General features: G+C 34.8%; 5 protein-coding genes and 1 pseudogene across 7 annotated transcripts; 4 read left to right on the plus strand and 2 right to left on the minus strand.

Annotated features, from left to right (window-relative positions):
- Positions 451-1167, plus strand: LOC18593932 (LRR receptor-like serine/threonine-protein kinase GSO1). Its single transcript, XM_018124232.1, has one exon. It carries the CDS (start codon positions 451-453, stop codon positions 1165-1167), a length of 717 nt encoding a protein of 238 aa, XP_017979721.1.
- LOC108662724 lies at positions 8474-25974 on the minus strand (annotated as a pseudogene).
- Positions 44534-47447, plus strand: LOC18593930 (probable leucine-rich repeat receptor-like protein kinase At1g35710). Its single transcript, XM_018124234.1, has one exon. It carries the CDS (start codon positions 44619-44621, stop codon positions 47445-47447), a length of 2829 nt encoding a protein of 942 aa, XP_017979723.1. The 5' UTR covers positions 44534-44618.
- LOC18593935 (brassinosteroid LRR receptor kinase) lies at positions 55624-58729 on the plus strand. Its single transcript, XM_018124235.1, has 2 exons — positions 55624-58564; positions 58687-58729. The coding sequence occupies exon 1, from the start codon at positions 55624-55626 to the stop codon at positions 58531-58533; it is 2910 nt and encodes a 969-aa protein (XP_017979724.1). The 3' UTR covers positions 58534-58564; positions 58687-58729.
- Positions 59447-60341, plus strand: LOC18593936 (dynein light chain, cytoplasmic). The gene is made up of 2 exons (XM_007021361.2): positions 59447-59781; positions 59918-60341. Exons 1-2 carry the CDS (start codon positions 59521-59523, stop codon positions 60092-60094), a joined length of 438 nt encoding a protein of 145 aa, XP_007021423.2. The 5' UTR covers positions 59447-59520; the 3' UTR covers positions 60095-60341.
- On the minus strand, positions 60379-63908 carry LOC18593937 (3-deoxy-manno-octulosonate cytidylyltransferase, mitochondrial). Of its 3 annotated transcripts, none has more exons than XM_007021363.2 (9): positions 63533-63908; positions 62675-62720; positions 62062-62148; positions 61841-61965; positions 61552-61691; positions 61410-61461; positions 61198-61308; positions 60571-60667; positions 60379-60501 (listed from the first exon to the last, which is right to left on the minus strand). In XM_007021363.2, exons 1-8 carry the CDS (start codon positions 63785-63787, stop codon positions 60575-60577), a joined length of 909 nt encoding a protein of 302 aa, XP_007021425.2. In that variant the 5' UTR covers positions 63788-63908; the 3' UTR covers positions 60379-60501; positions 60571-60574. The 3 variants fall into 3 exon arrangements, with proteins under 3 accessions (XP_007021425.2, XP_007021426.2, XP_007021424.2); XM_007021364.2 differs by having other exon boundaries at positions 60438-60506; positions 60576-60667; XM_007021362.2 differs by having other exon boundaries at positions 60438-60667.

Below are 72089 nucleotides of genomic sequence, written 5' to 3' on the forward strand. Positions count from 1 at the left end.
ATTATCATCCAAGATTATAGTCCCATGCACAACACCAAACATAATCACTACAAAATACAAATATGGGCTTAAACATTAAGAACAAAAAAGAAAGTCAATCTTACAAATGGTTTTCCACCACAACAAAATAAGTAACTAACTTATGCAGCAGCTTTATATAAGGAGGACATTGCCTGAGCTCTCAGTCTCAAAAAAGACAACACAATCACACTGTCATTGAAATATTTTAAGTAATTTGGTGTTGCTTGATGATATGGTTATAATGTCAGGTGAAAGGTCCCATCTTCTCCTGCTAGGTTTATGTATTGCAATATTTTATCGTCTTCTTCAAGAGAAATCCACAACAGCTAAAGACGTGAACATGTGCAAGGAGAGTGAGAGACAAGCACTTCTCGACTTTAAGCAAAGCCTTCAACTTGTAAATCAGTCGGGCTCTCACGACCTATCTTCATGGGAAGGAAAGGATTGTTGTGCATGGACGGGTATCAGCTGCGACGGCCTGTACGTGGAAAGACTCGATCTTCATGGAAAATTCTTGCTTGTAGCAGTACAATTAGTCCTTCAGTGCTTAAACTGCAATATTTGAGTTATTTAGATCTCAGTGAAAATTATTTTAATGGAAGTCGCATCCCCGAGTTCATTGGTTCTCTCAAAAATCTGACACACCTCGATCTCTCTCATGCTAATTTTGGAGGACCAATTCCTTCTCAGCTAGGAAACCTTTCCAAGCTGGAGACTCTTTATCTGGGTGATGGCGTTTCCGATTCACTCCTCGACAACAATATGAACTTTCACAACAAATTTCCAAAATTATTTAGTGTTGGAAACCTTGAGTGGCTTTCTCATCTCACTTCTTTAAAAGACCTTGATCTCAGTTTCACTAACCTTAGTAAGGCTAGTGATTGGTTTCAAGTTGTTAACCAGCTTCCTTTCCTTGAAAACTTGGCCATGAGGGAATGTGATCTTCCAAGTGCCATTTCTTCATCTGTTTCCCTCGTCAACTCTTCTACATCTCTCACCGATTTGTATCTGTCTGGTAACTATCTCACTGCTTCTGCAATATACCCATGGTTGTTTAATGTTAATAGCAACCTTGAGTTCCTTGATCTCTCAAGGAACCACTTGAAAGGTCCAATTCCAGAATCTTTTGAAATATGGTTCATATGACGGATCTTTATCTGAGCCACAATCAGCTTGAAGGTGGGATATATAGATCTTTCTGGAGTGTGTGTAGTTTGGCATATTTAAACATGGAGTCCAACCATCTCAGTGCCTTAGGATTTATTCAGAATACACCTTCATGCAAAAGTGACTCGATCCAGCAGTTGAGATTAGCTGAGACTCAACTGACGAGTTCTGTGGTGAATGAAATGGCAAATCTGTCATCCTTAAGTGTACTAGATCTTGGGTACAACCTTTTAAATGGAACCATAAGCGAAAGCGTTGGACAACTGTCCAACCTGTGGACTTTACGGCTTGGTGGGAATTCTTTGGATAATGTTGTGATCTCCGAAGCTCATTTCTCAAATCTCACCAAATTAATTGAGTTAGACTTATCCTACAGTTCGTTGACCTTAAAATTCAAATCTAACTGGATCCCTCCTTTTCATTTGGGTATTTTATTCCTTTGCTCTTGCAAGTTAGGGCCACGTTTCCCAGAATGGCTTCAGACTCAAGCTGGCATCGTTGCCCTTGATATATCTGATGCGAAAATATCGGATTCCCTCCCCATTTGGTTTTGGGACTTATTTGGCAGAGTAAGATAACTTTTTTAAGAAAGGTGAAGTTTTATTGAGCCAGCCTTCAACCTGCCACATCAAGTCTTTAGTCTTAATTGCCTAAAAGACTCTTGATGGCATAATAGTTGCCTTAGTAGTGCCACCATAAGTTATACAGTAAAAGAATCACATAGGAAACATGGGAGAAGACCATTCAAAACAAAAGTAGCACCAATCATCAGACGGAAAAGGCTTAAAATGGATACTTAGTGGCAACGAACAACAAGAGGACCAAAAAGAAGGTCCAACGGACAGCAGAGGCCAAACGATCAAATCCAAGAGACTCTTGATCCAAAAGCAGCTTGGCAATTTGCAGAGCAGAAACAAAAACCCGAAGGGATCGTATCATCAACAAAAACCCTTCCTGGCAGTATTAACCACAGTATTTTAGACAAGCCAACCCGGACAGCATCGGATTCATCACAGGTTCAGCGCAAGAGCTTCCAAAAACACATCCCCACTCCCCGCCATACCAACACACCCTAAAGAACATAACTCAAGCAAAGAAGCCCTCTGTAAAGCTGAGCAAGGGAGAGTCAACGCACCATCCAAAAGGAGGACACAAAGGCCCATCAACTTGTAGAGAAAATCTGCAAAAAACTAGCACAGGAGCCACCTAACGAAAACAAGGCCCCCGACCCTGAAAAAAGCAAATCCCCCTCCTCGAAAATCCCCCCATCCCAAAGCATCCATGACAAAATCCCTCACTCAAACAAGGAGAATCCTTTAAGAAAACATCCAAGCAACTAGAAAAATTACATCCCAACCAAAAAAGAACTAACAGACAGAGACACTAAAAAAGTAATAAATAAAAAAAAGCTCAAGGCACCTTCCTCCCTAAGTGGAAAAAATCCCCCCAGTGAGCCCCCAAACATGCCTACCTTACTTCTCAATCCACCAAATTGATAATCCTAAAAAACTCTTGACCTCCCCAACCTTCAAGAATAACCCTCAACCCATCACACCCCCGGTAGGGGAGAAATCACAACCTCCTTCCCTTTCCCCTTTTGCTTGATACAAGAAAGAGCTTAATCCCTTTCTTCCTTTATTTTTTCCTCTTTATTTATTTTATTTCTTCTTTTTCTTTGTTTTTCTTTTCCCTTTTTCTTTTACTGATTTCCTTTTTTTCCTTTTTTCTACTATCATTTCTCTTTTTTTTTTCCTTTCTTCCTTTTTCTTTCTTTTTTTTCCTTTTCTATTTTTTCACTTTTTTTCCTTTTTTTTCTTTTTTTTAAATATATATATAAATAATGAGAGAGACCCTAACTTGAGCCAAAATAGCATGCTGTGCATAACTTCAAAGATGACCCTTGAACAAAAACAGGGCCTACAAGGAATTGAGCAACAAGAAGATAAAAAAATAACAAAAGAGCAGAGAAAAAAGACCTTAGCTCCCTTCCAAAAACCAATATCAAAGTAACAAGAAAAATCATCAAAAAAAGAAAATCAAAAACCTTAAACGGAAAGAAATAATGGAAAAAAGAAAAGGAAAAAATGAAAGATCCTAACCCAAAAGGCCCTTAAAAAAAACTACTATGCCAATAGAACAGTCACAAGCAAGATCATCAGATGGAAGCAAGGGAACAGAGGAAGAGGCTCAACTTCTTTCCTAGAGAGCAAAAAGAGAGCAACAAAGCAAGACTCCTACAAGAACAACCTAAAAAGTTTCAGAAAAAGAAAACCTTGTCAAAGAGACCCCTGCAAATCCTTCCCCATTAGATTGAACAAAGTCCAACAAAATGCTCAAAAAAACAAAAATTACCGCAAAATAGTTACTTGGTGCTAAAAGAAATCAATGGACAATTTTTTTCTTTTTTCTCTTTCTCTTTTTCTTTTCTTTCTTTGTTTTTTCTTTTCTTTTTCTCTTTTTTCTTTCACTTTTTTGTTTTTAAACTTAAAGGAAGGGAAGGTGAAACCTGAAACGTTAATCTAGAAAAAAGAAATTCAAAACTTAAGCTATCTGCACCATACAGAAGTCCAACTGAAAACGGGTCAGCTTAAGATCAATAAAACTAAAGAAGCTCAGCAAAATGTGGTAAAGAATACGCACATAAAAAATTAATTAAAAACAAGAATAAGGTTTTCTTCTCTTTGAACCCTAGACTTAGCCAACTCATCAACTACCCCATTTGCCTCCCTATTAATCTTCCTAAGCTACCATTCCCCTATCATCTTCTGAATTCCTTCCAAGATAAGGATGTCTCTCCTAAGTCTCCATGGGGCTTTATCAGGTTTGTGGACCTAACTAATTGCATTTTTTGAATCACTCTCCACTATCAAGCAATGACTTTTCACCCATATAGAGGCTCCAAATAGTTTGAAAGCCTCTTTAATTGCCATCACTTCAGTAGTGTTAGCCTCGAAAAATCCTATAGGAATAGAGAACAAAATTTTAACAACCCCCTCCTCATCCCTTAACACACCTCTGATAGCGACTTGACCTAGGTTACCCCTAGCTGCTCCGTCAACATTGAATTTAAGAAAGCCTCTACTAGGTGGTTCCCATTCAACCATTTGTCTACTTTCCTTAATCCTGGTGTGTAGTCTATTTACCTCAAGGCATCTGATATTTTGTTCCAATTGTTGAAAGTCAACTGGCCATTTAGCTTTCGCCCACCATGCAACCCTAACTCTAACAAGGTCCCGACACTGGTCCTCGTCCCAATTCTTACCTTGGAACACGATCTCATTCCTCATTAGCCAAATAGTCCACACAATGGCAAAAAAAGCCAAGCGTCATACCCTTTTATCCCCTGCCTTTACAAGTTCATTCCAATCAAGAAAAAAAGGGTTCGCTTTAGCTTGAGCTACCCATTGTAACCCCCATTGATCAACCCAGCTCGACCAAATCTTCTAGCTCTCTGCACATTCAAAAAATAAATGATCGACTGTCTCATCTTTCTCCTTACATAAAACACAAATTGCAGAGTCAGCCTTTAATAGACCTCTCTTGACCAACTCTGCTTTAACCACAACCTTTCCCTTGAGAAGACACCAACTAAAGACCTTGACTTTCATAGGGACATTTCCTTGCCACACCTTGCTCCATAAATTGTTCACCTGCCTATCTCTTGAGGCCAAAAATCTACAAAAAGAGCTAACAGAATACTTTCCACTAAGACTCCATTTCCACATAACTGTATCTTCATACCCTTCAACCACTGGATGAACATTTATTATGTTCATCAAATTTTCCCACTGTTCCATTTCCCAGCCGAACAAATTTCATCTTAACTCCACTTTCCATTGCCATTCTCCTTCAACCTATTGGCCAAATTCCCTTACTTTGCCTAACTTGTTAGTTGCTAATGTGAAAATCCTTGGGCACAATTGTTTAAGAATAATTCCTTCAATCCACTCATCGCTCCAAAAATTAAGGTAATCCCCTCTCCCTAAAATATAGCCAAGACCTCCACGTAAAACGGAGCTGCACACATCAACCTCAGTGATGGGTTTAATGATGCTCTTCCATATAAAAGATTGCTTGTTTGTCCTCCTTGAGCTCAAAAGAAGAGCTTTATTATCCCCCTCTTCTTTGTCCACCAATGTCTTTCTCCACAAGCTTTCTCGTTCATTCCCATATCTCCAGATCCACTTGTTGAGCAAAGCCTTATTTTTAGTCTACAAGTCAACTCAACCTAAACCTCCAAACTCCTTGAAGGTACAAACAGAGCCCTAGTCCACATAATGAATTTTCCTTTCCTCTAAAGAGTTACCCCGTAGAAACCTTTATTGAATTATTTCTAACTCTTGGCTAACTCTAATTGGCATCCTAAATAACGACATGTAAAAGATCAGTAGACTAGCCAAGACAGACTTAATGAGAGTCACTTTGCCTCCCATAGATAGTAATCTCCCTTTCCACCCTGCTAATCTAGCCTCAAATTTCTTCACAACTGGTCGCCACATCTCTCTCGAGTTATTTTTGACACCCAGAGGTATGCCTAAGTACTTCGATGGGAACTTTTCCATTCTACATCCAATCCTACCAGCCCACTCAACCACCATCCTCTCCTCTAAGCCTACCCCAAACAAGCTACTCTTTTGAAAGTTAATCCGTAAACTTGTGATTAGTTGAAAGCATCTAAGGATTCTCTTCACATTCTTGATTGACTCCCATTCAGTTTGCACATGATTGATGTGTCATCAGCAAATTGTAAATGAGAAAGAATTAATCCTCGATGGCCCATCTCAATCCCTTTGCAAAGTCCCACACTTATTGCCTCGCTCATCAACACACTAAAAGCCTCAGTAACACAATTGAATAGAAACGAGGATAACAGACACCTTTGTCTCAAACCTCTCCTCATCCTAAATTGCCTAGGAGGGACCCCATTAACAAGGACAGAGATTCTAGCTGTGAAAATACATGTTCTAATCCAACTCCTCCACTTACCACCAAACCTCATTTTGTCCAGCACAAAATCTAAGAAACCCCAATTGACTGTGTCGTAGGCTTTCTCAAAATCCACTTTAAAAAACAGTCTTCCCTCTCTATCCTTCCTCATAATATCCACTGCTTCATTAGTTATAAGGGCACAGTCAACAAGTTATCTTCCTTTAATGAAAGCAAACTGTTGGTTTCCTATCACCTCTCTTATTACCTTCTTCAATCTATTAGCTAGTACCTTAGCAATGATCTTATATAAACTCCTAACTAGACTGATACGTCGATAATCCTTGATAGATTTTGGAGAGTTACATTTGGAATATGGGTGATAAAGGTGGCATTGACAAAACCATCAAGATTCCCAGTCTCAAAAAATTTTACAATGAAGCTCATTAATTCATCATTAATCACACGCCATTATTTCTTGAAAAAATTAAGATTAAAACCATTAAGTCCCGGTGCTTTGTTCCTATCGCATGACTCAACAGCTTCCCACACTTCTACCTCTGTGAACTCTCGTTCCAGCTCCTCTGCTCTACCTCTTTTAAGGATCTTAAAGTTGCCTCTCATCTCTTTAACTCCAACCACCTTATCTTCCTTATAAATCATCTGGAAGTATTCCATAATCTTCTCCTTGATCAGTTGAGGTTCCTCAATTGTTTGATCCTTTATAGTAAGGCATGGAATGAAGTTTGATCTCCTTCTTGAGGATGCAATTGAATGAAAAAACTTAGTATTCCTATCGCCTTCCACATACCATTTCACTCTCGATTTTTGATGCCACTCCCTTTCCACATCTCTATGAAGTTTCCACAGTTCCCCTCTTTTCGTTCTCACCAAATCTCTCCAATTGACACTGTTGTCTCCACGAATCAAAGCTTCTTCCGCTTCCTGAATTGTCATTTCAATCTCTTCTACTTTCCTTTGTGAGTTTCCTAACTCTCTATGTTTTCACTCCTTAATAGCTGGTTTAATATCTTTCAAAATCCCCCAAATTCCTCTTATATTCCCCTCATCTCCCTTAGTTTCCTCCCAAGCTTTTTTTAACATCGTTGGAAAAGTGCTTTCGTCCAACCAATGATTAGAGAATTTAAAAGGTTTTGAACCCCAATCCATCCCTATTTCCTCTACAACTTTTGGATTATGGTCCGATAACGAAGCTGGGAGTCTCCTTTGAACCAACCTACTAAATCTATTAAGAAACTCTCCACTTACTAAAACCCTATCCAGTATACTAAAAGCCTCCTCCTCCCTGAAATTTCTATAAGTGAATTCTCCCCCTATCATTGGCATGTCAATCAACCCCAAGTCTTCAATAAATTTCCTAAAACTATCAATATCATAGACATTGTAACTCCTCCTTATCCTCTCCTCCCTCTTCATGGTCATATTGAAATTGCCTCCTAAACACCATGGAACTCTAGCAGATTTAATGATGTCTTGCAATTCCTCCCACAAAGCTTGTCTCTCACTAACAGAGTTTGGAGTGTAAACATTACCTATTCCACATCTAAAGTTCAACTTGTTGATCAATCCAATTAACAAGAAACCTTTTGACCAGAAAAATCCCTCAAAAAATTGGGCAATTAAGACAATTACAATCGCTGGATCTATCAAGAAATAATTTTTCAGGTAGCATCCCTCCGAGCTTATCAACTGAGTTAACATTTCTAGGTAGCTTGGACTTGTCCTATAAGTATTTGTCAGGGAAATTTCCAACAGGATCTCAACTACAACTCTTTGATCCTTCAACATTTTCCCACAATCACAGACTTTGTGGTCCTCCAGTTACACCAAATTGCTCAATGGAAACACCTCAAGGTCAACTGGAAAGAGGTCAAGATGATTTTGATGAATTCATGAAATGGTTTTATGCTGGCATGGGACTTGGATTTATGGTGGGTTTTTCGGGATTTTGTGGTGCTTTCTTGTTGAAGCATTCGTGGAGGCATTCCTATTTTCGTTTCTTAGACAAGTTGAAAGATTGTCTCTATGTTACATATGCCCTGCAGAAAGCAAGGTTGGAGAGGAGAATTCAAACCTAAAAAGTACTACTCTTTCAATAAGTTCAAAAAGGTAAAATGCTTATGACAGTTATTTTCTATTTTTTTTATTCTTATCATAATTAGCATGACTTTACAAAGGTAGCAAACAATGCTTCCATAAAATAATAAAATTCTATATTATTCTTTTATTCTCAAGTATGGTGGTAACTACAATTGAAGATAGTTTCTCAAGGTTGTGAGGAACAAAAGTAAATCAATAAAATTTTGAAGAAAAGTGTGTAATGGTTTGAGGGGTGTGCTTATTTCAATTTGATCTCTGTACAAATGTTGTCAACCTCTGTTAGCGAATAATCAAGCCTAGAATGATGGCTTTCTCTGCATTAGTAGAAAAAAGAAAAAAGCAGTGATGATTTTCTTTTGACCTTGTTTGATTAAGGAGTTGTTGTTCATGAAACTGAAGTATTTTTCTCACATATTGCTGCTTTGTTTTTAGTTATTTTATATTTATGTCTTTCTTGATTGATTTTCCTTTGAGGAAAGTATGAGAAATAACCCTTCTTATAAGCTCAATTCAAAAATATCTTTTATGATAATTTTAATTATTTTTAACCAATTTTTGACACGACTTGACAACAATGCCCTTTAAACAATTTCAAATAAATTATAATGGTTTTGGTTTTCCTTATCCCGCCATCCAAATAAAAAATTCAAAATTAAATCTCGATTTCTCCCTCTTGCCAAAAACTGTCTATCTTGCCATCCAACTCTCTCTCATTATCCTAAAGAAAATAGATGACATCAAGGTATGTGTTTTAGATTCTCGAGTTTATTGGTTTATATTCATAGAATCCCAAAGTTGAGGAGTTGAAATTGATTAGACATATCTATAAATTAGAACATTGTATGACTTTGGCAACTTAAACCTGATTGCGAGCAAGCAAATCAATTAGTTATTAGGCATTGCATTACTGATTTTTAGGTATTATGTTGCTAGTTTTTAGTTATTTGCTAGTTTTTAGATATTGCGAGATTGGTTTTTAGGCATTGTGTGACTTAATCAGTGTGTCTCTAATTTTTAGGCATTGTGTGACTAGTTTTAAGCATTGCATGACTGGTTTTTAGGCAATGCCTAAAAACCAGTCACACAATGCTTTACTAACTAGCCACACAATGACTAAAAATCAGTCATACAATACTTTATCAATCAATCACGTAATGCCTAAAAACCAACAAAACTACCAAATTTCATTTAACAAAATCAATAATTTCAAACAACACACCATATTCCATTTAACAACATAATCAACAAATATGCCTATTTGGTGAAAAATACTCAAAATGCTCAAAGTTTTTCTTCATGTATCAAATACTACTCCAAAATGCTTAAAATGCTCAAAGGTTTTTCTTCATGTATAAAAAACCACTCCAAAATGCTCAAAGCATTTAAAGGTATTTCTTTCTGAAGATGAATACTCCAAAAATTAATGGTCTAATGATAAAAGCTCAAAGGTTATGAGTTGGTTTGAAGTGCGGACCTAAACATCTGGGTCAATTTCATTAAGGACAATTGTTTCCAAAATTAATTTCTCTTTACTAAAAATAGTTAAAATTATAAAGAGGGCTATTTTCAAAAACACCTTATGTATGAAGAGCATTTTTGAAAAGAACCCTTTGCCTTATTGGACATTGCATACATTTATTATGGACTAAACTTGCTACAGAAAATTAAGTGCCTATTACTGCTAACATTTTTTTGGATGTTGGTACTTATGGTCCCCGTTTAATTCATTTACATTACAATTTTTTTTAACTTAACAGAGGCCTACTTAATTAATCTATCAAATTAAATTGATGAGTAGCTCATCTATTATTCTCCAGTCAAGGGTTTGGAAAGCAATCAAGGGGTAGCTTTAGTTTAATTTGTTGAACTGATGGAGCGGAGACTAGGTTCCCTTCCTCTATTTTGTCTTTTAAGATGCAACAAATTGATCATAATGTCAAATTTTTATTCCTTGTTAAAATCAACTTAAACTTATCACAATTGCAAAAGATGACGAATCAATGAAAATAAGAACTATATGCTAATAAAATAGCCACAGTATGCAAGCCAAAACGATTTGGAAGGTTAGGAATCACCAACCTATCTTATAAAAACCTTGCTTTACTTGCCAAGTGGTGGTGGCGTTATGGGACGGACAAAAATGCATTGTGGAGAAGACTGATAATGGAAAAATACGACGTAGGACAACCTCACTAGACACCCTCATCATCCAGCATAGCGAGAATGTCTTCAGTATAGAGGAGTATTGTTCAACTTCTTTCTATTGAAGGGATGCAAAATCTGGTTGGTTTTCATGCCTGTCGTTGGATTATAGGTAACGGTGAGACTATTTTCTTCTGGTTTGACAAGTGGATTGATGACATTCCTTTTGCATCTAAATTCCCTATTCTCTTTGGCTGTTGACAAAGACATGATAGTCCTTGACACTTGTCAGAATGGATTATGGTCAATCAATTTTAGGTGCGAGTTGTATAACTGGGAGAAAGAGGACTTGGACCGAATTTTAAACTTTCTTTCCTCTATTTCACTTGTGCCATTGAGAGATGATAAGCTATCTAGACGCATGATTCTAAAGCCTCTTTTTCAGTCAAAATTCTTTGCTCGCTGTTGGATTCCACAAGTGATTCCAACACGGTCTGGTTTCACTCCATTTGGAAATTGGCTGTTCCCCCAAAGATCCAATGCTTCCTATGGTTGGCGATCCTTAACTCTATCCCTACGAAAGTCTTCCTCTCTTCACATGGAGTCCATTTCTCCCCCGACCAACTTCATTGTGTGTGGTGTGGCCAAGTTGAGGAGTGCTGTTCGCACATCCTTCTCACCTACCTGTTCAGTTGGAGAGTTTGGGGATATGTTCTTAAATGGTGGGGAATGTCTTGGTGTTCTCTGTGTTCTTTATCCTCTTTTATCCAAGCTTGGGATGGTTTCCCTTTTGGGGGAATTATCTATAAGAGATGGTTGATTGTTTGTGCTGCTTCATTATGGTCTTTTTGGCTAGCGTGAAATGAGACAGTCTTTAACTATAAGGTATGGGATGGCCTCCAAAGTTTTTTCCTCATCAAATTACGCTCAATGTTCTATATACAAGCTTCTGAAGGTGTCGAAGCCATTGATGATATGGGATGGTGGACTGACCCACGTCTATCTTCGAAGAGGAAAGCACCACATCACCACCAAGTAGGCACTTCATGGTCTCCACCCCCCACTGGTGAATTCAAATTTAATGTCGACAGCTCGGCTAAAGGCAAACCAGGACTTGCTGGTTGCGGTGGCGTCCTTCAAGATTCTGATGGTAATGTTGTTGGCCTTTTCTTCTACCCTATTGGCTTACATGACTCCAACTTTGCAGAGCTTATGGCCATTCTTAAGGCTCTTAAACTCTTTGCTGCTACTCCTTATACATCATCTCCCTTAATCATTGAATTTGATTCACGCGTTGCTCTCTAGTGGGTTAACTCAGTTGAAAACGGTCGTGGGACAAATGGAGTATTTTTAACGAGTTAGACTCTCTCTGCGTTACACTAGGTACGATTTCTTTTAAGCATATATTCAGAGAAGGAAATGGTTTTGCTGATTCCTTGGCAAAGTATAGTGTCAATAATAACACATCATTTTCTGCTTGGTGGTGACCTCAATGGTCTCTTTGATTCTAACCTCTTTTGTTGTTCTTACTCTCTGATTTTTGGATCACCACATCCTGTTTTTTTAACCAACGTTTGGCTGCTCTTTACTGTTCTGTTTTTTAGTTCATTTCATAGGCAGGGCTCTCCTCAGGTTTTCCTTTTGCTTATGATCTTTTGTAACAGTGAGTACCTCTCATTTGTTACCTGCAGTTGCTATTCCTATGGCTGACATGCCTTCTTTTGTACTTACTAATTAATCTTAATGAATGGCTTAGAAAAAAAAATAATGCTAATAAAATAAAACGTAAATTCTTAGCCTTTAGGTAAAAAAAAAAAGAGAGAGAGAGAGAATGAGAATGAAAGGAGAGAAATCACAAACGACATAGTGTTCTAAGAGTGCTAAGAGTGAGAATTTTAACTCAACTGATTCTCAAATAAATGCAAAAACTCCGGATAGCCAAGAACAAATCAGAAGAGGCATGACTATTCCCTGGTCTCACAATTAAGATATAATGCAGGCATGTCATTATGGACAGAAAACCAGAGGCCAATCTTAAGAAGACAAGGAATACAGGGAAACTTCACAATTACCAGGAGAAGAATTATTCGCTTCTGTCAAGTTTTAAATCAACTGTATCATTACTCAATTTCTTTCCGAATGACACCTTAAGAGTTCAACCGAACGTTAGTTTTCTGCCTAGGAGGAAGATTCCACACATCAACGACCTTGTTACAACCACGAGTGCCACACTTCCTTCTTGTCTTAATCAAACTGGCATGTTATTAAGTTTCAAGAACAGGTACAAGACTGGATCATTCACAGAGGAACATTTGCTGGTCATTACAGATGCCATACAAAGATGCGATATCACGAGTACCTGCACGTGTAAATCTGACAAACAATGACACCATAGGCAGTTCCCACCACAGCAGCACAAAATGATCCTAATTATCAAAACACCACAGCAAAATCAAATAATAAAAATAAATCCTTTAAGTATCCAATCAAACCTGCATCACGTAACAGTAGAGACGCATGATCCCACTTTCTTCCACCCCACAATATATTTCTTGATATACCTGCCCATATTATCATAATAAGATAAATTATATTGCCAATATTTCTTGATATAAGACTAATCTAATCAAGTAATAGAACTGCAATGGGATTGCTGGTTAATGTGCCTTAATAAATTGATTTTTTTGAAAAAGCCATTATAATTTAGGATCGAGAAGGAAGATGAAGACTATTCCTTCTAGCGTGCTATATTCCTATTCAAGATCTAATGGATTTACATTTAGAACTATACATAAAAATCCGATTTGATGGTGCTATACAAAACCAACACTAGTTAATATTGAAACAAACAATTTACTAATTGACCTAACTCCTTAATTACAACACATTGTTTTACTTCAAGCTCAGTACGCACTCCTCTATTTTCAAAACACAATGCTAATCCTATTTCGATTTCTTTTACTATTGAGCAAGGGATTAACATTGAGTAAAGAATCAAGTACTAACCACTAAACTAAATAGTTGGATATCTTATTTAAATTATTTACTTTGTTTGTATAAATTATATTAATATAAAAAAGAATAAACAAATCCCAGAATGCCCTACATGGAAGACTACCCACGTAATTTAGCTTTGCAAGTGGTCGAAGAAGAAAGTAGCGGTGGAGAAAAAAAAAATGCATAGCAGGAAAAGCCCATGCCTTAGTGCTGGTCGTCAAAAGGTGAATATTGGTAGATGAAGACTTTAATTGTAAATTAAATATTTTTTATTAGCACTAAAAACACGATTAGTAAAGTATGAAAGAGAGTGAAAGGCAAGCGCTGCTTGACTTTAAGTAAAGCCTCGCTGCATAGGAAATTGCCTAGAGACAAGAAAAGACTTTGCCATTCAGTAGCCTTACTATGGTTTCTCTTTTCATTAGTTCCTTTATTTGTTTAGGAAAAGCAAAAACTAGTAGATGGAGTTAATAATATTATAAGTATATTCTTAAAGACTTACCAATGAACTTGTGGAAATTGGCGTGATCACACCTTTTTTCGTGCTTCATACGAGATTGAAGAAGAAAATAGTGGGGGAATCAAATTAAATTATTAAAATTAAAAAGTAAATCTAGTCGTTGTTAAATGATTAATTTAATAAGGTCAAGAAAAAAGATAACAATTTCTTTTCATTTTTTGCTCAAATGATAACAATTTATTATATATAAGAAGCAAAAAAAAACTTGTTCTAGACTTCATTTGTTAGATTAAAAACAACTTTAAGAGTTTTACTTTACAGCACTTGAAAACACCATTATGAGTTTAAATATGGCTTTTACAAAAAGGCAGAGAGACCTTTAGACAAAACACCCCTGGGTTCATCAATCCGTTTATCATTGAGTTTGGCTCTCTCGAAAATGCGGTTATTGGTTAAAGGTGCTTACAATATTACTCTTGTAACTCTCTATGAGATTAAGAATTTCATCCTCCAAGGAATACAAGGGTTGTTGGTGGTAGTGAAACGCCTAGTTTTGTGATTTCTTTAATTGTTAGACAAACAAATACCTCAACCATTCTTTCACTATCTTTTCTTATTATTAGGTTTGTAGATGATCAAAGGGTTTAAGATATGCGGAATTTAGAATTTAGACTTTTAATTAACAATGAGACCTTTGGTCATTGGTTTACTAATAAAAAAACAAGTTGATTTTACGAATGGACGTGAGAAAATCAGTGCCAGCATCGTGTTAGATAATTCAATTTTCTTTTTTCTTTTTAAGTTTTGGTGTACCCCACGCAGAAACACAAATTAGAGTTAAAAGAATATAAATTTTAACTCAAACAACCTTTTTACCTTAAATTTGACTTTAGAGGTCTATTAATATAAAATAATTAAAACGAAAATAATTTCTTAACTGTCTTACAATAATAAATGTGAGTGTTTATGGAAATTGAGAAAAAAATGTGATTAATTTGTATTTTATTTTTCTTCTCTTTTTACTATTTTCTTACTTTTTAGTTAATTCTGATGTTTAATCCACCCCTAAGAAAACTCTCTTTTACTAATTTGAGCCAGACAAAGTTGAACATGATTCTTGTTTAAACTATCTTACAATGATTAATTAAAAGTTTTCCATGCATAACTGTGTTTTTTATGTAATAAAAACAAGTTATTAATTTTTATACATTCTTGTGATTATAATATTTTTTTTTTCAGAATTTAGAATTAGTAATTTTGTACTTAACAAAAATCAATTTGGCCTTCCAAACTTGTATGTTGTGATTTATTTTCATACTGATGCAATCACATTATTATATTAAAATATACATCATTTATTATTTGGAATCGGAAAGTAATTTTGATTTCTTTTATAATGTAAAAAAAATGAAAAGAAAAAAATGACTGGAAAGCAAACTATCCATCCATTATTGCTAAAATTGCAAGTATGAACCTGAAAAAACACGAAAAACCAGAAAACACAGTCCCTAAATTAATTTTCCATGCCCAAAAGGAAATGAAATTTCGTCAGAACCCCGTAGTCCAACATCCTGCTACTTGCACCAAGACCCACTTCAGGAGCTGGGTGATAACCTCCCATGTGAATAAACAAAGGGGTAAAGCGAAAACACTGTTTCAAGATTCAGTTTTAGATATACTGAGTAATGTGAAATGGGAAAAGGCACAGGCAGGAAATGAAGGAAATTGTCCAGTCTAAGATGGTGAAAATGACACCTCCATTAGCCAGTGTGAAATGACTTAACCCGTTCTGTATTACTTAATAATTATTATTAGACCAAGACATTAATAGTAAATTAAATTTTTTTATAGCCCTAAAAACACGATTAGGAAAGTGTTAAAGGTGTGAAGACCAAGATTATGGTCTGATTCTGTTGTTATTATATTTATTATCATCCAACATTAGGGTCTCATGCATGACACCAAACATGATCAGTAAATTGCATGTTCCCTTAGGATGAATAATATACTTCTGGATATACCTGCCGATATTCTTATAATAAGACAAAATATTTTCAAGACAAGAGCTTGATTTTTGGCCACGGGAATCTCAAGTTCTTGACCATAAATTCATTGGGTTGAAACGCATCTGCTGAATACATGCTCACCATTTACTTCAACTTCAATATTCACTCCTCTATTCAAAAAAAATTATTGGCAGATGAAGAATTTAATGGTAAATTAATTTTTTAATTAGCACTAAAAACAGGATTAGTAAAGTGTTAATGTATGAAGACCGTGGTTTACAGGTTAAGACCAAGAACAAAACATTCCAAGAAAAAACGGTGCAAAGAGAATGAGAAGCAACCGCTGCTCGACTTTAAGCAAAGCCTTGCTGTATAGGAAATTACTCAGAGAGAAGAAAAGACTTTGCCATTTAGTAGCCTTGATTTGGTTTCTCTTTTCACTATTTCCTTTATTTGTTTAGGAAAAGCAAAAACTAGTAGATGGACTTAATAATATTATAAGTATATTCTTAAAGACTTACCGATGGACTCGTAGAAATTGGTGTGATCACACCGTGTTAACAAGTCAGTTTTCTTCTTTCTGATGGGCCTCACAAAGAAAAACAAATTAATTAATTAGTTTTAAATTTTCAATTAATTAATTAATTGGTGTGATCATTGTCTCTGTCGATGCAATTTCGACCTTTTCAAGCTATATAGCATAGTAACGAGAGATTAAACTCATTCGAAGAAGAAAAAGGTGAAGACAAATTAAAAGCAAAACAGGATCATATTCTTTAATTAGTCAGGATCGGACACATTAGAATAAATTTTTTCAAGAATTCAAGGACCCAACAAAGCCTACATAGATATAATTCGCTTTTTTGTGCTTCATAACAGATTGAAGAAGAAAATAATGGGAGAATCAAATTAAATTATTAAAATCTAAAAGCAAGTCTAGTTGTCTACAAAGTTATTTTTGTTTTGCTCAAAGGATAACAACTTATTATATATAAAGCTAATTAAAATACAAACAATTTCTTAGCTGTCTCATAATATTAGATGTGTGTGTTTCTGAAAGTTGAGAAAAATATGTGATTAATTTGTATTTTTTTTTATTTTTTCTTCTCTGTTACAATTTTTCACTTTTTCCTTAATTATGGTGTTTAATACACCCCTAGGAAAACTAATGTGTGCCCATGAAACTTCATCTCGATTATGGTAATTTGATCTAATTAATCAATTTTTTAGCTCATTCATTGGTCCCGTATCGCATTAGGTGTAATAATTATTTAATCTTTATTAATAATTGTTCGATTATAATACATATACTAATTTTTACTTATATATAATCTTATCGGAAGGAAAAAAAAAATTGTCCAGGACTTAATTTGGTAGATTAAAACAACTTTAAGAGTTTTACTTTGTAGCACTACAAAATTATGAGTTTAAATATTAAGAACCAAAAAAGAAAGTCTGCCTTACATATGGCTTTCCACCACAACAAAGTAATTAACCAAGGCTTTTACAAAAAAGGCAGAGAGACCTTTAGACAAAACACCCTGCTTTCACCAATCTGTTTATCATTGAGTTTGGCTCTCTTGAAAATGTGGTTAAAGGTGCTTACAATATTACTCTTGTAACTCTATGAATCTCATCCTCCAAGGAATACAAGGGTTGTTGGTAGTGGTGAAATGCCTAGTCTTATGATTAGATTTGTAGATCATCAAAGGGTTTAGGGTATGTAGAATTTAGACTCTTAATAATAATTCACAATGGGACCTTTGGTCATTGGTTTAGTAAAAAAAAAAAAAAAACAAGTTGATGAATAAGACTTATAAATGGACTCATGAAAATCGGTGTATATTTCATAGTCATGAGAGATTAGCCTCATTCGGCTTGCAAAGTAATTGATTGAAGAGGAAAAAAGTGGAGCATACCAATTAAAAGCAAAATAGGCACATTCCTTAATTAGAGCTAATCGTCAGGTAATTTCCTTTGGGCATGGAAAAAAGACGCAAAAACAAAAAGGTATTCTTCTAATTATGTATATCTATATATTAAAAATTCTCAGCAATTAAAGGACTTTAATACCTGGATAACGATTAAGATGCCAAGAATATAAAAAATATTCTAGAAAATTAAATAAATATTTAAAAAATTTTGGATCAAATTGAAATTATCAACAAATTTTGAAGTCATTTTGTAAAAAAAACAAAAACTTGTGAGATAAAAATGTAATTTAATCTTATATACAATTGCATTGATTGAAATACATATTATATACAATTGGAAAGTTAATAAAAGATAGAACATATCTATTTAAACATAATCATCTGTAATTTAAATTTTATATTTGTAATTTAAATTAAACATAATCATCTGGGGTCATCATCCAAAACATGCTTTCAAATTATACAACACATATATTTAATGCATGAATTAAAAAGGACGAAAGCAAGCCAAAACCTACTCTAGTACCACTATTGGAAGATGGGCCTACCTTTTTAGTTTTAGTCAATCCTTTTCCATTATCTCACATTTTTCTTGACTATGGCTAAATAGGAGAAATTAAACAATGGATAAAAGGGATAGATGGTATCCCACGGTGGTTTGCCAATCCTTTTCCATTATCTCAATTTCTTTCACTATAAGATGTTAATCCTAATTCTATATTCTTCCCATAACAATTGAGAATAGTTTTCTTCGTGTATCAAAAATTACTCAAAAATGCTCAAAATGCTTAAATATTTTTCTTTCTAGTAAGAAATCTCTAAAGATAAATAGTCTGGTGATGAAAGCTCAAAAAATATGAGTCAGTTTGAGGCGCAAACCTAAATATACTTGACCAGTTAATAGATTTCGGGTTGAGGCGTGGAGCCTAGCAAATGGGTCGATTTCATTAAATTTCTTGAGATTTCTGAGCTCCTTGAGATTCTGAGCTCAATTTGTCAGGTCGAAATTCTGAGCTCCTTGAGATTTCTTGAAATACGCAATTCATGTGGTAATAAATTCTCTAAAGAATTACCTCCAGTTTAATAGAATTTTATGCAGTTAAAATTTCTAGCCCTAAGTGATAATAAATTATTCCGAATATACTTTTTTGGATCGGATAAGGAACCAACAAAATCTACATTGATATAATCAGCTTTTTCTTGCTTGATACAAGATTAAAGAAGAAAATAGTGGGAGAATCAAATTAATTATTAAAATCAAAAAGCAAGTCTAGTCTTCCTCAAAAGGTTAATTTATTAGGATTAAAAATGGATAATTATTTACTTTATAGCACTACAAAACACAATTATGAGTTTAAATATTAACAACAAAAAAGAAGGTTATATTATGGTTTTCCACCACAACAAAATAATTAACGAGCTTATGGAGCAGCTTTATTTAAGGAGGGCATTGCCTGAGCTCCTAGTCTCAAAAACACAACACAATCATACTGTCATTGTTATAATTTAGGCAATTTGGTGTTGCTTGATGATGGCTATGATGTCAGGGGAAAGGTCCCAGCTTCTCCTGCTAGTTTTATTTGTTCTTCTTCTTCAAGAGAAATCCACAACAGCTGAAGACGTGATCGTGTGCAATGAGAGTGAGAGACAAGCGCTCCTCGACTTCAAGCAAAGCCTTCAACTTGTAGATCAGGTCGGCGATGGCGACCTCTCTTCATGGGACGGAAAGGATTGTTGTGCTTGGACGGGTGTCTACTGCAACATCTTTACAGGCTACGTGGAAGCTCTCGATCTTGGTGAACATTTCTGGCTTGTAGCAGGTACAATTAGTCCTTCATTGCTTAAACTGCAACATTTGAGTCAGTTAGATCTCAGAAAAAATGATTTTAATGGAAGTCGCATCCCTGAGTTCATTGGTTCTCTCAAAAATCTGACTTACCTCGATCTCTCTCTTGGTAATTTTGAAGGGCCTATTCCTTCTCAGCTAGGAAACCTTTCCAAGTTGGAGACTCTTCGTCTGGGTGGTGATGTTTTAGATCCAAACCACCTCTACAGTATGCGCTTTAACAAAAAATTTCCAAAATTATTTAGTGTTGGAAACCTTGAGTGGCTTTCCCGTCTCACTTCTTTAAAATACCTTGATCTCAGTTTCACTAACCTTAGTAAGGCTAGTGATTGGTTACAAGCAGTTAACCAGCTTCCTTTCCTTGAAAAGTTGTCCATGAACGATTGTGATCTTCCAGGTGCCTTTTCTTCATCTCTTTCCCTCGTCAACTCTTCTACATCTCTCAACGACCTGTATCTGTCTGGTAATAATCTCACTTCTTCTGCAATATACCCATGGTTGTTTAATGTTAGTAGCAACCTTGTTGCCCTTGATCTCTCAAGGAACCAGTTGAAAGGTCCAATTCCAGAATCTTTTGGCAACATGGTTGATATGGAATATCTTTATTTGAGCCACAATCAGCTTGAAGGTGGGATATATAGATCTCTTTGGGGTATGTGTAGTTTGAGACATCTAGACGTGGGGTCCAACCATCTCAGTGCTTTTGGATTTGCGCAGAATACATCTTTCGGCACAGCTAACTCGTTGAAGTATTTGAGATTAGCTGAGAATCAACTGACGAGTTCTGTGCTAAATGAAGTGGCAAACCTATCATCCTTACAAGTACTAGATCTTGGGTACAACCTTTTAAATGGAAGCATAAGCGAAAGCATTGGACAACTGTCCAACCTGCTCGCTCTACGGCTTGCTGGAATTCTTTTGAGAATGTTGTGATCTCCGAAGCTCATTTCTCAAAACTTACCAAGTTGTTTGAGTTAGACTTATCTTACACTTCCTTGACATTAAAATTCAACTCTGGCTGGATCCCTCCTTTTCAATTGAAGGATATACTCCTTTGCTCTTGCAAGTTAGGGCCCCGATTCCCAGAATGGCTTAGGACTCAAAATTGGGTCCGTGCCCTTGATATCTCTGTTGCGGAAATTTCGGATTCCCTTCCCCATTGGTTTTGGGACCAATATCACCAAATGGAATACTTAAACCTCTCTTTCAACCAGATCAATGGTACTTTGCCAAGTAACTCTATTAACTTGAACCGTCTAGATTTAAGCTCTAACAATTTATCAGGTCCATTGCCACGGGTGCTATCTGTTTTGCTGTCCTTAAACCTCTCCAAAAACAAGTTTTTGGGTTCAATCTCTTCAATTTGCAATATAATGAATAAAGATGATTTGAAATTCCTTGATCTCTCGATTAATCAATTTTCTGGTGTGGTTCCTGACTGTTTTGCACAATTTACAAAGCTAACAGCTTTGAATTTGGCTGACAACAATTTGTCAGGCCCAATTTCAAGCTCCTTGGGATCTTTGGCTTCTCTTGAAATGCTCAGTTTACATGGGAATAGATTTTCGGGAAAATTACCTTCATCTTTACGGAACTGTATAAAGTTGAAATTTTTAGACCTAAGTGACAATAGATTATCAGGAAAGCTATCGTTGTGGAGTAATCAGAGTTTACCACAGTTGGTTTTTCTTAACCTTCAAAACAATCAGTTTAATGGGAAGATACCCTCCCAACTTTGTAGATTGAAATATATTCAAATCTTGGACCTCTCTGTAAATAAAATCTCTGGTACCATACCACGTTGTCTCAATAATTTCACTTCTATGGCTCAAAAGGTGGATTTAGATCGAAGGATTGAGCATCTCTTTAGAGTACCACGGTTTAGTTATATAACTAAGCTTCCTTATGGAGGGTTCGTAGAGCTCAACTATGTTGATGAGGCATTGCTTGTATGGAAAGGAACAAAGCAAATGTATGCAAAAATTCTTGGACTGTTATTAATCATTGATCTCTCCAGTAACAAATTAACAGGAGAGATTCCGCAAGAAATAAGTAGTCTTCAAGAATTGATTGCATTGAATTTATCAAGAAACTTTTTGACTGGCCAAATTCCTCAAAAGATTGGGCAATTAAGACAATTACAATCACTTGATCTGTCAAGGAACAAAATTTCAGGTAGCATCCCACCAAGCTTGTCTGAGTTGACATTTTTGGGTAGCTTGGACTTGTCCTATAATTATTTGTCAGGGAAAATTCCATCAGGAACTCAACTACAAGGCTTCGATCCTTCTATATTTTCCCACAATCACGGACTTTGTGGTCCTCCAGTCACACCAAATTGCTCAGGATCAGTGGAACTACCTAAAGGTCAACTGGAAAGAGGTCAAGATGATTTTGATGAATTCTTGAAATGGTTTTATGCTGGCATGGTACTTGGATTTGTGGTGGGTTTTTGGGGATTTTGTGGTGCTTTGTTGTTCAAGCGTTCATGGAGGCATTCCTATTTCCGTTTCTTGGACAAGGTGAAGGATTGGCTCTATGTTGCATATGCTCTGCAGAAAGCAAGGTTGGAGAGGAGAATTCAGGCCTAAAAGGTACCGCTCTTTCAGTTAGTTCAAGAAGGTAAACTGCTTATGACATTTACTTTTTCTTTCGTTAATCTCATAATTTAGCACGCCTTTATACAGGTAGCAACTTATACTTCCATAAAATAATAGAACTCCATATTATATTTTTGTTCTCAGGTCTGGCTGGAACCGCAGCTGAAGGTAATTTCTCATGCTTGTGAGGAACACAAGTAGATCAATAAATCTTGAAGAAAAGTGTGTAATGGTTCCAGGGTTGTGCTTGTTTCGCTATTTGTAAGATTCCAATAGAAGAAGATTTCCTTATTCCTTTTAGTCTGGTCTTTGTACAAATGTTGTCAAAGAGTGATAATTAGGCCTAGATTGATTGTTTTCTTTGTATTAGTGAAAAAAAGGAAAAAAAAAAAGAGTGATAATTTTCTTTTGACGACCTTGTTTTGTTTGAGGAGTTGTTTTCATGAAATTGAAGTATTTTTCTCACGTATTGCTGCTGGGTTTTTAGTTACTCTATGTTCCTTTTTGCCTTGATCTGCCTATTGAACACTCTACTATTCAAAAACTGAACCCAAATCAGGCCCAACCTGCATTCATTAGGTCTGACCTGGTGACAACCTCAGTCCAAAGAGACAGAATCTCATTCTTATTCTCATGGTTCCGACTTCTCATGCTTTACTCGTGTCAGTATACAATCCCAGACTCCATTTCAGCATCCCTCACTTAAACCAACTATTTCTCAGCGCGTGAAAGTAACATACCAACCAAAATCAGCAGCAAAATCTCATTACGACACATTTACAAATTCCATTGGCTCGTGACGTGGACTTGCTAAGAAGGGCGGAAAAATCCATGCACCGTCCCACCAAATTGATTATACTACATTTCATGGACAGTCAAAGTTCAACTCTCTTTGTCTTTAGTTTCTCTTGGAACAAGCTCTTTTGTTCACATTTCCTTCCAATTTTCTCTTTTGTCATGGAAAATTCTGAGAGTTTGAAAGGGAAGCAAGAGTTGAAACGTTCCTTTCCGAGCAAAATTAGGCATGGAACCAAAGAAAAGTCTCCTATGGAGGAAGTGAAGTTGGCTGCAATTGCAATCAGCCTTAACGTACGGTTGAGATCATCCGATATGCCAATTTGCATGCAAGAGCATGCCCCTCGTTGCAGTAGGCAGCTTCTTGATTCTGCTCCCAACCCCCGCCCTAACCTTACTCACTTGGTTCCAGCGATCAAAAAGGTACATGCATTAGTGTTGATCATGCATCCATTAATAATTCATCTATACATATGCACAAATTGTCATGTATATCTAGGCTTCCTTTTGTATATATCAGAAAGGGTTTGTTAGGACTGAGTGAATTATGTGTTTTAAGGAGTTCGACTCGGCCTACGGACCATCATGGCACTGTGTGATTGGGACGAGTTTCGGATCGTTCGTGACTCACTCAGCAGGTGGCTTCGTCTACTTTTCAATTGACTCATTGTCCATTCTTCTATTCAAAACAGAGGTTGAGTTAGTCACGGAAGAGAAAGAGGGCCAAAGGCTTTGAATGCCGACTGCTGAGTTTGGAGCTTTGACTTATCTTTGCCTACGAAAAATTTTCAAAGCACAGATGCTTGAGTTGATATGAGCTCAATTGAATATCATGGAGCTAATATATCTCATGGAGCGAACAGCTCCATTATGAATATCAGTGGCACAAAGGATATATCTTGTAACTTATTTGGCACCACGGGAACAAGATAAGTGAATTTGAAGCTTTAACAGACCATGACACATTATTATCTCAAGTATAGTAAGAAGTGAAAAGGGCACTTCAAATGTAATGAAGAACACAGTGGTTGCAGTCACGTAATGTGGTATAGTAAGTTCACTATATCCTTCTTGTATTGGCAAAACAGTTAAAGAGTGGAATAGGATTTTTTCCATACCTTCATCTTATAGCCATTCTCAAGGACTTTAAGCTGCTCCAGATCCTCTTCCAGTTGCAGTGGAGTAGGCTGAAGCTTTGGGTATATTTTTAGAAACTCTGAATCATAGCTCTGTTTGGAGAAAATTTAGTATATCACTTGAAGAACAAAAAGTTATAGGAAAAATGGATTTATTTTAACTTTAAACTATAGAAAAATGCCATCCTGATACCTGAATACAAAGATGAAGCAACTATGGAAAGTGTGGATTAACTTTTGCTGATCTATACCAAGTCAATCAACAAATACATTAGTGCAAATGCAATTAAAGTAAAACATGTAATGCACATGCACATAGAGATGTATGATCTCACTTGTTAAATGGTGCAAGTCCTCTAGAGAAATAGATAGCATAACCACGGTTATCTACCACACATTTCACTCTATTCGGATCAAAAGCATCTTCAGGTTTCAAAGACGTGACAGCAGTGCTAAACACTGCATCCGGTGCTGCCTGCAACACAAGTAGACCATTTTGACACAACGTAAAACAATAAGCACTTATACAAGGGACAATATACATGACAGTAGATATCAACATAAACTATAAAGCAATAGAACCAACATAGACCAATCTACTTTACAAAACTCAGAATGACAAACCTGCAGAGCTTTAACAACTCCATCTATTATCTCAGGTTCAATAAGTGGTTCATTCCCCTGAATATTCACAACAATGTCATACTTCTTCTCTAGCTTTTCAAGTGCTTCATTACACCTTTCAGTCCCTATAAGTTACCAAAGAATGGATACCACCATGTCAATTGTCAGCATATCAAGAATAGCATGAATATTAGCAACATGATGAGAATCATGGCTCCCACCATTTTGACAAGACTCTGATGTCATTATCACGTCAGCACCGAATCGTCGACAGCATTCTGCAATCTTTTCATCATCCATAGCGACAACTAGACCAGAAAGAAATAATTAAGTCAGACATTATATACTGCAACAAGAGACAAAGCCAATTCAGAAAGAACAGTTACAGGACATAAAAAAATTCAGAAACAGTGCACTAAACTATCCATCCCAAAGGGTCAGAAGCAACCATCAGTATATCCTTATTTCTGATTGTTGGAACTTGATAAGAAAACAGAGAGCAAGAGCAAGCAGAAAAAATAAAAGTTGTCCGCAGAAGAAAGAAGGCTAACAGACAACTTCATTCGTAACTTCAACATAGCATTAATACATGAAGAAGAGAAAAAAAAAATTAAAACTGAACTTAACTGTCAGTTCATGGTGCAAACCTACAAACTAAAAAATAACTACTGTCCATGAACTTCACATACATAAAAAAGAAAACTGCATCAGAGTAGTGGCTTTCATGGCCACAAAACAAAAGTAATTTAACTTTTTATTTTAAAAGTAGAAATTTTATTAATTTCAAAAGCTTACATGTCATAAAAAGTTTTAAATCTTATAGATAAAAGACTTTTAGTGACATAAGAAGTCAAGCAATTGAAAGAAAAAGAGTAGTACACATACAAGAAGACCACACTACTCCACACAAAAGTGAAACTATAATCCAAGCCTATTGCCTTGACTTACAACATCCAGAAAAAGCAAAGCTCCAACACACTCAAAAATAGACTTATGATTGACATCGGTTGACTTGAACATATCAATTTAGGAATTATCCTTATCTCAAAGGCTCTGATAACATTCATGCATCCATCTTTAAGTAGACAGTCTGGCTCAATTCCTTAAAACTTCTCCACGTAAAACAACACTTTTGAAGCCAAACACCAACCCATCAAAAACACTTTCACGCTTCCAACAACATCAGCTAGACATCTCATGTTAAAAAACCATCTCTTGTCATTTGAAGCTCCCTTTTATTGTTCCTTTCTTAGCTTTAGCTCTTTTCGCTGCCTCCCTCACCATGTCTGCTAGCAACATATCCTCATCTTCCTCACAAGTGAAACCTAATTTATTCTCAATTGAGCAAGCAACCTTCACGTCTTTCATTAGCACTTCATTTCTATTCTTGAAATCCCCATTTGATAAAAATTTATTACCAATTTTCTTGCCTTTTCTTCTACTTTTCCCTCTGTTAATTTTTCTCCCTTTCTTTTTGAATCTAACTTGATTCGCCCTTTTGCTCGTCACTATTTTCTCATCAACCTCTTCATACCATCTCTTTTTTATCAACTTTCCCAATCCTTCAAAGCCTGTATTATTTTTTTTCATTTTTCCTTCTCCATCATAAGCCTTATTTTTCTCTGTATCAGACTGCTCTTCCCACAGAAAGTCTTTCTTTTTTCTTGCCTTAATTTTCCACTCTCCTTCCTATCCCCTTTGTCCCTTGTCTGCTAATTGCTTCTAAGCTTGATGAGTTTCCATCCTCCTTGTTAACCCTTTCTGGCCTAATATCAACTTTTATCTTTTGCGTAATATCACCACTTGACACATTGGTTGAGCTCTCACGCACTCCTCTTTTTGGGTCTAGTCCACTATCAGTCCATAGTCCACCTTCACTATTTGATCTACCTTCCCAAGACTCATATTCTAGCAAATTTGAATCCTTTTGACCCATTTTGCAAACTAAGCTCCCAATAGAGTAACTACTTCCTTTAACCTTTTCAATCTCTTCCCCATGTGGGCCCTTAGTCCCTGCCATGTCTAAATCCATACCCATCATCTCCCTTTCAACCAAAGCTGCACTTGAGTCCTCTCCTTCTTTCTGTCTTTTCAATCTTGATTTGATCAGCTCATCAATCTCATTTGAATTCAAAAAGAGCTCTTCACAAATTTCCCTCCTCTCCAAGTCTATGCTCCCGCTCAAGCATTTTCCACGTGCCAAAGACAACTTGTACGTGCCAAGATTGCAGCACCCACATTCTTGACGATTCTCGCCCTCACACATGAAATGGTGAACTGAGTCAGCTGAGTCAACTACTTCAGGCGTCATCACCTCTGTCAACACCATTTTCTCAATGTCCGAAGCTTTCACTATGTGCACTGGTAATTCCCATAGCTTTTCGCAAGACCATATTTTTGCAATTGGAGGGATATTTGCTTTGTTGGTAGTCTCTACTTGAATAAGAGCTTGATCAAACCTTAGCTTTAACTCTGTCTGTCTATCAACCTTGGAGAAACTACCCCAACTATTACCTAAAAATTGGAAAAAAGATTGGTGCCATAAATGTAACGGTATCCCCTCTACCCTTACCCATACTTTGGAGTTGCATAACTCATTCTTTTCAGAGCATGGATAAAGACAATCAAACCACTCATTAAGGCCTTCTTTGTGATCCTTTAAAGTCTTTTCCTTATCCTCATCATCAGTAAAGACCAGAACTACGTGAAGCCCACCTGCCGGCCTAACTTGAACTCGAATGCCCTCACACTGTAATTCTTCTTGGACAATCTTGGGGAACACGTGTTTATGAAGTTTCCCCATGATACTTCTTTGCATCCACTCCATATCGCCCACTGGTATCTTGTCTTTGAAAACCAGTTTATTGTCCTTTGATTTGAGTCTATGTTCAGTACCCAATTTCACTAAATTTGGTCTCTCATGGGCGTTCATTTTTTCCACATTTATTCTACCATTTTGGTCGTCATTCCTCTGTTCTTGCTCCACTGCAATTTTACGCAGCTTTGGGGCCACTTTTTGATCTGCCATCCCCTCCAAGCTCTTCTCTAAATTTTCCTTCTCATTAAGTTTAGCCTTCCATTGTTCTTTTTCCATAACTCCTTTGCCCACCACTACCTCTTTGTATGACCGCCTTTCAAACCCCTGTCTCTCAAACACAAGTTTTTGGATTTTTCCTTGTAAACCTCTGATTTTTCGATCTTTAAACCCTTTTCTCATCGGCTCGGCTCTTTTCACCACTAGATGCTTCCCGTCAATCCACTGATGCCCTCCCCACTTTAATGCCCTATCAAGTTCATACCTTTCTCTATACTTGACGAAGGCAAAATTTACCTCCCTTTTTGGATCTTGTTGAACCTTTCTTGGGATAAAGACATCAACCACATTCCCATATTCCTCGAAAGCTCCCTTGATAGCTAACCAAGTAAGTCTTTTACTCAGATTATCGACAAACAAAGATTGAAGATTGTCCAACCATCGTCTACCAGATCTCCTCTCATCTCCCATTCCTTTGGTACGCTCCATTCGAGCCACTACTTAACAAGCGTTAGCAGCAGCATAACAGATTTGTTCTTTTCTTGAGTTTTACCTCTCATAAAACCCGAATATTTTTCCTCTTACAAGAAGTTGTCATCTAGTAGCCTGCTACTCTTCTTTCTGATTAATCAAGAAAATCTTTTGCTTTCCCTTCCACAACTATATATCGATCTTTGATGGAAGACAACAATGCTGCGGCTCCCTTGTTGGTGGGACTCAGGTTTCAGCCTAGTGACGCCATGCTACTAGGCTATCTCTTTAGCAAAATCACTGGCAAGTCCAGGTTGCATCTTGATCAACAAGTAATCAAGGATTTTGACTTCTACGGAGAGAAAGAACCTTAGGAAATATGGGAGTTGTACGGTGGGGATTCTCTAATACTGTACTTATTCTTTCATCCATAAGAATAAATATCCATGTTCAAGATTACTTGCAGAAGTATTCTCAAGATTCAAGAATCATTCAATTGCAATACTTGCAAAATACTATAGGGATTCTAAATCTACATCTACATCTGCTCAGGGTGGAGTATATCTAACAAAAGTAATTTAACTACCAACAACTCTCCAGCAAATCTCCAAGCTTAACGTCAACTTCAACACACCTCCTTGAGGTTGAGCTTGGTAACTCCCAATCTATCTCTCAATGCCACAAACAGATCTTTGTTTAAACCATTTGTCATGATGTCTGCCAACTGATCCTTTGATAAGCAATGTTCCATATAGATTTCACCTTCTTTGATCGCATCCTGTATAGCATGGTATTTAACTCTTATATGCTTAGTACGACCATGATATACAGAATTGTTGGCAATCGCAAGTGCAGATTGGTTGTCAATCAGAAGCTTGGTTCCTCCATTTTGCTCAAAACCAAGATCATAAAGCATCTTTCTTAGCCAAACTGCATGATTTGCAGCTGAAGCTGCAGCAATATACTCGACCTCTGCCGAGGACTGCGCAACAATCTCTTGCTTCTTGTAGCTCCATGTAAAAACAGCACTGCAAAGGGAAAAACAATATCCAGTGGTGCTTCGAGAGTCCTCTAGACTACCGGCCCAATCACTATCGCAAAAACCAAGAAGTTCCTTGCTTTCTTTCTTGAAATATTTGAGACCATAATCATAAGTTCCCTTGATGTATCTAAGCACACATTTGGCTGCAATGAGATGAAGTTCAGATGGATTTTGCATGAATCGAGATAAAACACTAGCTGCATACATGATATATGGTCTAGTTGTTGTCAGATATAGAAGACATCCAACAAGGCTCCTGTAATTTGAACTATCAGCTTGAGAGCTTCCATCATCTTTGCATAATTTGTTTCCTGTAACAATTAGAGTGTCAACAGCTTTGCATGATTCCATTTTAAATTGTTTAAGAAGCTCTTTAGCATACTTGGTCTGATGAATGCCGATATAACCTGGTTTTTGAATGAACTCCATCCTCAAGAAAAATGTCATCTCACCAAGATCTGTCATTTCAAACTCTTGGTTCATTTTCACCTTAAAGTCATCCACAACATAACTATCTAGACTAATAACCAGCAAGTCATCAACATAGAGTGAGACCAACAAATTCACAAAGCCATTTGTACTCAGTACATACAAAGTTGGCTCATTTATACTTCGGTTGAAGCCTTCACTCCTTAAATAACAATCAATTCGTTCATACTAGGCCCTTGGTGCTTGCTTAAGACCATATAATACTTTAACAAGTTCGCAAACTTTGCTCTCACTTCCTTTTTCTACAAAACCTTCAGGTTGCTCAATGTAAACATATTCTGTTATGAAACCATTCAAGAATGCAGATTTCACGTCTAAGTGCCAGATTTTCCAACTTTCTTTGACTACCAAAGCTGTTAGAAGTCGAATGGTATCATGTCTAGCCACTGGTGCAAATGTCACAGAGAAGTCTACCCCATATTCTTGAGCATACCCTTTAGCTACCAAACGGGCCTTGTATTTGTTAACCGTTCCATCTGCATTAAGTTTAGTCTTGAAGACCCACTTGACTCCTATCACTTTTTGGTTTGCTGGTCTATCTACAAGATGCCAAGTTTGGTTTTTTTTAATCATCTCAATCTCATCATGCATTGCTTGTAGCCATCTCTTATCTTTAGAAGCTTTTGTGAATGAGTTTGGCTCCATGATAACTGAACTGCACCTCTCATAAATATTCTGGAGTGACCTGGTACCTCTCACAGCAAGATTCTCATCCTCAATATCTTCATCATCATTAAAATTTTGTGGTAATACATCAGCAGTGATATTAAAGTTTCTTGAGCTTTCAACAATGCCTTTCTCCCAATTCCATTTATGATCCTCATCAAATTTAACATCACGACTAATAAACACTTTGTTTGTATGGACATTGAATAACCTGTAGCCTTTTGAAGTATCACTAAATCCCAAATGAATAGCAACTTGTGACTTTGAATCAAACTTCTTCCTTTTTTCATCAGGGACTTTAACATAGTAAATGGAACCAAATACACGTAAATGTGCAACAGATGGTTTTTCTCCATTCCATGCTTCATATGGACTCATTGCATCTAAGGCCTTGGTTGGTAGAACGTTCAACAAATTCACTACAACATTTACTGTCTTTACCCAAAATTTAGTTGGAAGGTTTTTCCCAAGCAACAAGCAGCGTGCCATCTCCACAAGTGTCTTGTTTTTCCTCTCACTAACCCCATTTTGTTGAGGTGAATATGACACTGTTCTGTGATGTTTAATGCCATAACGAGTCAGAAAATCTTCAAATTCCTTGGAGCAGAACTCTTGGCCATTATCTGTTCTTAATATCTTCATTGTCAAATCTATCTCATTTTCCACCATGGCTTTAAATCTGATAAATTTGTCAAACACCTCAGATTTTTTTTTCATGAAATAAACCCAACAAAATCTAGTTAGATCATCAATAAATATAAGATAATATAAGCTCCCATTGAGTGAAGGAGTTCTCATGGGTCCTCCAACATCAGAGTGAATTAGTTGAAGTTTTGTCCTTGCTCTCCAATCACTGCTTTTAGGAAATGAATTTCTATTCTGCTTACCAAATTGACAGATTTCACAAATATGATCAACAGCTCCAATAATAGGTAATCCATCGACTAGATTATTTGAAGCCATAAGCTTTAAGGATCCATAATTAACATGTCCCAATCGCTTATGCCAAAGTATTGCATCATTTGCACAACACTGATAAATAATAAACTCATTTTTCATAAAGTCGATAGGAAAACATTTATTTTTCATGGCAACAGTGATTATTTCAATACCAGCTGGATCATAAATTGTGCATGATTTATCTTTGAACCATAGTGAGTACTTATCATCAAGCAACTGTCCAACACTTAATAAGTTTTGGCTCATTTCAGTAAAATATAAAACATTGGAGATTGTTTTAATACCTGAAGTTGTTTGGACGCTTACGGTTCTTTTCCCAACAATCTGTATGAAATCACCATTTCCTATCTCAGCCCTTAAATGAAAGTTACTATCAAGCATGATGAAAATCTCCTTATCACCAGTTATATGATTGGAGCAACCACTATTTATCTACCAAACATCATTCCTTATGTGTTTCTTTGTTATTTTAATCATAAACAGAGCTTCATCACAGTCTTCTTTCTCCTCCATTATAGTAACTTTTTCTTCATTATTATTCGCCTTAGCCTTACAGACTTTCTCAACATGTCCCATCTGATTGCAATATCTGCATTTGACATTGGGGTGAAACCAACAAAATTTTTCTAAATGGTTACGCTTCTTGCAATATGAACATGGTTGGAATTTGGCTTTACCTTTTCCTTGTTTTTCATTACTGTTTCTTCTGTCTTTCTCCTTCTTGTCATGGTCATATCTTCTCTGACTGTTACTTACTACTTTGCCATGGCTTCTAACCATAAAAGCGCCTTCCATTTGTCCACCATTTCGAATGGAACGTCTTTGTTCTTGAGCTTGGAGAGCATTCACTAGTTCAGCAACCGTGAGTTGAGAGAGGTCCTTTGAGTCTTCTAGAGATGAAATCTTGGCCTCAAACTTCTCTGGAAGACTAACCAAGACTTTGTTCACAATTCTCCTCTCGGATAAATCCTCTCCTAGCAGCCTTAGCTGGTTAACGAGCTTCATGATTTTATCAGAATACTCTTTAATTGTCTTATCCTCTTTCATTCTAAGGATCTCAAATTCTCTATGCAAGTTGAGAGCCTGCATCTATCGAGTCCTTTCACTCCCATGGAACTTATCCTTCAATCGATCCCAAGCTTCTTTTGGGTTATCACATGTCATGATTCTTGTGAAAATAATATCCAATACAGCAGATTGAATGCAAGAGAGTGCTTTATATCTCCTTACTACTTCCTCACTATGCTGTTTAAGTTGAGCAATAGTGGGATTAGCATGCCTCATCACCGGAGGATCACCTCCCACCTCCACCATCTCCCATAAATCAAAAGCCCTGAGATAAGCTTTCATCTTCACAGCCCATATCACATGATTTTCTCCTGTAAATATAGGAGGTGTTGTTGCATTAAAGCTAGATGATGCCTTGGTAAAGACAATGAGATTTTCAAGTAAAAAAGAAGGATGATAAGCAGGGACTATTTGAGGAAGGAAAAAAAAAAGAAATGACATTGTTTGTGTTACAAGGGTCCCTTAAGATCCTTGATGCAGCTCTGATGCCATGTTGGAACTTGACAAGAAAACAGAGAGCAAGAGCAAGTAGAAAAAATAAAAGTTGTCTGCAGAAGAAAGAAGGCTAACACAAAACTTCATTCGTAACTTCAACACAGCATTAATACATGAAGAAGAGAAAAAAAAAATTAAAACTGAACTTAACTGTCAGTTCATGGTGCAAACCTACAAACTAGAAAATAACTACTGCCCATGAACTTCACATACATAAAAAAGAAAATTGCATCAGAGTAGTGGCTATCATGGCCACAAAACAAAAGTAATTTAACTACCAACAACTCTCCAGCAAATTTCCAAGCTTAATGTCAACTTCAACACTGATGCTCTCATATTTTTTTCATAACATTAATCCTAAAGTATAAATCATCAATGACAAGGAGATTGCATGATTCAGTTGCTATACCAAGCAGATCCATACCTTCCACAAGCAAGAAAAGCAATTTATACTAATAGGATGTGTGATAAACAAGACAGAACCAAGATAATATATCACTCATCAATCACTGTATTAAAACCTAAATGCATGCTTTATGTCATGCAGTTGCCTAGCAATCTAATCAACTCTAGCTCATAGACAGTTATTTGATTTAATAAAGAATCAAATGATTTGAGCATAAACATAAACCTTTCCCCTCAACTTTTTGAATCTCCATAAAATTAAATGGAATTCAAGTAGCAAACATACCAATATGATCCAATGTATTTTATTTTATTTTTCTTCTCTTTTTACTATTTTCTTACTTTTTAGTTAATTCTGATGTTTAATCCACCCCACAGAAGACTATCTTTTACTAATTTGAGCCAGACAAAGTTGAACATGATTCTTGTTTAAACTATCTTACAATGATTAATTAAAAATTTGACATGCATAACTGTGTTTTTTTTATAATAAAAACAAGTTATTAATTTTTATACATTGTTGCGATTATAATGGATAATTTTTTTTCAAAATTTAGAATTAGTAATTTTGTACTTAACAAAAATCAATTTGACCTTCCAAACTTGTGGTTTATTTTCATACTGACGCAATCACACTATTATATTAAAATATACATCATATATTATTTGGGATCGGAAAGCAATTTTGATTTCTTTTATAATGTAAAAAGAAAAAGAAAACGAAAGAAAAAGAATGACTGGAAAGTAAACTATCCATCCACTATTGCTAAAATTGCAAGTATGAACTTGAAAAGACACGAAAAACCAAAAAACACAATCCCTAATTTAATTTTCCATGCCCAAAAGGAAATTAAATTTCGTCAGGACCCCATAGTCCAACATCCTGCTACTTGCACCAAGACCCATTTCAGGAGCTGGGTGATAACCTCCCATGTGAATAAACAAAGGGGTAAAGCGAAAACACTGTTTCAGGATTCAGTTTTAGATATATTAAGTAATGTGAAATGCGAAAAGGCAAAGGCAGGAAATGAAGGAAATTGTCTAGTCTAAGATGGTGAAAATGACACCTCCATTAGCCAGTGTGAAATGACTTAACTCGTTCTGTATTGCTTAATAATTATTACTAGACCAAGACTTTAATAGTAAATTAAACTTTTTTATAGCCCTAAAAACACGATTAGGAAAGTGATAAAGGTATGAAGACCAAGATTATGGTCTGATTTTGTTATTATTACATTTATTATCATCCAACATTAGGGTCCCATGCATGACACCAAACATGATCAGTAAATTGCATGTTCCCTTAGGATGTATAATATATTTCTGGATATACCTGCCGACACTATTATAATAAGACAAAATATTTTCAAGAAAAGAGCTTGATTTTTGTGCAATGGAAATCTCAAGCTCTTGACAATAAATTCATTGGGTTGAAACGCATGTAGTGAATACATGCTCACCGTTTACTTCAACTTTAATATTCACTCTATTTTCGAAACACAAAGTTAATCCCACTTCGAATTTGTTTTTTAGGAACAGAGTGAACCTACATTAAGACAAATGGTGTCAGATGACACCCCTTATTTATGGAAGTATTAAAAACTTTTACTTGTTATACTATTTATGTTAAAGTTTTATATAGTTAATGATGTTAATAAACCCATTAATTTTTTTTGCAATTTTATAGGTAATGGGGTCAAGACTCCATATCAAAGTGGACTTATCAAAAAGTAGTTTATATACTGATATTTAAATACTATATGGAAAGAGAAAAAAAATTTCTTCTATAATTTAAATACTAATATTTTTTAAATTATTATTATTTTAATTATGAAACACTCAAAAAATTCCTGAATCCGTCCCTGTTTAAGAAAAGGAGATTTGGGTTTTACTCATTGAGCAGAATATCATACACTAATTACTGAATCAAATACCTAAATATTTTATTTCTATTTTTTTATAATAATTGTAAATTGTTTACATTGTTTGTATAAGTTAATATCAATATTAAAATGAATAAACAAATCCCATAACGCCCTACACCGAAGATTAACCTCATAATTTGGCTTTGTAAGTGATTGAAGAAGAAAATAGCAGTGGAGAAAAAAAAAATTCATAGCAAAAAAAGCCCATTCGTTAGCAGTGCAGGTCGTCAAAAGGTAAATTATTGGCAGATGAAGAATTTAATGGTAAATTAAATATTTTTTGATTAGCACTAATAACACGATTAGTAAAGTGTTAACGTATGAAAACCGTGGTTTACAGGTTAAGACCAAGAACAAAACATTCCAAGAAAAGACGGTGCAAAGAGAATGAGAGGCAAGCGCTGCTCGACTTTAAGCAAAGCCTTGCTGTATAGGAAATTACTCAGAGAGAAGAAAAGACTTTGCCATTTAGTAGCCTTGTTTTGGTTTCTCTTTTCACTATTTCCTTTATTTGTTTAGGAAAAGCAAAAACTAGTGGATGGAGTCAACAATATTATAAGTATATTCTTAAAGACTTACCAATGGACCCGTGGAAAATCGGTGTGATCACACCGTGTTAGACAAGTCAGTTTTCTTCTTTCTGATGACCTCACAAAGAAAAACAAATTAATTTTAAAATTTTATAATTTTATAATTTTAACTCTCATAACATTTTTACAGTTAAATTTGACCCAAAATTACTCCCTATCACTGTCTCTGTTGATGCAATTTCGACCTTTTCAAACTATATAGCATAGTAATGAGAGATTAAACTCATTCGAAGAAGAAAAAGGTGGAGACAAATTAAAAGCAAAACAGGCCCATATTCTTTAATTAGTCAGGATCGGACACATTAGAATAATTTTTTTCAAGAATTCAAGGACCCAACAAAGTCTACAGAGACATAATTAGCAAAATAATAAATTTTAGCAAAACAAATTTGCTTTCCAATTTTTTTTCTCATGATATACATATCGAAAAAAATACATATTATATATAGTTGGAAAGCTAATAAAAAATAGAACGTATCTTTTAAAGATTTATAGATAATAAATCTTATATTGGTAATTTAAATTAAACATAATTATGTTGGGTCATCATCCAAAATATACAACACATATATTTAATGCACAAATTAAAAAAGATGAAAGCAAGACAAAACCTGCTTTGATACCACTATTGGGAGCTAAGCTTATTTTTTTAGATACATTTTCCACTCCCTTCATGATTGAAGAAGCTTGCTTTACGAATCCTCTTTCGTGTATACAACGATCTCTTCGTTTTCGTTGTTATGGAGTGACTATTAAAGTCCTACTTTGCAAATCCTCTTTCGTTCCTACTTTACAAATCCTCTTTCGTGTATACTTTCATTTATATAACGATCTCTTCATTCTCGTTGTTATGGAGTAGCTATTAGAGAAATCGTGTATATAACGATCTCTTTGTTCTCGTTGTTAAGGAGTGACTATTAGAGAAACCGTGTATATAACGATCTCTTCGTTCTCATTGTTATGGAGCAGCTATTAGAGAAACCCTTAAGCCTTTTTTATGGTGCCTTAAGAGTGAATAAATGTTTTAGTTTTTTTAACTTTCAGAACAACTCACGTTCATTCTTGGTTGTGAAAAAATCAATATGTCCATCTATTCACTATTTATAAAGGTGTCAAGGATAAAGAGATAGGATATATGCTTCAAATTTAAACAAATTAAATTTAAATGTAATGGATGATCACATAAATAATCTTTATTTATATTTCAACAAATTAAATTTAAATGTAATGGATTATCACATAGATAATCCTGATTTAAATTTAAACAAATTAAATTTAAATTTATATCATATCTCAATATTATCTAATAAATAATTTTTTTCAATTATTCAATTAAGAAATATCATAACAATAGCTAACATTAATTAATTAAATATTTATTAATTATTTGCAAGTAGTTAACATAGCTGCATGCTATGTGGACGCACGACATCTAAATGCAACAATTTATTTTTTATTTAGGAAAAGTATATTTAGGTCTTACTTATTGAGCAGAAGATCATACACTAATAATGAATATTTTATTTCGATTTTCTCATATAATAATTGTAAATTTGTTACATATTTGTATAAGTTATATTAGTATAAAAAGGAATAAAAAATCTTTGAATGCCCTACACGGAAGATTAGCCTCGTGATTTGGCATTGTAAGCGATTGAAGAAGAAAATAATGGTGAAGAAAAATATTTCAAAGCAAAAAAAGCCCATTCCTTAGTGTTGGTCGTCAAAAGGTAATTATTGGTAGATGAAGACTTTAATTGTAAATTAAGTATTTTTTATTAGCACTAAAAACACGAATAGTAAGGTGTTTCATAGCAAAAAAAATCCGATTCTTAGTTAGTACTGGTCGTCAAAAGGTAATTATTGGTAGATATGAAGAGTTTAATGGTAAATTAAGTATCTTTTATTAGCACTAAAAACACAATTAGTAAATTGTTAAAGTCTGAAGACCGTGGTTTACAAGAAAGTGAGAGGCAAGCGTTGCTCGACTTTAAACCAACTCCTATGAGATATTACCTAGTTTGATTAGCTAGTCTAACATTTTTGTCCCGCAAAGGGCACCTTACAAGTTAAAGGTGATGCAAACTCGTAAATGTCCAATATTACTCTAATACACAGTCGATGTGAGATTTATGGCTATCCTTTAGGACCAAAACATCTTCCCTTGGCTCCTTGTTGGGAACTTCTTTTCGATGTGGGACTTATGGCTTTACCCACTTAAAATATATATTCTCGTTGATGTGGGATTCATATAGTTCTACACTAAGACCGAGACACAAATCCTTGCTATATAGGAAATTACTCAGAGATAAGAAAAAACTTTGCCATTCAGTAGTGTCACAAAGTACTCTTCTTCTCTTAAGTATGCGATAGTCTGTGTTACGCTTAAGTGAATGCTTCCACACAAGCCAGCCAATAACTCGTTTAGATCTGAACAAACATCAACAATAGCCAAAAATTAGATTAAGGCACACAACATCTCAAATCATAGGGCATAATGAATGCCATATATATAACCACTAGAGCCACATAGAGAAAAATGTTTTATTAATATGGAAATAAGTACAAAGGAACTAGGACACTCCATCGTCAAGCCATAGGGCAGCCCTAAATGACTCGCTACAAACGTATGTTTACCCTAGAGGCAACCCAATAATCCGCTGACTACTTACCCCTTATAAAGAGATTACAAAGTTTTACAACTATTCCACCAATAGCCATTACAATGTTTGAGATGGGGACATTCCCTTAAAGGTTTTCCTCATAAATATTAAACAAGTATTTCTAGAACTATCGCCAAATACCATTACAATGTTTGAAAGGGGGACATCTCCTTTGTGGGTGCAAAAGACTTAATCTCTTATGCAATTTTACACTGTTAGAGCCTTATACAAGGTTGTTTCATGACATTCTACCCCACTCAATCTATTGACGTCCTCATTGACTGGTTGGCTTAGAGTTCTTGAATCTTATGTTTGAATGTGCGGAGGTCAACTTCCTTCTCCTAGGTAATTTCATCTGTCCCTAGACCTTCCCATTTCACCAAATATTCCTTTGTTGGCTGTTAGTTGATGATGGTAGTCCTCTCAGCAAGGATATCCTCTACTTGGCGTTGTAATGGTGGCTTGGTGGTGATGGTAACTCTCGTGCCTTGACTCTTGCTTGCATCTGTTGGATTTGCATGGAACGACTTCAAGTTGCTGACGTGAAACATTGGATGCACTTTCATTCACTAGGGTGGATCAATCTTGTAAGAGGTCTTCCCTACCTTGGTTGTAATTTGCACGAGCCTTTTATACTAGTTGTTTAGGTCAATTTCACTAGCACTAGGTCCACCATTTTGAAATGTTGTTCTCTGTAACTTTTGCCTACCCATTTTTTTATGCAATTGGAGGCTTTCTCTAGATAAGCTCGAGTAATCTCTATATTTTGTCTCCACTCCTTACCAAAGTTGAATGCTCTAAGGCTCTTTCCATTATAGATCTTCATTGAGGTGTGGGGAAGTCTAGGCTGTTACCCTATGACTACCTTGAAAGGGGTTTTTTTGTTCATGGTGGAACTCTTCTATGAATTGAAACATAAATGAGCCATATCGAAGAAATTTTGCCAATTCTTCTAGTTTACCTGCACAAAGTATAGTAAATATTCATCAAGTAGTGCATTGAAGCGTTCGATCTGACCATCGGTTTATGGATGATAACTAGAAGAGATGTTGAATTTCGACCTCAATAGCTTGAAAAGCTCTTTTCAAAAGAAACTAGCAAACCGTGGGTCTCAGTCACTGATAATGCTCTTAGGTACACCCTAATACTTCACCACATATTTGAAAGTCGTGCGAGCTGTTTCTTCTACAGTACCAAACTTCTGTACTGGGATAAATGTAACATACTTTGAAAAACGATCCATTAACACTAGAATTGCTGTCATATCTCTCACTTTAGGAAGCCTTACTATGAAATCAAGAGAAATGCTTTCCCATGGCTTGCTCGGTACTAGTAACGGTTCAAGCATCCTTGTCGGCTTTTATTTCTCCACCTTGTTTTGTTGGCAAATGATACACGTCTTGGTATAATCCATCATATCTTGCCGCATATGAAGCTAGTAATATCCTTGTTCAAATAATACAACAGTCTACTACCAGCTTGGATGTCCAGCCCAAGGAGTATCATGGCATTCTCGCATCAATTTTTGCTTCAGCTCCCTTGTTCTTGGGCAACGTGGTCCATTTATTAGTAGAAGCCCGTTTTTCACTAAAAAATATTTGGACTTCTTACTCTTTACCAACTTCATGATGGCGATTGCTTGAGGATCTCGATGTAATATTTTTTCCATAAGATTTCGGATATTTATGGTCAATTTGCTAGTTGTCATTGGCGTTATCACCTTAAGAGTTGCAAACTTGGCCTTCCTGTTGAGGGCATCTGCCACACAATTCGCCTTTTCAACTTTGTGCTCGAAGGAGAAATCAAACACTACTAGGAACTCTTGTCATCTTACTTGCTTCGTCGTAAGTTTTGACTGTGTAAGAAAATGACTCATAGTGGTGTTGTTAGTTTTTACTATGAATTGTGATCCTAGCAAGTAGTGTCACCACGCCCATAAGCAATGAATCATTGCCAGTAATTCTTTCTCCTATGCCATGTATCTCCTCTCAACGTTGTTTAGTTTTTGACTTTCAAATACAACCAAGTGTCCTTCTTATAACAATACTCCTCCAAGGGTAAAGTTTGATGCATTCGTTTGTACCTCGAAAAGCTTTTCAATATAGAGGAGTGCCAAAAAAAGATCCATCATCATCATAGTTTTTAGGTCTTCAAAAGCTTCTTGGCACTGTGGTGTCCAACTCCACTTTTATCCCTTTTTAGCAATTCAGTGAGTACTATCATCATTTTTAAATACCTCTCTACAAATCTCCGATAATAATTGGCTAGCCTTAAGAATGAATGAAGCTCTATTGTATTCTTAGGGCTGGCTCATTCTTTGATGACCTTCATCTTCTATACATCCATCCAAATGTACCCTTATTCGATGATGTGACCAAGGAATTGAATTCAGATTTGAACAAATGCATATTTCTTTTTGTTTACATATAACTAGTTGTCGCATAACCTTTGGAAGACTTGTCGCAACTGCCTTTAATGTCCTTCTAAGGTTGAACTGTACACAACAATATCATCCAAGTAGATTACCATGAACTTATCTAGATAATCATGGAAAACTTGATTCATCAATGTGTAAAAGGTGGCAGGAGCATTGGTTAGTCTAAAAAGCATAACAAGAAATTCAAATGCACCATACTGCATCACGCAGGTGATTTTTGGTTCATTCCCCTCGACAACTCTTACTTGATGATAGATCGATCTCAAATCTAATTTGGAAAAGTATTTTGCATGATCAACTGGTCAAAGAGATCTGTTATAGAGCAAATTGGATATTTATTCTTGACTATGACTTTATTTAAGCCTTGGTAATCCAAACGCATAACCGTAAACTCCCATATTGCTTTTTTTGAAAAAAATACTGGGGCCGTAAAAGGTGCCTCTAATGGTCGGATGAATCTAGCTTGTATTAGCTCTCCTAATTGCTTCCTTAACTCTACTAACTCTGGAGAGCCATTTTGTATGGCCGTTTTATAGGCGGCTTGACTCTTGGGAGTAATTCTATCTCATGATCAACAGCTCGTAAAGGTGGTAGGACCTTAGGTACCTGTTCTAGCATCATATTCTAAAATTCTTCCAAAACTAGCTTTATTCCCTTAGGTATTGGGTTTATACTATATCCGCCTTTGTAAATGGGCATGGCCACATAAGATGGCTCTCCTTTCTTGATCCCTTTCTTGAATTGGATAGTTGATATAATTCTCTTCTCACTCTTCGATAAAATTGTAGCCGGTACCACATATGGTTGCTCCTTGAAAAACATTAGATAACTCATAATGGGGAATGAGATGGCATGTGCTTTTGTCATAAAATCCAAACTTAGGACAAAATCAAAGTCATATATAGTGGTTATAGTCTTGTTCACCTTCCCTTCTCAAGAACCAATCTTAACCTTCACATCTTTGGAGTTCTTTATAATAGCTGAAGTTGGAGAGTTGACTGCTTTCATCTGTCTAAAGTCTTTCTTAAACTTGAGACCGTATCTCTTTGCCTTTCTTAGGGTGATAAAGGTATCAGAGGCCCTTCTGTCGAGCATTGCTTTGGTCTTTTTATCATTAACCTACACATCCACATATATGAGACCTCGTTGCGGTTCTTTCTGCATCTTTTCTAATTATGCTTGCAATGCACTAAGGCACCGAAAAAAACCCATACGTGTCAACTTTCCCTCTACTTCCTCAACTGGGGTTTGGGCTTAAGGCGCATCTACATTAGCCGTACATATCGTACTAAGAGTCATAGAGCACTCAGCTATCCGATGAGGTTTATTGTAGAGAAAACAAGATATTAGGGCTCAAGGTTTGAAGCCCCACGACTTAGTTGTTCTTGGTTCTGGTGTGTCTCGAGCAAGTAGTCTATTTTATCTTCCCCCGCTTGAGGGTCTGCTAACTCATAGGAATTTTGTCCCACTGTTAGAGCTCGAGCTACTGGTTCTTGAAGGAGGGTCCTTTCGTTTATGTGAGTTATCACTATAATCAATAAGACGTTTAGTAGCCAACATTGCTAAGTCACGTCCTGTACCTTCTGTCATTGTAACTCCATCCTCGCCAATAGCTTTAGACCCTCGAGAAAATAAAACAACTTATTTGTCTTAGTCATGTCCCTAATATCTAACATTAAGGTAGATAAATTCTTCACAAATTCTTGTACTAACCTAGTTTGTGCCAACTTTCGCAACGTTCGTCAAGACTCGTACTCCACATTCTTAGGGAAAAACTAATTTTTCAATTTTCACTTCAGGTTCGCCCATGTCTGTATACGACACTTGCTTTTAACAAATTTGAAACGCCACCATAATTTGGCATCCCCTAAAAAATACATTGTAGCTATGGCAACCTTATCTTCCTTTAACTCAATACATAGACCTCAAAAGTACTGTTCAATATCAAAAAGGAAGTTCTCCAACTCCTTTGCATCTCTAGCCCCTTCTTATCGCTTGGGCTCCTACACTTTAGCCCTTTTCCCTCGATCTCCTGAGTTTGCATTGTTGTTGCCTACAACAATAATCGAGAGGTTTACTTGAGCTTTTAATTCTTCAAACTCAACTTGTAGAGTGCATAATGCATCCCTGGCCTCATCACTCAAGGTATTTATCATTTTAGACAATCTTTATTGGGCTGTCTTAATTTCATTTATCCATTCATGCGGGACCATTTGAGCTTTTATTGCGGCTACTGCGGCCTCTAACTCATCATTTCTCTGATGGCCCTCTAGTGCACTCCGCGTGGTCACCATGTTTGCCTTTTTACTTAGCACATCTAGCTTGTGCTCTGATACCAACTATCATGAACTACGCTTCTTTGTTTACGTATGCGATAGTCTGAGCGGCGCTTGAGTAGACACTTTCATGCAAGCTAGCCAATAACTTGTTTAGATTTGAACAAACATCAATCATAGCCATAAATTAGATTAAGGCATGCAACATCACAAATCATAGGGTATAACGAATGCTATATATATAACCACTAAGCCACATAGAGAAAATGTTTAATTAATATCGAAATAAGTACAAAGAAACTGGGACACTCCATCATCGGGCCATAAGGGCAACCTTAGATGACTTACTACAAATGTACCTTTACTAGTGAGGCAACCTAATAATTCACCAACTGCTCACCCCTTATAAAGAGATTACGAAGTTTGCAAATATTCCATCAATAGCCATTACAATATTTGAGATAGAGACATTCCTTTTCTAAAGGTCTTCCCCCTAAAGACTTAACACATTTTTCTAGAACTGTCATCAAATGCCATTACAATGTTTGAAAGAGGGACATCTCTCTTACGGGTATAAAAGACTTAATTTTCTATGCAATTCTACCTTATCATAGAGCTGTACAAGGTTGACTCATGACAAGTAACCTTATTATTGTTTCTTTTTTTTTTCACTATTTCCTTTATTTGTTTAGAAAAAGCAAAAAATATAAGTATATTCTTAAAGAGTTACCAATGGACTCAATGGAATCAAATTAATTATTTATAGAAAACCAAAAGGTAAGTCTAGTCGTCATTTAAAGATTAATTTAATAGGGTCAAAAAAGGGATAATGATTCATTATATATAAAACTAACTAGAATGCAAATAATATCTTGGATGTCTCTTAATAATAGATGATTATGTTTCTGGAAATCGAGAAAAATATGTGATTAATTTGTAGATTATTATATTTTTGTACTCTTTTACTTAATTACCCCCAAGAAAGCTAATTTGTGCCCATGAAACTTCATCTCAAAGATCGAAGAAGGGTCCTATCATGTGTGGGTCCATATTTATAATGACTAATCAATAATTCTAATTTTTACTTATAAATATATAATCTCAGAAAAAAATAAAATAAAATCTTGACTAAGACAGTCACACAGAATTCCACGCGGTCTAAAGACTATTTGGTAAATTAAAAACAACTTCCACAGTTTTACACTTGCAGGCCAGCTTTATTTAAGGAGGGCATTGCCTGAGCTCTCAGTCTCAACGAAAAAAGCACAACACAATCACACTGTCATTGTAAAAATTTAGGCAATCTGGTGTTGCTTGATGATATGGTTATGATGTCAGGTGGAAGGTCCCAGCTTCTCCTGCTAGTTTTATTTGTTGCAGTGTTTTATCTTCTTCTTCAAGAGGAAACCACAACAGCTAACGACGTGATAATGTGCAAAGAGAGTGAAAGGCAAGCGCTTCTCGACTTTAAGCAAAGCCTTCAAGTTGTAGACCGGGCGGACTTTGAGGGCCTATCTTCATGGGATGGAAAGGACTGTTGTGCATGGATGGGTGTCTTGTGCAACAGCCTTACAGGCTACGTGGAAATGCTCCAGCTTAGCGGCTATTTCTGGCTTGTAGCAGGTACAATTAGTCCTTCATTGCTTAAACTGCAGCATTTGAGTGTTTTAGATCTCAGTCAAAATGATTTTAATGGAACTCTCATTCCCGACTTCATTGGTTTTCTCAAAAATCTGACTCACCTTGATCTCTCTCTTGCCAATTTTAGAGGACCAATTCCTTCTCAGCTAGGAAACCTTTCGAAGTTGGAGATTCTTTCTCTGGGTGGTGACTTTGTCAATCCAAAATTATTGAGTGTTGGAAACCTTGAGTGGCTTTCCCATCTTACTTCTTTAAAATACCTTGATCTCAGTTTCACTAACCTAAGTAAGGCTAGTGATTGGTCGCAAGTAGTTAACCAGCTTCCTTTCCTTGGATCATTGACCATGAAAGATTGTGATCTTCCAAGTGCCTTTTCTTCATTTCTTTCCCTCGTCAACTCTTCTACATCTCTCACCGACCTAGATCTGTCTGGTAACTATCTCACTTCTTCTGCAATATACCCATGGTTGTTTAATGTTAGTAGCAACCTTGAGTTCCTTGATCTCTCAAGGAACCACTTGAAAGGTCCAATTCCAGAATCTTTTGGCAACATGGTTAATGTGGTCTACCTTTCTGTGAGCCACAATCAGATTGAAGGTGGGATATGTAGTTCTTTTTGGAGTATGTGTAGTTTGAAATATTTAGGCATTGAGTCCAACCATCTCAGTGCCTTCGGATTTGTTCAGAATACATCTTTATGCGCAGCTCACTCGTTGGAGTATTTGACATTAGCTGAGAATCAACTCATGGGTTCTGTGCCAAATGAAATGGCAAATCTGTCATCCTTAATTACACTAGATCTTGGGTACAACCATTTAAATGGAACCATAAGCAAAAGCATTGGGCAACTGTCCGACCTGAGGGTTTTACAGCTTGCAGGGAATTCTTTTGATAATGTTGTGATCTCCGAAGCTCATTTCTCAAATCTCACCAAATTAAAGAAGTTAGACTTATCCTACAGTTCGTTGACTTTAAAATTCAACTCTGACTGGATCCCTCCTTTTCAATTGCATTATATATTCCTTTGCTCTTGCAAGTTAGGGCCTCGTTTCCCAGAATGGCTTCGGACTCAAGCTAAAGTCTTTGCCCTTGATATCTCTGCTGCGAAAATATCGGATTCCCTTTCCATTTCGTTTTGGGACTTCTTGGGCAGAGTAAAATACTTAAACCTCTCTTTTAACCAGATCAACGGTACTTTCCCAAATACTCGAGTTGATTCCTCATATGGTTTTTTACAGTCCTTAATCCTCTCCAACAACAAGTTTTTCGGTTCAATCTCTTCAATTTGCAGTTTTTTCAATACAGCAGATTTCAACTTGATTGATCTCTCAAATAATCAATTTTCTGGGGTGGTTCCTGACTGTTTTGCACAATTCCCAAATTTAATAGCTTTGAATTTGGCTGACAACAATTTGTCAGGCCCAATTCCAAACTCCTTGGGATCTTTGGCTTCTCTTCAAATGCTCAATTTACGTGGTAATAGATTCTCGGGAAAATTACCTTCATCTTTACAGAATTGTACAAAGTTGAAGTTTTTGGACCTAAGTAACAATAGATTATCAGGAACAATTTCTTTATGGATCGGTCAAAATTTGTCATCCTTGGTTTTTTTAAGCCTTCAAAATAATCAATTTCACGGGAAGATACCCAATCAACTTTGTAAATTGAAATATATTCAAATCTTGGACCTCTCTCTAAATAAAATCTCTGGTACTATACCACGATGTCTTAGTAATTTCACTTTTATGACCCAAAAGGTGAATTCAGATCAAACGATTGAGCATCTCCTTACCATAGTTCTGTCTAATCCTTTTGAAAAAACATTTATTTTGAACACGTCCATTGAGCTCAACTATGTTGATGAGGCATTGCTTATGTGGAAAGGAACAAAGCAAATGTATGCCAAGATTCTTGGACTATTATTTGTCATTGATCTCTCCGGTAATAAATTAACAGGAGAGATTCCTGAAGAAATAACTAGTCTTCGGGAATTAGTTGCTTTGAACTTATCAAGAAACCTTCTGAGTGGCAAAATCCCTCCAAAGATTGGGCAGTTAAGACAATTACAATCGCTTGATCTTTCAAGAAACAATTTTTCAGGTTGCATCCCTCCGAGCTTGTCTGAGTTAACATTTCTAGGTAGCTTGGACTTGTCCTATAATTATTTGTCAGGGAAAATTCCAACAGGATCTCAACTACAACTCTTTGATCCTTCCACATTTTCCCACAATCACGGACTTTGTGGTCCTCCAGTTACACCAAATTGCTCAATGGAAACACCTCAAGGTCAACTCGAAAGAGGTGAAGATGATTTTGATGAATTCATGAAATGGTTTTATGCTGGCATGGGACTTGGATTTGTGGTGGGTTTTTGGGGATTTTGTGGTGCTTTCTTGTTGAAGCGTTCATGGAGGCATTCCTATTTCCGTTTCTTGGACAAGGTGAAAGATTGGCTCTATGTTACATATGCTCTGCAGAAAGCAAGGTTGGAGAGGAGAATTCAGACCTAAAAAGTACTACTCTTTCAATAAGTTCAAGAAGGTAAAACGCTTATGACATTTATTTTCTCTTTCCTTTTTTTTATTCTTTAATCTCATAATTAGCATGACTTTACAGAGGTAGCAAATTATGCTTCCATAAAATAATAAAATTCTATATTATTCTTTGGTTCTCAGGTATGGTTGGAACCCATAACTACAGCTGAAGATAGTTTCTCATGGCTGTGAGGAACAAAAGTTTTGCTATTTTTCCATAAAATAATTTTGCTATTTGTAAGATTCCTTTCAGTTTGATCTCTGCACAAATGTTTTCAACCTCTGTTAGCGAATAATTTTGCTATTTTCTTTCGACCTTGTTTGATTTAGGAGTTGCTGTTCATGAAATTGAAGTATTTTTCTCACATATTGCTACTTTGTTTTTAGTTAGTTTATATTTCTCTGTTCCTGGGACATTGTATACATTTATTATGGACTAAGCTTGCTGCAGCAAATTAAGTGCCTGTTGCTACTAGCATTTTTTGTGGACGTTGGTGCTTATGGTCTCATTTACATTACAATGCTTTTTTAAGTTAACAGAGGCCTACTTAATTAATCTATCAGATTATATATAGTAATAAGTAGCTCATCTATTATTCTCCAGCCAAGGGTTTGATAAGCAATCAAGGGGTAGCTTTAGCTTAATTTGTTGAACTGATGGAGCGGAGACTAGGTTCCCTTCCTCTATTTTGTCTTTTAATATGCAACAAATTGATCATAGTGTCAAATTTTTATTCCTTGTTAAAATCAACTTAAACTTGTCACAACCACAAAAGATGACGAATCAATGAAAATAAGAACTATATGCTAACAAAAAAAAAAAAAGAGTAAATTCTCAGCCTTTAGGTAAAAAAAAAAAAGGAGAATGAGAATGCAAGGAGAGAAATCACAAACGACATAGTGTTCTAAGAATGCTAAGAGTGAGAATTTTAACTCAACTGATTCTCAAATAAATGCAAAAACTCCAGATAGTCAAGAACAAATCAGAAGAGGCATGATTATTCCATGGTCTCACAATTAAGATATAATGCAGGCATGTCAATATGGACAGAAAACCAGAGGCCAATCTTAAGAAGACAAGGAATACAGGGAAACTTCACATTTTCCAGGAGAAGAATAATTCGCTTCTGTCAAGTTTTAACTCAACTTTGTCATTACTCAATTTCTTTCCGAATGACACCTTAAGAGTTCAACTGAACGTTAATTTTCTGCCTAGGAGGAAGATTCCACACATCAACGATCTTGTTACAACCACGAGTGCCACACTTCCTTCTTGTCTTAATTAAACTGGCATGTTATTAAGTTCCAAGTACTGGTACAAGACTGGACCATTATAAGACTATGCTAATCAAGTAATAGAACTGCAATGGGATTGCTGGTTAATGTGGCTTAATAAATTGATTTAAAAAAAAAAACCATTATAATTTAGGATCGAGAAGGAAGATGAAGACTATTCCTTCTAGCATGCTATATTCCTATTCAAGATCTAATCCATTTACATTTAGAACTAGAAATAAAAATCCGATTTGATGCTGCTATACAAAACCAAACAAAACCAACACTAGTTAATATTGAAACAAACAATTTACTAATTGACCTAACTCCTTAATTACAACACATTGGTTTACTTCAAGTTCATTACGCACTCCTCTATTTTCAAAACACAATGTTAATCCTATTTCGATTTCTTTTACTATTGAGCAAGGGATTAACATTGAGTAAAGAATGAAGTACTAACCACTAAACTAAATATTTGGATATCTTATTTAAATTATTTACTTTGTTTGTATAAATTATATTAATATAAAAAAAAACAAATCCCAGAATGCCCTGTATGGAAGACTGCCCTCATAATTTAGCTTTGTAAGTGGTCGAAGAAGAAAGTAGCGGTGCAGAAAAAAAAATTGCATAGCAAGAAAGGCCCATGCCTTTGTGCTGGTCGTCAAAAGGTAAATATTGGTAGATGAACACTTTAATTGTAAATTAAATATTTTTTATTAGCACTAAAAACACGATTAGTAAAGTATGAAAGAGAGTGAGAGGCAAGCGCTGCTTGACTTTAAGCAAAGCCTCGCTGTATAGGAAATTGCGTAGAGACTAGAAAAGACTTTGCCATTCAGTAGCCCTAATATGGTTTCTCTTTTCATTAGTTCCTTTATTTGTTTAGGAAAAGCAAAAACTAGTAGATGTATTTAATATTATTATAAGTATATTCTTAAAGACTTACCAATGAACTTGTGGAAATTGGTGTGATCACACTTTTTTTCGTGCTTCATACGAGATTGAGGAGGAAAATAGTGGGGGAATCAAATTAAATTATTAAAATTAATTTAATAAAGTCAAAAAAAAAAAAGATAACAATTTCTTTTCATTTTTTGCTCAAAGGATAACAATTTGTTTTATATAAGAAGAAAAAAAAAACTTGTTCAAGACTTCATTTGTTAGATTAAAAATAACTTTAAGAGTTTTACTTTACAGCACTTGAAAACACCATTATGAGTTTAAATATATTTTTTACAAAAAGGCAGACAGACCATTAGACAACACTCCCCTGGGTTCATCAATCTGTTTTATCATTGAGTTTGGCTTCCTTGAAAATGCGGTTATTGGTTAAAGGTGCTTACAATATTACTCTTGTAACTCTCTATGAGATTAAGAATTTCATCCTCCAAGGAATACAAGTGTTGTTGGTGGTGGTGAAATGCCAAGTTCTGTGATTTCTTTAATTGTTGGACAAACAATTAGGTTTTCAAACCATTCTTTCACTATCTTTTCTTATTATTAGGTTTGTAGATGATCAAAGGGTTTAAGATATGCGGAATTTAGAATTTAGACTTTTAATTAACAATGAGACCTTTGGTCATTGGTTTACTAATAAAAAAACAAGTTGATTTTACGAATGGACGTGAGAAAATCAGTGCCAGCATCGTGTTAGATAATTCAATTTTCTTTTTTCTTTTTAAGTTTTGGTGTACCCCACACAGAAACACAAATTAGAGTTAAAAGAATATAAATTTTAACTCAAACAACCTTTTTACCTTAAATTTGACTTTAGAGGTAAATAATTAAAACGAAAATAATTTCTTAGCTGTCTTACAATAATAAATGCGAGTGTTTATGGAAATTGAGAAAAAAAATGTGATTAATTTGTATTTTATTTTATTTTTCTTCTCTTTTTACTATTTTCTTACTTTTTAGTTAATTCTGATGTTTAATGCACCCCTAAGAAAACTATCTTTTACTAATTTGAGCCAGACAAAGTTGAACATGATTCTTGTTTAAACTATCTTACAATGATTAATTAAAAGTTTTCCATGCATAACTGTGTTTTTTATGTAATAAAAACAAGTTATTAATTTTTATACATTGTTGTGATTATAATAAAATTTTTTTTTCAGAATTTAGAATTAGTAATTTTGTACTTAACAAAAATCAATTTGGCCTTCCAAACTTGTATGTTGTGATTTATTTTCATACTGATGCAATCACATTATTATATCAAAATATACATCATTTATTATTTGGAATCGGAAAGTAATTTTGATTTCTTTTATAATGTAAAAAAAATGAAAAGAAAAAAATGACTGGAAAGCAAACTATCCATCCATTATTGCTAAAATTGCAAGTATGAACCTGAAAAAACACGAAAAACCAGAAAACACAGTCCCTACATTAATTTTCCATGCCCAAAAGGAATTGAAATTTCGTCAGAACCCCATAGTCCAACATCCTGCTACTTGCACCAAGACCCACTTCAGGAGCTGGGTGATAACCTCCCATGTGAATAAACAAAGGGGTAAAGCGAAAACACTGTTTCAAGATCCAGTTTTAGATATACTGAGTAATGTGAAATGGGAAAAGGCACAGGCAGGAAATGAAGGAAATTGTCTAGTCTAAGGTGGTGAAAATGACACCTCCATTAGCCAGTGTGAAATGACTTAACCCGTTCTGTATTACTTAATAATTATTATTAGACCAAGACTTTAATAGTAAATTAAATTTTTTTTTTATAGCCCTAAAAACACGATTAGGAAAGTGTTAAAGGTGTGAAGACCAAGATTATGGTCTGATTTTGTTGTTATTATATTTATTATCATCCAACATTAGGGTCTCATGCATGAAACCAAACATGATCAGTAAATTGCATGTTCCCTTAGGATGTATAATATACTTCTGGATATACCTGCCGATATTATTATAATAAGACAAAATATTTTCAAGACAAGAGCTTGATTTTTGGCCATGGGAATCTCAAGTTCTTGACCATAAATTCATTGGGTTGAAACGCATCTGCTGAATACATGCTCACCTTTTACTTCAACTTCAATATTCACTCCTCTATTCAAAAAAAATTATTGGCAGATGAAGAATTTAATGGTAAATTAATTTTTTGATTAGTAGTAAAAACACGATTAGTAAAGTGTTAATGTATGAAGACCGTGGTTTACAGGTTAAGGCCAAGAACAAAACATTCCAAGAAAAAACGGTGCAAAGAGAATGAGAAGCAACCGCTGCTCGACTTTAAGCAAAGCCTTGCTGTATAGGAAATTACTCAGAGAGAAGAAAAGACTTTGCCATTTAGTAGCCTTGTTTTGGTTTCTCTTTTCACTATTTCCTTTATTTGTTTAGGAAAAGCAAAAACTAGTAGATGGACTTAATAATATTATAAGTATATTCTTAAAGACTTACCGATGGACTCGTAGAAATTGGTGTGATCACACCGTGTTAACAAGTCAGTTTTCTTCTTTCTGATGGGCCTCACAAAGAAAAACAAATTAATTAATTAGTTTTAAATTTTCAATTAATTAATTAATTGGTGTGATCATTGTCTCTGTCGATGCAATTTCGACCTTTTCAAACTATATAGCATAGTAATGAGAGATTAAACTCATTCGAAGAAGAAAAAGGTGAAGACAAATTAAAAGCAAAACAGGACCATATTCTTTAATTAGTCAGGATCGGACACATTAGAATAAATTTTTTCAAGAATTCAAGGACCCAACAAAGCCTACATAGATATAATTCGCTTTTTTGTGCTTCATAACAGATTGAAGAAGAAAATAATGGGAGAATCAAATTAAATTATTAAAATCTAAAAGCAAGTCTAGTTGTCGCTCAAAGGTTATTTAATCGGGTCAAAAAAAGGATAACAAATTTATTTTTGTTTTGCTCAAAGGATAACAACTTATTATATATAAAGCTAATTAAAATACAAACAATTTCTTAGCTGTCTCATAATATTAGATGTGTGTGTTTCTGAAAGTTGAGAAAAATATGTGATTAATTTGTATTTTTTTTTATTTTTTCTTCTCTGTTACAATTTTTCACTTTTTCCTTAATTATGGTGTTTAATACACCCCTAGGAAAACTAATGTGTGCCCATGAAACTTCATCTCGATTATGGTAATTTGATCTAATTAATCAATTTTTTAGCTCATTCATTGGTCCCGTATCGCATTAGGTGTAATAATTATTTAATCTTTATTAATAATTGTTCGATTATAGTACATATACTAATTTTTACTTATATATAATCTTATCGGAAGGAAAAAAAAAATTGTCCAGGACTTAATTTGGTAGATTAAAACAACTTTAAGAGTTTTACTTTGTAGCACTACAAAATTATGAGTTTAAATATTAAGAACCAAAAAAGAAAGTCTGCCTTACATATGGCTTTCCACCACAACAAAGTAATTAACCAAGGCTTTTACAAAAAAGGCAGAGAGACCTTTAGACAAAACACCCTGCTTTCACCAATCTGTTTATCATTGAGTTTGGCTCTCTTGAAAATGTGGTTAAAGGTGCTTACAATATTACTCTTGTAACTCTATGAATCTCATCCTCCAAGGAATACAAGGGTTGTTGGTAGTGGTGAAATGCCTAGTCTTATGATTAGATTTGTAGATCATCAAAGGGTTTAGGGTATGTAGAATTTAGACTCTTAATAATAATTCACAATGGGACCTTTGGTCATTGGTTTAGTAAAAAAAAAAAAAAAACAAGTTGATGAATAAGACTTATAAATGGACTCATGAAAATCGGTGTATATTTCATAGTCATGAGAGATTAGCCTCATTCGGCTTGCAAAGTAATTGATTGAAGAGGAAAAAAGTGGAGCATACCACTTACAAGCAAAATAGGCACATTCCTTAATTAGAGCTAATCGTCAGGTAATTTCCTTTGGGCATGGAAAAAAGACGCAAAAACAAAAAGGTATTCTTCTAATTATGTATATCTATATATTAAAAATTCTCAGCAATTAAAGGACTTTAATACCTGGATAACGATTAAGATGCCAAGAATATAAATAATATTCTAGAAAATTAAATAAATATTTAAAAAATTTTGGATCAAATTGTAATTATCAACAAATTTTGGAGTCATTTTGTAAAAAAAACAAAAACTTGTGAGATAAAAATGTAATTTTGGAAAATATATCCTGCACCATGTGGCTGCCATATCAACTTTTATGGCTATGTCTAGACCCTTTTGATTTTTATTATTCAGTGCCGCACTTTTATCCCAAGAATGTCTCCCTGGTGTAGTGATTGAAAGACACATTGTACAGTCTTGATGACTTTGCTAGTGCACATTGCATTTATACACATTTATACATTGCATTGATTGAAATACATATTATATACAATTGGAAAGTTAATAAAAGATAGAACATATCTATTTAAGATTTATAGATAATAAATCTTATATTTGTAATTTAAATTAAACATAATCATCTGGGGTCATCATCCAAAACATGCTTTCAAATTATACAACACATATATTTAATGCATGAATTAAAAAGGATGAAAGCAAGCCAAAACCTACTCTAGTACCACTATTGGAAGATGGGCCTACCTTTTTAGTTTTAGTCAATCCTTTTCCATTATCTCACATTTTTCTTGACTATGGCTAAATAGGAGAAATTAAACAATGGATAAAAGGGATAGATGGTATCCCACGGTGGTTTGCCAATCCTTTTCCATATCTCAATTTCTTTCACTATAAGATGTTAATCCTAATTCTATATTCTTCCCATAACAATTGAGAATAGTTTTTTTCGTGTATCAAAAATTACTCAAAAATGCTCAAAATGCTTAAATATTTTTCTTTCTGGTAAGAAATACTCTAAAGATAAATAGTCTGGTGATGAAAGCTCAAAAAATATGAGTCAATTTGAGGCGCAAACCTAAATATACTTGACCCGTTAATAGAATTCGGGTTGAGGCGTGGAGCCTAGCAAATGGATCGATTTCATTAAAGACAATTTTGTCTAATTTTTTTTCTCTTGGTTAAAGACAGATAAAATTATAGGGAAGACCATTCTTAAAAACGCCTTATGCCTTAAGCCCATTAATGAAAAGTACTCTTCATAATATAAGTATGTTCTTAAAGACTTAGCAGTGGACTCGTGGAAATTGGTGTGACCACACCGTATTAGACAAGTCAGTTTTTGGTTCTGGCGGACTTCACAAAGAAAGACAAATTAATTAATTAGGTTTCCATAAACAAGTTTTCAGGTTCAATCTCTTCTATTTACAATATTATCGATAAAGGTTATTTGGAATTACTTGATCGTTTAAATAATTTAATTTCTAGAGTGGTTCCTGATTGTTTTGCACAATTTTCAAATTTAAGAGCTTTGAATTTGGTTGAAAACAATTTGTCAGGTCGAAATTCTGAGCTCCTTGAGATTTCTTGAAATACGCAATTCATGTGGTAATAAATTCTCTAAAGAATTACCTCCAGTTCAATAGAATTTTATGCAGTTAAAATTTCTAGCCCTAAGTGATAATAAATTATTCCGAATATACTTTTTTGGATCGGATAAGGAACCAACAAAATCTACATTGATATAATCAGCTTTTTCATGCTTGATACAAGATTAAAGAAGAAAATAGTGGGAGAATCAAATTAATTATTAAAATCAAAAAGCAAGTCTAGTCTTCCTCAAAAGGTTAATTTATTAGGATTAAAAATGGATAATTATTTACTTTATAGCACTACAAAACACAACAACAAAATAATTAACTAGCTTATGGAGCAGCTTTATTTAAGGAGGGCATTGCCTGAGCTTCTAGTCTCAAAAACACAACACAATCATACTGTCATTGTTATAATTTAGGCAATTTGGTGTTGCTTGATGATGGTTATTATGTCAGGGGAAAGGTCCCAGCTTCTCCTGCTAGTTTTATTTGTTGCAATATTTCATCTTCTTCTTCAAGAGAAATCCACAATAGCTGAAGACGTGATCGTGTGCAATGAGAGTGAGAGACAAGCGCTCCTCGACTTCAAGCAAAGCCTTCAACTTGTAGATCAGGTGGGCGATGGCGACCTCTCTTCATGGGACGGAAAGGATTGTTGTGCTTGGACGGGTGTCTACTGCAACATCTTTACAGGCTACGTGGAAGCTCTCGATCTTGGTGAACATTTCTGGCTTGTAGCAGGTACAATTAGTCCTTCATTGCTTAAACTGCAACATTTGAGTCGTTTAGATCTCAGAAACAATGATTTTAATGGAACTCGCATCCCTGAGTTCATTGGTTCTCTCAAAAATCTGACTTACCTCGATCTCTCTCTTGGTAATTTTGAAGGACCTATTCCTTCTCAGCTAGGAAACCTTTCCAAGTTGGAGACTCTTTGTCTGGGTGGTGATGTTTTAGATCCAAATTACCTCTACAGTATGCGCTTTAACAAAAAATTTCCAAAATTATTTAGTGTTGGAAACCTTGAGTGGCTTTCCCGTCTCACTTCTTTAAAATACCTTGATCTCAGTTTCACTAACCTTAGTAAGGCTAGTGATTGGTTACAAGTAGTTAACCAGCTTCCTTTCCTTGAAAAGTTGTCCATGAACGATTGTGATCTTCCAGGTGCCTTTTCTTCATCTCTTTCCCTCGTCAACTCTTCTACATCTCTCACCGACCTGTATCTGTCTGGTAATAATCTCACTTCTTCTGCAATATACCCATGGTTGTTTAATGTTAGTAGCAACCTTGTTGCCCTTGATCTCTCAAGGAACCAGTTGAAAGGTCCAATTCCAGAATCTTTTGGCAACATGGTTGATATGGAATATCTTTATTTGAGCCACAATCAGCTTGAAGGTGGGATATATAGATCTCTTTGGGGTATGTGTAGTTTGAGACATCTAGACGTGGGGTCCAACCATCTCAGTGCTTTTGGATTTGCGCAGAATACATCTTTCGGCACAGCTAACTCGTTGAAGTATTTGAGATTAGCTGAGAATCAACTGACGAGTTCTGTGCTAAATGAAGTGGCAAACCTATCATCCTTACAAGTACTAGATCTTGGGTACAACCTTTTAAATGGAAGCATAAGCGAAAGCATTGGACAACTGTCCAACCTGCTCGCTCTACGGCTTGCTGGGAATTCTTTTGAGAATGTTGTGATCTCCGAAGCTCATTTCTCAAAACTTACCAAGTTATTTGAGTTAGACTTATCTTACACTTCCTTGACATTAAAATTCAACTCTGGCTGGATCCCTCCTTTTCAATTGAAGGATATACTCCTTTGCTCTTGCAAGTTAGGGCCCCGATTCCCAGAATGGCTTAGGACTCAAAATTGGGTCCGTGCCCTTGATATCTCTGTTGCGGAAATTTCGGATTCCCTTCCCCATTGGTTTTGGGACCAATATCACCAAATGGAATACTTAAACCTCTCTTTCAACCAGATCAATGGTACTTTGCCAAGTAACTCTATTAACTTGAACCGTCTAGATTTAAGCTCTAACAATTTATCAGGTCCATTGCCACGGGTGCTATCTGTTTTGCTGTCCTTAAACCTCTCCAAAAACAAGTTTTTGGGTTCAATCTCTTCAATTTGCAATATAATGAATAAAGATGATTTGAAATTCCTTGATCTCTCGATTAATCAATTTTCTGGTGTGGTTCCTGACTGTTTTGCACAATTTACAAAGCTAACAGCTTTGAATTTGGCTGACAACAATTTGTCAGGCCCAATTTCAAGCTCCTTGGGATCTTTGGCTTCTCTTGAAATGCTCAGTTTACATGGGAATAGATTTTCGGGAAAATTACCTTCATCTTTATGGAACTGTATAAAGTTGAAATTTTTAGACCTAAGTGACAATAGATTATCAGGAAAGCTATCGTTGTGGAGTAATCAGAGTTTACCACAGTTGGTTTTTCTTAACCTTCAAAACAATCAGTTTAATGGGAAGATACCCTCCCAACTTTGTAGATTGAAATATATTCAAATCTTGGACCTCTCTGTAAATAAAATCTCTGGTACCATACCACGTTGTCTCAATAATTTCACTTCTATGGCTCAAAAGGTGGATTTAGATCGAAGGATTGAGCATCTCTTTAGAGTACCACGGTTTGGTTATATAACTAAGCTTCCTTATGGAGGGTTCGTAGAGCTCAACTATGTTGATGAGGCATTGCTTGTATGGAAAGGAACAAAGCAAATGTATGCAAAAATTCTTGGACTGTTATTAATCATTGATCTCTCCAGTAACAAATTAACAGGAGAGATTCCGCAAGAAATAAGTAGTCTTCAAGAATTGATTGCATTGAATTTATCAAGAAACTTTTTGACTGGCCAAATTCCTCAAAAGATTGGGCAATTAAGACAATTACAATCACTTGATCTGTCAAGGAACAAAATTTCAGGTAGCATCCCACCAAGCTTGTCTGAGTTGACATTTTTGGGTAGCTTGGACTTGTCCTATAATTATTTGTCAGGGAAAATTCCATCAGGAACTCAACTACAAGGCTTCGATCCTTCTATATTTTCCCACAATCACGGACTTTGTGGTCCTCCAGTCACACCAAATTGCTCAGGATCAGTGGAACTACCTAAAGGTCAACTGGAAAGAGGTCAAGATGATTTTGATGAATTCTTGAAATGGTTTTATGCTGGCATGGTACTTGGATTTGTGGTGGGTTTTTGGGGATTTTGTGGTGCTTTGTTGTTCAAGCGTTCATGGAGGCATTCCTATTTCCGTTTCTTGGACAAGGTGAAGGATTGGCTCTATGTTGCATATGCTCTGCAGAAAGCAAGGTTGGAGAGGAGAATTCAGGCCTAAAAGGTACCGCTCTTTCAGTAAGTTCAAGAAGGTAAACTGCTTATGACATTTACTTTTTCTTTCTTTAATCTCATAATTTAGCATGCCTTTATACAGGTAGCAACTTATACTTCCATAAAATAATAGAACTCGATATTATATTTTTGTTCTCAGGTCTGGCTGGAACCGCAGCTGAAGGTAATTTCTCATGCTTGTGAGGAACAGAAGTAGATCAATAAATCTTGAAGAAAAGTGTGTAATGGTTCCAGGGTTGTGCATGTTTCGCTATTTGTAAGATTCCAATAGAAGATTTCCTAATTCCTTTTAGTTTGGTCTTTGTACAAATATTGTCAAAGAATGATGATTAGGCCAAGATTGATTGTTTTCTTTGTATTAGCGAAAAAAAGGAAAAAAAAAAAAAGAGTGATGATTTTCTTTTGACGACCTTGTTTTGTTTGAGGAGTTGTTTTCATGAAATTATTGAAGTATTTTTCTCACGTATTGCTGCTGGGTTTTTAGTTACACTGTGTTTGTTTCTTTTTGCATTGATCTGCCTATTGGACACTATACTATTCAAAAACTGAACCCAAATTAGGCCCAACCTGCATTCGTTAGGTCAGACCTGGTGACAACCTCAGTCAGAAGAGACAGAATCTCATTCTTATTCTCATGGTTCCCACTTCTCATGCTTTACCCGTGTCAGTATACAATACCAGTATACAATACCAGACTCCATTTCAGCATCGCTCACGTAAACCAATCATTTCTCAGGCACGTGAAAGTAACATACCAACCAAAATCAGCAGAAAAATCTCATTACGACACATTTACTAAATCCATTGGCTCGTGCAGTGGACTTGCTAAGAAGCGCGGGAAAAATCCATGCACAGTCTCACCAAATTGATTATACTACATTTCATGGACAGTCAAAGTTCAACTCTCTTTGTCTTTAGTTTCTCTTTGAACAAGCTCTTTTGTTCACATTTCCTTCCTATTTGCTCTTTTGTCATGGAAAATTCTCAGAGTTTGAAAGGGAAGCAAGAGTTGAAACGATCCTTTCCGAGCAAAATTAGGCATGGAACCAAAGAGAAGTCTCCTATGGAGGGAGTGAAGTTGGCTGCAATTGCAATCAGCCTTAACGTACGGTTGAGATCATCCGATATGCCAATTTGCATGCAAGAGCATGCCCTTCGTTGCAGTAGGCAGCTTCTTGATTCTGCTCCCAAGCCCCGCCCTAACCTTACTCACTTGGCTCGAGCGATCAAAAAGGTACCTGCATTAGTATTGATCATGCATCCATTAATAATTCATCTATACATATACACAAATTGTCATGTATGTTTAGGCTTCCTTTTGTATATATCAGAAAGGGTTTGTTAGGACTGAGTGAATTATGTGTTTTTAGGAGTTCGACTCGGCGTACGGACCAGCGTGGCACTGTGTGATTGGGACAAGTTTCGGATCGTTCGTGACTCACTCAGCAGGTGGCTTCGTCTACTTTTCAATTGACTCCTTGTCCATTCTTCTATTCAAAACAGAGGTTGAGTTAGTCACGGAAGAGAAAGAGGGCCAAAGGCTTTGACTAATCTTTGCCTACGAAAAATTTTCAAAGCATAGATGCTTGGGTCTTGAGTTTGTATGAGCAACTCAATTACTTGTTGGCTAGTTCTATTTTCCCATAGATATTGCACGAATTCAGCCTGTTCCAAAGTGGATTAAGTGTTCTAAACGTGTTTAATGCAAGTTGTGTAAGTAAAGGAATTCAAGCCCATAGATGTTTGTTTTTCCATTTGTCTTGTACCAAAGTTTCAAAGTTTGATTATCTGTTCGAAATCCGTTGGTAAAATTTTCGACTCCCACTGAATATTTTGTCACGAAAATTTTTGTCAGAAATGACTTATTATCGATGAATTTCTGATGAAAAATTTTACTTAAAACATTTTTCAATTCCTTCCATTCTCATTCCTTCTGTTTCCTAAACAACGTAGATGAACAAATACATATAACCTATTCCATAAAAGATTCAACTATCTATATCAATGTCTGATTGGAATTCTTTGAACTAAGACAAGTTATTCTCACGCATTAGAGATTCTATCTTCTCCACATCTTCGGGTATGTCAACCCCATGGGCCTCGTGGTCAACCTTTATGACCTGCAAAAAAAGGTGCAACCAGCTTAAAATGCAAATCACTTCAGTTGGCGACATAAATCATTGTAATTCAGTCTGGATAATCAAAGACCACGTCATTTGCAAGGAGGTTAGAAATTAACCAGATTTGGTCCAAAGACAAATGTGAGTTGGAAAAAGGGAAAATGAAGCTGAAGTAGAGGTGGATAGTGCAGTGTAAACTAATTTACCACAAAGATGTTTTGGCATCTTCAGAAAATTAATTCACCCCATGCTAATATATCTCATGGAGCGAAAAGCTCCATTATGAATATCAGTGGCACAAAGGATATATCTTGTAACTTATTTGGCACCACGAGAACAAGATAAGTGAATTTGAAGCTTTAACAGACCATGACACATTATTATCTCAAGTATAGTAAGAAGTGAAAAGGACACTTCAAATGAAATGAAGAACACAGTGATTGCAGTCACGCAATGTGGTATAGTAAGTTCACTATATCTTTCTTGTATTGGCAAAACAGTTAAAGAGTGGAATAGGATTTTTTCCATACCTTCATCTTATAGCCATTTTCAAGGACTTTAAGCTGTTCCAGATCCTCTTCCAGTTGCAGTGGAGTCGGCTGAAGCTTTGGATATATTTTTAGAAACTCTGAATCATAGCTCTGTTTGGAGAAAATTTAGTATATCACTTAAAGAACAAAAAGTTATAGGAAAAATGGATTTATTTTTAACTTTAAACTATAGAAAAATACCATCCTGATACCTGAATACCAAGATGAAGCAAGTACGGAAAGTGTGGATTAACTTTTGCTGATCTATACCAAGTCAATCAACAAATACATTAGTGCAAATGCAATTAAAACAAAACATGTAATGCACACACACATAGAGATGTATAATCTCACTTGTTGAATGGTACAAGTCCTCTAGAGAAATAGATAGCATAACCACGATTATCTACCACACATTTCACTCTATTCGGATCAAAAGCATCTTCAGGTTTCAAGGACGTGACAGCAGTGCTAAACACTGCATCCGGCGCTGCCTGCAACACAAGTAGACCGTTTTGACACAACGTAAAACAATAAGCACTTACACAAGGAACAAGATACATGACAGCAGATATCAACATAAACTATAAAGCAATAGAATCAACATAGACCAATCTATTTTACAAAACTCAGAATGACAAACCTGCAGCGCTTTAACAACTCCATCTATTATCTCAGGTTCAATAAGTGGTTCATCCCCCTGAATATTCACAACAATGTCATACTTCTTCTCTAGCTTTTCAAGTGCTTCATTACACCTTTCAGTGCCTATAAGTTATCAAAGAACGGACACCACCATGTCAATTGTCAGCATATCAAGTATAGCATGAATATTAGCAACATGATGAGAATCATGGCTCCCACCATTTTGACAAGACTCTGATGTCATTATCACATCAGCACCGAATCCTCGACAGCATTCTGCAATCTTTTCATCATCCGTAGCCACAACTAGACCAGAAAGAAATAATTAAGTCAGACAATATATAATGCAACGGGAGACAAAGCCAATTCAGAAAGAACAGTTACAGGACATCAAAATTTCAGAAACAGTGCACTGAACTATCCATCCCAAAGGGTCAGAAGCAACCATCAGTATATCCCTATTTCTAATACTTTCATATTTTGTTCATAACATTAATCCTTAAGTATAAATCATCAATGACAAGGAGATTGCATGATTCAGTTGCTATACCAAGCAGATCCATGCCTTCGACAGGCAAGAAAAGCAATTTATACTAATAGGATGTGTGATAAACAAGATAGAACCAAGATAATAAATCATTCATCAATCACTGCATTAAAACCTAAATGCATGCTTTATGTCATGCAGTTGCCTAGCAATCTAATCAACTCTAGCTCATAGACAGTTATTTGATTAAATAAAGAATCAAATGATTTGAGCACAAACATAAACCTTTCCCCTAAACTTTTTGAATCACCATAAAATTAAATGGAATTCAAGTAGCAAACATACCTATATGATCCAATGTAGTTGCCAATTTTGACCTTTCCCAAGTTCTCTGTTTAAGGCCAACAGAAATGTCAGCATTAAACAAACACAAAATATTATCAAATTTTGGGAAGCAGGAAGCAAAATGGGAAATGAAAACTTCAACTTGCGCAAACAAAGTTTTCATCCCCATCATCAAGGGCAAAAGCAGCTGCTCATGTTTTATTAAAACTTCATTTATATTAAACCTAGGCATATAATGTCATGCTTCTGGACATAAGCTAAAGCAATCTCCAAAAGGATCTTTCAATCAATGGAAACTAACTTTTAACATATAAAGTCCTTCGAACACATTAAACTCAGATCTTTATCCTAACCAATATCACAAAATTGATTGCAATTAAACAAACTGGAATTTCTGAGTTCAAATGTGGTTCGACTTATTCCTAGTTTCATATAGACCATCTTGCATCTCACACATTCAGGATCCTACAGAAGATTACAAAGAAACTTAAACGCCTCTCAATACAAAATTCATGATCTATAGTATTTTTTTTTCCCAAATATAGAATTTTGATCCATTTGCTCTCAGGAATGTAATCAAAATTGTAAAATATTAATTACAAAGGTCCATTGCAAAACTAAAGTATAACATGCTGGCAAATATAAAAATTGGATCTTTTTCTTTGTCTCTACTATTCTCTCCACATATGTAAAACACTAGAAAATTAAAAATTAACTCCTTAATCTCCTAATTTACATTAAAGGAAAACCCCTATCGAATTTATTAGAAAATTATAACCCAAAACAATGCAAAAAAAAAAGGGCACACAAAAAGTTGAAAATTTAGATAAAATCAGGGGAGTTTAAGCAAAAGGGTACCTGAATCATGGGTTTTCCAAGGATCTGAACCAAAGGCTTGCCTTGGAACCGGGAAGAGGCAAACCTGGCGGGGATAATGCCCACGACCCGGGACCGGAACTTCTTGGCCCGACCCAGATAGGTACGGGCACCTATGGCTACGGCAATTGCTGTACCAGCTAGAATGCTGTGAACTATCCAAGCTTTAGCTGTTGAAGAAGAAGAAGAAGAAGATGACGAAGAAGAAGAGGAAGAGCAAATTGACATTGGGTTCATGTCTCTTTGGATTTCGTCTGAAAATTTTTCAGTTTTGTTTTAGAGAGAGAGTGGGAAGACAGAGATCTGGAGACAGAGTGTTTTAACTGTACAGAGTTTAACCGGCTTGCTTCAGTGGCTTCCAAGGGCTTTTTGTGGAAGATAAAGTAATGTGTGGATTTTGTGGTGTTTTCTTTTTCTTTTTTTCTTTTCTTTTCTTAGCAATTAAACTTTATTTATAATAATAGTATAATATTATTTAAAGTTACTTATTTTTGGAACTTTTAATTCAAAGCAACTCTAAACATGTATTGAAAAGGTGAAAGGAATCATGTTATTGGAGAAATTCAAGATCAATGTGTAATCAAATTAAATTAGACAGCTATTTTTTTTTTTGAAAGCTTAATCACAAATATGATAGTATTAAAAAAAAATGACTTTGATTTGGTTAACTAAATTAAATATAATCATTTAATTTGAAACAACAGAGTAACTCTTTTATTTAAACTGATTTTACAATTGGACTTTCGTAAATTATGTTTATTGAAAAATTTAATAATTTTTTAATTGTATGAATCACTTTCAATCCTGATAATTTAAGCATTTAATGACCTAAAAAAAAAACGATTGAAATGAAAAAACAAAAATTGGAGTTTAAGAGTTTGAGTCAAAGTATTACCTTAAAGTGATTCTAGGGAGACAGTAGTGAGGGGAAGAGTTTGAAGAATTTGGAGAGAAATTGGCATTAATTTAACTTGGTTGCCCATTGCTTTTTAAATGATGTAGCATATAACTGAGCCTTGATCTTCCATTAATTTGATCTTCCAATATGTTATATATATTTTTTAATGGGCCTTTAAAATATTTTTTTATTAAATTATTAATACAAATAATAAATAATAAAATGATCTTATGAATCCATTTAACTTTACCTTAGTTCTTAAATTTTTCCCTTTTAAATTTCTTCACCTCTCTTTTTTTTTTTTTTTTGTCCTTTCATTGTGAAATTACAAAGAGGTAAAGTTCTTTTTTATTCTTTCNTTTAAGATTTTATAGATTTTTTTTTAAATTTCTACGAATCATCAACTATATTCTTCTTTTTTATCTTTTTTGTTATGTAATTCTATCTTCTAGTTGCTATATTTTTTTTTTGTTATATGTTCTCAATTATTTTAATCTTTAAAAATTAAAAAATTATTATGTAATTTTCAAATATGCATTGTAGTATTGTATTATTGATTGTTGCTTAAAATTTCACTAATATATCATTTTTTTATTAATCTTGATTATATAAAATATTTTTATACGCTTCATGTTTTATATCTAGTTGAAAAGAAATTACCTTTAAGTACTTAGTTTTTAAACAATACTGATTATATAAGAAAAAATTATTAATTTTATATATCGTATTTAATTATTTATATTTTATGTATTATTTTTCTTCATCTTTGACCTCCTAATAAAAGTTGGCTATCTCTGTCCTTATTGGTGACTATCTAATATTCCTCAAAAATTCTCTTTCTTTTCTTCTTTTAATTTGCATAAAGAGATTAAAACTCAACCTTTTGAATAAAAAATACAAATACTTATCATTGAATTATATACTCAAACGTTGTTTTTTCGAAAATTCTTAAAACAGAACAGAAACCATGAATTCCATGGTAACTTTTTAGGAATAAAGTACCCTTGGGACCAAATCTTTTTAGGAAATGGATTGCAATTCACCAATTTTGAATATCCCTTCACCTAATTTGGTTGCACTCTTAGGCGTGCAACTTTACAGATTCTGTTCTAGGTGTTACCAAACTTTACCACTTTAGGAATCTTGAAAGCTTTCTATGAAGTCCTGATCAAAGTTTTGCTTGGAATGGAAGAATAAGCTTTTGAATGTAACATGTAGTGTACTTTCTTGGGCAACTTCCGTGAATCCACAATCTAAAAAGAGAGAGAATATACCCAAAATTCCAGACTCCATTATATATAGAAGAAATTGCTGATCCCCATGTATCGATGATCTACACCAAATACCTTTACTAAGAGTTTGATATCCAAAATGGAGGCAACTCTCAAGCATAAGGGGTTTTCCAGAAGCAAGATAGCCGAGTCTTGCCCTCAAGCCACCAACCCTACTTCTCATCAGAAATTTGGTAGTAGAAAGGTTAGTCTAATCCCACAGCCTACAGAACACGGTTCCGCAAGAGGTTTTACGCATCAGAATCGGAAAAACTATCCTTCGTTGCAGAAGGTGTCTCCGTATTCTGCTAGGGGTTATGCTGATGAAAACATTGATTTGAAGGCCACAAGCTACATTTCATATGTACGAGAACGTTTCAAGCGTGAGATAGACAGTTGATTCATATGTATTGCAGCAAGTATCATCAGGAAATGGTTTAGACTTTGGACAGTGTATAGTAAAGTGCACAACTATTAGTATCTTTTAAATTCTTCTTTATTCCTTAATTTTCTAACAAATTGTTCCAGAATTTCTGTGCACAACAGTATTGAATACTTCGATTAAGATTTTTCAATTGAAACATATGGAACAGGATGTGTGGATTAGATCCATGATCTAATTTTTATTAGGTTTTCCTTTCTTTGTCTATTTAATTTGTTCATTCTCCATAAGTAACATTCTTCCTTCTTTTGTCCTTCTTCATTTAATTTGTTCATTGAATTCCTAAAAAACGACTATAATTAAAAGATTATGCCCATTAATACTTGATCAGGTGGAATTCTTATAAACACTATTGAAGCTGAATTGTCTTTAAGATATTTATAATGTCTACCTTCCCTTGACCCTAGAAATGAATATTTTCTTGACAAATCAATTCTTGCAGCAATATAAAAGTATTTTGCCACAACCATAACAAGAGAAGTTAGTATTCTTTTAACGTAATGACAAGTTTTACTGTTTATATTGCTTTTCGTGTTTTGATTATTATGACAAGTGGAGTTGTCATGACTCATGATATTGATCCGATTAAAGCAAACAATTGTGAAACTAAGATGACAATGCATTGTGTTATCGAGGTTTTCACTAGTATATTCAAGATCGAAACTGTTTTTAATAATTGTTGCCATGAACTTATAGGACTCGGTTAACTTTGTCATAATACATTGGTGAAGAAAATTCTTAAAAATTCTCTATTTAAAAATAATAATACATCAGTGATTTTATCAAAGTCTGTTCAGGTATAAAATATAAGTGTCCTTTAGTTGCAGTCTTTTTCCTTGAAAAGTTAATTATTTATTTTATTAATAAAATTATAAAGAGAGGCTACTTTCAATATTGTTCTTTTTTGAATAAATGCAAATCAACTTCATTATAATCTTCATTTTAATTATGCCATGATAAAGAAAAAGTAAATTTTAATATGATTTTGGAATAAATAATGATGTTCGTAAATACAAAAAATAATTTGTAAATAAAAAAGTATCTCGTAAAAATGCATATCGGGAAAGAGCCAAATCTGAGTGATTGAATTGCTATCCAACCATTTTATCCCAATATACCAAACATGGGTGACTGCCCAATATTCCTTGGAAAATTCTTTAAACAGAGTAAAAACCAAGAAATTTATCGAAGCTCTTTAACAATAAAGCACGTGGGAACCAACCCTTTTTAGCAAATGGACAAGCAATTGTCAAGTTTGGAACAATCCCAGGTTGCTTCCGGTTTTAGACGCAGAATTTGAAAACATTCTGTTATAGGTTGAGAACTTTCTATGAAGTTGTGATGTTTTGGTTGAAAAAGAAGATGGTAAAGCTTTGGACTATAACTCTAAAGTATATATCACATCACAAACATTGAAAACACCCAGGGCATGTATCTTTGCTGGGCAACTTCAGGGAAATACTAAGAAAACGCGGTTGAAAGCTCTTACAGAGAAACACACGAGGGAATATATCCAAATTCTGTTTCTTCCCCATTGACTCAGTTTCTAGAATCGATCAAATTCTATATATAGAACAGATTTCTGATGGTCATATGTAACTAAACATCTCCCTCTCTAAGAGGCAACTTTCAGGCGAATGGGGTTTTCCATAAGAAAGCTAGCCAATTATAAGTCTTTCACTCATGCTGCTAAGCCTACTTCCTATCAGCAATTTCATAGGAGCGAGGTTGGTCCAACCTATGTACAGCCTACTCGAAACGGCTATGCGAGGGGTTTTACCGATCAGAATTTGGCAGACTATTCCTCAATGCAAAAGATGTCTTCTTCTTCTTCTTCTTCTTCTTCTAATCCTGCTTGGGGTGGTGACGAGAATGTTGATGAGAAGGCAACAAGCTACATTTCCCATGTCCGAGAACGTTTGCGTGGAGAGTGTTGATTCTCTAAATTAGCAAGTACCAGGAAATGCTTAAGGGAGAGTAGTGCCATTTCTATGACTACGACCCTTTCTTTCATCAAGAATTTATATTTTCTGTACACTTTTTTGCAATTAAACAATTAATATACACTGAAGTTTGTCTTAGTTACCAATGCAAATGCTCTGTTCTGATTTTCTGCATCTTCTCCTGCCTTTACACAATAAGCCTTGTTTATGCTCTGTATGATAATAAAAACTCAAATAAGAAGTAAAACTTAATCTCATAATCCAATCGTTTTAATAAAAAATTTTCAGTTAATTTGATTAAAATTGAAAATTGTTCACCCCGATAGGTTGCTACCACTTTATTTCTTTTCAACCAAGGTCGAGCAAAATTAAGGTTCATAGACAAAACATGATTTGCCAATTACAAGTGCAGGCTAAAGTGGGATTTACTTTTAATTGCAGTCCTTGGAAAAAAACCCCACATAAGCCTATAATTGATATGTTTATTAAGGGTGAGCGTGAATTGTCTGTGAGCCCAGCTCGGTAACATGGACTTGTGACCAGGAGGGGCATTAACGTGCTCGAACGTCTAAGAGGGTTGGAGTTAACCTTTGGCGCCCCTAACCTTGCGAAAAGGGGACCCTATCTTTTGAATTCTGCTTTATTCCTTAATTTGCTTTTTGCTCTGTTCACAATAGTGTTAGTTCGATTAAAAAGATTACATCCTAATTCTTTATTCCTTAGTTTGCTCTGTTCACAATAATATTGAATACCTTGGGAAAAGGGACCCCTATCTTTTGAATTCTTCTTTATTCCTTAATTTGCTCTTTGCTCTGTTCACAATAGTATTGAATAGTTCGATTAATAAGATTACATCCTAATTCTTTATTCCTTAATTTGCTCTGTTCACAATGGTATTGAATACCTTACGAAAAGGGACCCCTATCTTTTGAATTCTTCTTTATTCCTTAATTCGCTCTTTGCTCTGTTCACAATAGTATTGAATAGTTCGATTAACATCCTAATCTAATTTTTATTAGGCTATCTTTTCTTTCTATCTTTTGAATTCTTCTCTTCTTTGTCCATTTACTCATTCTCGGTATATAAGAAGCTTTCTTCTTTTCTCATAAATATCGGATTTCTTAAGAAACGAATATAATTAAGAGTTTGTGCACCCATAAATGCTATTGAAGCTTAAATGTCTTTAAAATTTTTGCAACTCTTCCCTGCCTTTGTCCTACATTTTCCTGGTCAATAAGTTCTTGCAACAGTAGAAAGGTCTTCTGCCAACAACTAAAACAAGAAAAGTGAGTATTCCTTGAGTATAATGGCAAGTTTCCATGTCTATATTGTTTTTGGTGTTTTGGTAATTATGACAAGTGGAGCGGTCATGGCTCGGGATGTTAATCCGATTAAAGCAAACAATTTTGAAACCAAGATGACAATGCATTGTGTTATTGAAGTTTTCACCAGTATAGTCAAGACCGAAATTGTTTTTAATAATTGTTGTTATGAACTTGTCGGACTTGGTCAACTTTGTCATAATACATTGGTGAAAAAAACTCTTTAAAATCCTCTATTTAAAAAAAATAATACATCAATGATTTTATCAAGAACTGCTCAAGTATGGAATAAATGTAACCTACTTGGTGTGAATGCATTGCCCACCCCTTCTCCTTATGAAGGTTAATAATTTATTTTTATTAATAAAAATTTTGAAGAAGTAATACTTTTGGTGTCGTTCTTTTTTGGATAAATACAAATAATTTCATTATAATCTTCAGTTTGTTAGTCTATACCATGATAATGAAAAGTAAAATTTCATGTGAATATAGTTTTGCGTAAATGATGATGTTCATAAATATAAAAGGTATTTCATAAAATATACATACAAATCTTAGAACTTTTATTCAAATCTTTATATAAAATAATATTTATAGACACTCCGTTTCATCTTGGGCAATTTTTTGTAAAATTTGAAGTTAAATTAAATTAAGACCATTTTTATAAGTAACAAATATTCTAACAATACCAAAAAAAATGAAGTTTTCTAATAGAGTTTTCCTAAGGAAAATGTCAAATATCTACACATATCTTGGCCCTTTTATTCAAATCTTAATATAAAATAAATTTTATGGACACCGCATTTTATCTGGAATTATTTTTTGTAAATTTCGAAACTAAATTATATTGAGATCATTTTTTTATAATTAACCCAATTTTAACATTACAAAAGGAATTAACATTTTCTGACAAAATTCCAATGAAAAATTTTGTCATTAAAAATATAGAATGTAATGTCAATGGTTAAAAAATTAAAAAATATAGAATGTAATGTCAATGTAATCTATTCTCCCACCTTTGCTCACAATTCAAATCCACAATTCATAACAAAAAGTAAGTATTGAAATATGAAACTGAAATTCAACATAAAATTCAAATTGAAATACATAATGCTGATTCGAGTTTGCTACCATGGACAATCCAACTATAAACTTGATGTGGTATTACAATTACATGTGTGGATGTTTATCAAGTTATCCTTTCTTTGTTATTTAATTTGCTCGGTCTCCATAAATAACTGTCTTCCTTCTTTTTTCCTTCTTCATTTAATGTGTTCTTTGAATTCCTAAAAAACAACCCACTAGTATATGATCAGGTGGAATACTTATAAATGCTATTGAAGCTGAAATGTCTTTAAGATATTTATAACTTATTCTCTCCCTTTACCCTATAAATGAACATTTTCCTGGCAAATCAATTCTTGCAATAGTACAAAATTCTTCTGCCAACAACCAAAACTAGAAAAGCGAGTATTCCTTGAGCATAATGGCAAGCTTCAATGTTTATATTGTTTTTGGTGTTTTGGTAATTATGACAAGTGGAGCGGTCATAGCTCATGATGTTGATCCAATCAAAACAAACAATTGTGAAACTAAGATGACAATGTATTGTGTTATTGAGGTTTTCACCAGTATATTTAAGACCGAAACCATTTCTGATAATTGTTGTCATGAACTTGTAGGACTCGGTCAACTTTGTCATAATGCATTAGTGAAAAAAACTCTTCAAAATCTTTTATTTAAAAATAACGATACATCAGTGATCTTTTCAAGAACTGTTCAAGTATGGAATAAGTATATCCTAGTTGGGGAGAATGTTTCACCCACTCCTTCTCCTTTAGAAGGTTACTAATTTATTTTTATTAATAAAAATTCTAAAGCAATAATACTTTCGGTGTTAATTTGTTTTGGATAAATGCAAATCAATTTCATTATAGTATAATTTTCAGTTTCTAAGTTTATATCATGATAATGAAAAGTAAAATTTCCTGTGAATATAGTTTTGGGTAAACGATGATGTTTATAAATACAAAAGATATTTCATAAATTTACATACATATCTTAGAACTTTTATTCGAATCTTGATATAAAATAACATTTATATCAACCCATATTATCCCAGGCATATTTTTGTACAATTTGAAGTTAAATTAAATTAAAACCATTTTTTATAAGTAACAAATATTTTAACACTACAAAAAAATGAAGTTTTCCAATAGAATTTTTCTCAGAAAAAAGTCAAATTTCTGTACATATCTTAGTCCTTTTATTCAAATCTTAATAAAAAATAATTTTTATAAACATAGCATTTTGTCCGGGATCATTATTGCAAATTTTGAAAGTAAATTATATTAAGATCATTTTTATATAATTAATCCAATTTTAACATTACAAAAGAAATTAACTCTTTTTGATAAAATTCCAATGAAAAATTCCATCACCATAGTTGTTAAATCAAGATACGTATCGTGTATTGAAATCCTATTTTTTAGTATCGAGTATCGTGTCGTATCATAAGATACGAAAAAAAAATTTTAATTAATTATGAATAACATTTATATATGTAAAATAAAGATAAAAATTGAAAATAATTATATTTTTTAACAAAAATAAAGATTATAGGGCGTAAATTGAAAAGATAAATATTTTTAATTGAAACTTGC

This window comes from Theobroma cacao, chromosome 7, assembly GCF_000208745.1.
Source record: "Theobroma cacao cultivar B97-61/B2 chromosome 7, Criollo_cocoa_genome_V2, whole genome shotgun sequence".
Taxonomy (NCBI): domain Eukaryota; kingdom Viridiplantae; phylum Streptophyta; class Magnoliopsida; order Malvales; family Malvaceae; genus Theobroma; species Theobroma cacao.

Bases quoted from the DNA above. Each gene is read 5' to 3' on its own strand.
- LOC18593932 (XM_018124232.1), top strand. From the start codon at position 451: ATGGGAAGGAAAGGATTGTTGTGCATGGACGGGTATCAGCTGCGACGG.
- LOC18593930 (XM_018124234.1), top strand. From the start codon at position 44,619: ATGGTTATGATGTCAGGTGGAAGGTCCCAGCTTCTCCTGCTAGTTTTA.
- LOC18593935 (XM_018124235.1), top strand. From the start codon at position 55,624: ATGTCAGGGGAAAGGTCCCAGCTTCTCCTGCTAGTTTTATTTGTTGCA.
- LOC18593936 (XM_007021361.2), top strand. From the start codon at position 59,521: ATGGAAAATTCTCAGAGTTTGAAAGGGAAGCAAGAGTTGAAACGATCC. The intron at 59,782-59,917 runs GTACCTGCATTA...ATGTGTTTTTAG, and splicing joins TGGCTCGAGCGATCAAAAAG to GAGTTCGACTCGGCGTACGG.
- LOC18593937 (XM_007021363.2), bottom strand. From the start codon at position 63,787: ATGAACCCAATGTCAATTTGCTCTTCCTCTTCTTCTTCGTCATCTTCT. The intron at 61,462-61,551 runs GTGAGATTATAC...GACTTGGTATAG, and splicing joins GGACTTGTACCATTCAACAA to ATCAGCAAAAGTTAATCCAC. The intron at 60,668-61,197 runs GTATGGAAAAAA...CTTTTTTTGCAG, and splicing joins AAAATGGCTATAAGATGAAG to GTCATAAAGGTTGACCACGA.